Source organism: Arachis hypogaea, chromosome 20, assembly GCF_003086295.3.
Source record: "Arachis hypogaea cultivar Tifrunner chromosome 20, arahy.Tifrunner.gnm2.J5K5, whole genome shotgun sequence".
Lineage (NCBI taxonomy): Eukaryota > Viridiplantae > Streptophyta > Magnoliopsida > Fabales > Fabaceae > Arachis > Arachis hypogaea.
This window is the reverse complement of record NC_092055.1, coordinates 35872104-35944192: the sequence shown is the minus strand read 5'-3', so window position 1 is coordinate 35944192 and position 72089 is coordinate 35872104. Positions and strand designations below refer to the sequence as shown.

General features: G+C 37.9%; 2 non-coding genes and 1 pseudogene across 2 annotated transcripts; all 3 read left to right on the top strand.

Moving 5' to 3' along the window:
- The first annotated feature begins 11840 nt into the window (after window positions 1-11840).
- LOC112787937 (small nucleolar RNA R71) lies at window positions 11841-11948 on the top strand. The gene has a single exon (XR_003195323.1). It is a non-coding gene; the product is annotated as a small nucleolar RNA R71 (small nucleolar RNA).
- Window positions 11949-54717: 42769 nt separating this feature from the next.
- On the top strand, window positions 54718-54825 carry LOC112787348 (small nucleolar RNA R71). The gene has a single exon (XR_003194766.1). It is a non-coding gene; the product is annotated as a small nucleolar RNA R71 (small nucleolar RNA).
- Window positions 54826-65338: 10513 nt separating this feature from the next.
- Window positions 65339-66645, top strand: LOC112785766 (arginyl-tRNA--protein transferase 1-like; annotated as a pseudogene).
- Window positions 66646-72089: the final 5444 nt, after the last annotated feature.

The window sequence follows — 72089 nt, the reverse complement described above, 5'->3', positions numbered from 1 at the left end:
AAAGAACAGGAGGAGCAAGGGCGTGATTTAAGGGAATTGAAGCGCCAGAAATTATCTCTTGAAGGACCAAGCACCCCGCAGATTAGAGGAACATCCACTTCCCAGAACAAAGGTTGTTAAATTCCAATCTTAGCCTTAACTCTGTGATAACTGTTTTTATTTTAGTTTTACCTTAGGAGTCATATAGTAGTAATTAGTATCTATATTTTTTATTTTATCTCCAATTAAGCTATAATTTAATTTTATCATCATCATTAAACATGAATAAAATAGAAGAATTTCTTTAGAATAAGAGGAAATATTTTTCGAGTTTTTAATAAGATAAATTCTAATTATTTACATGTGGTGGCAATGCTTTCTGTCTTCTGAATGAATGTTTGAACAGTGCATATGTCTTTTGAATTTGATGTTTAAGACTGTTAAATATGTTGGCTCTTGAAAGAATGATAAACATGAGACATGTTATTAATAATCTAAAAAATCATAAAAATGATTCTTGAAGCAAGAAAAAGCAGTGAATACAAAAGCTTGCAGAAAAAAAAAACAAAAAAAAAAAGAGAAAGAAAAAGAAAAAAGCAAGCAGAAAAAGCCAAAGCTCTTAAAACCAAAAGGCAAGAGCAAAAAGCCAATAGCCCTTAAAACCAAAAGGCAAGGGTAATAAAAAGGACCCCAAGGCTTTGAGCATCAGTGGATAGGAGGGCCTAAAGGAATAAAATCCTGGCCTAAGCGGCTAAACCAAGCTGTCCCTAACCATGTGCTTCTGGCGTGAAGGTGTCAAGTGAAAACTTGAGACTGAGCGGTTAAAGTCAAGGTCCAAAGCAAAAAGAAGAGTGTGCTTAAGAACCCTGGACACCTCTAATTGGGGACTTTAGCAAAGCTGAGTCACAATCTGAAAAGGTTCACCCAATTATGTATCTGTGGCATTTATGTATCCGGTGGTAATACTGGAAAACAAAGTGCTTAGGGCCACGGCCAAGACTCATAAAGTAGCTGTGTTCAAGAATCAACATACTGAACTAGGAGAATCAATATCACTATCTGAATTCTGAGTTCCTATAGATGCCAATCACTCTGAGCTTCAACGGATAAAGTGAGATGCCAAAACTATTCAGAAGCAAAAAGCTACTAGTCCCGCTCATCTAATTAGAATCTGAGCTTCACTTAAAAACTCTGAGATATTATTGCTTCTTAAATTATTTGTATTCTATTTTATTTATCTAGTTGCTTGAGGACAAGCAACAGTTTAAGTTTGGTGTTGTGATGAGCGGATATTTTATATGCTTTTTGGGGTTAATTTCATATAGTTTCTAGTGTGTTTTAGTTAGTTTTTAGTTTATTTTTAGTAGTTTCTAGGAAAAATTCATATTTCTGGACTTTACTATGAGTTTGTGTGTTTTTTTGTAATTTCAGGTATTTTCTGGCTGAAATTGAGGGAGCTGAGCAGAAATCTGATTCAGGCTGAAAAAGGACTGCTGATGTTGTTGGATTCTGACCTCCCTACACTCGGAATGAATTTTCTGGAGCTACAGGACTCCAAATGGCGCGCTTCCAATTGCGTTGAAAAGTAGACATCCAGGGCTTTCCAGCAATATATAATAGTCCATACTTTGCTCAAGGATAGATGACGTAAACTGGCGTTCAACGCCAGTTCCATGTTGCAGTCTGGCGTCCAGCGCCAGAAACAAGTTACAAGTTGGAGTTCAACGCCAGAAAAGGATCCAAAGCTGGCGTTAAACGCCCAAAACAGCCCTATGCACGTGATTAGCTTAAGTCTCAGCCCCAGCACACACCAAGTGGGCCCCAGAAGTGGATTTCTACACTATCTATCTTAGTTTACTCATTTTCTGTAAACCTAGTTTACTAGTCTAGTATTTAAACAACTTTTAGAGACTTGTCTTGTATCTCATGACATTTTAGATATGAACTTTGTACCTTTTGACGGCATGAGTCTCTAAACTCCATTGTTGGGGGTGAGGAACTCTGCTGTGTCTCGATGAATTAATGCAAGTATTTCTGTTTTCCATTCAAACATGTGTGTTCCTATCTAAGATATCCATTCGCACTTCAATATGAATGTGATGAACGTGACAATCATCATCATTACTCCAAGAGATACTCATTCAATCGAAGGTAGAACGGAGGTGGTTGTCAGTCACGTGTTCATAGTTTGGGAATAGTGATGAATGTCACGGATTATCCCATCCATCATATTGAAGTGCGAATGAACATCTTAGATAGAAACAAGCGTGTTTGAATAGAAAACAGAAATAATTGCATTAATTCATCGGGACACAGCAGAGCTCCTCATCCCCAACAATGAAGTTTAGAGACTCATGCCGTCAAAGAGTACAAAGTTTAGATCTAAAATGTCATGAGATACAAAATAAATCTCTAAAAGTTGTTTAAATACTAAACTAGTAACCTAGGTTTACAGAAAATGAGTAAACTATGATAGATAGTGCAGAAATCCACTTTCGGGGCCCACTTGGTGTGTGTTGGGGCTGAGACTTAAGCTTTACACGTGCCTAGGCTGTTTCTGTAGTTAAACGCCAGGTTGTAACCTGTTTTGGGCGTTTAACTCCAACTTGTAACCTGTTTCTGGCGTTTAACGCCAGAATAGGGCAGAGAGCTGGCGTTGAACGCCAGTTTGCGTCATCTAAACTCAGGCAAAGTATGGACTATTATATATTTCGGGAAAGCCCTGGATGTCTACTTTTCAACGCAATTGAAAGCGCGCCATTTGGATCCTTGTAGCTCCAGAAAATTCATTTCGAGTGCAGGGAGGTCAGAATCCAATAGCATCTGCAGTCCTTTTTCAGCCTCTGAATCAGATTTTGCTCAGGTCCCTCAATTTCAGCCAGAAAATACCTGAAATCATAGAAAAACACACAAACTCATAGTAAAGTCTAGAAATGTGAATTTTGCATAAAAAATAGTGAAAACATAGTAAAAACTAACTAAATCATACTAAAAACTATGTAAAAACAATGCCAAAAAGCGTATAAATTATCCGCTCATCATGGAGCGTCCAACTTAAGGACGTTAAAGCAAAGTCCTGGGTGGGAGACAACCCATCATGGTATGATCGTTCCTTTCTTTCTTCTTAATTTTCTCTTTCAATAACTCTTCTCAGTATTAGTGCCTATAGTTTACATCTTCATTTGCATATTATAAAAAAAAAGGGAGGGTGGGGGGCAGGCGAGTAAGAAAGAGAAATAAATTGAACAGAAAGTCACGCGGGAGCGTGGCTGGAGGCGTGCCTTAGGCACAAATTGCTCCACGCGACCGCGTCACTGACACGTCTGCGTCATTTAGGAAAAATGCCTCCCACGCGTCCGCATCACCCATGCGGACGCGTGGCCTGAAAATCGACGTAAGAAAGGGTGTATGGCCGAAAGTTGTGCTGGAGTGGTGCTGGACTGGTGCTAGGCGCACAAGCCTTACCACGCGAACGCGTGTCCTACGCATTCGCGTCGTATTCCAATATTGGCCACCCACGCGATCGCGTCCACCACGCGACCGCGTCACCTTGGAATTTGGCAACAATGAGTTTCGAACAGAGAGTTGTGCGAGTGCGAAGCTGCCCTCGCGCCAGTAGCACCGAATGAGTCACGCGTCCACGTGACCGACGCAACCGCGTCGATTCATATAAGCGCCATCTGCGCGAACGCGTACCCCACGCGTCCGCGTCGCTTGCACCGCACAACTTATCCTAATCTGCCAAAATATCTTATCTTTCTCTTCCCCAAATCCTACTTTTTCTTTTCCCTCCTTCTTTCTTTCTTTCCTTTTCTTCCTTCTTCCTTCTTTCTCACTTTCTACTTTCTCTCTCTCTCACCACCATTATCAAGGTTTTTCTTTTCTTCTTCCTTCCTTACTTTTCTATTCTTTTTCTTATTTTTATGTTTTCTTCTCATTTTCTTTTTCTTTTTACTTGTATTATCCATGTTTTTTTTTTCTTTCTTTTTCTTTTAATTGGTATTGGAAATTTATTAGGGTCATTATTATTCCTTATGATTTGCTCGTGGATTGTTAAGGACTTGTTTGGCAATTATATATTAATTTTTAAGGGTTTCTTGCATGTTCAATTCAATACTTTCAATAGCTTATTCACCATGCATGCTATGTGTTTGTGAAAACGCCCGTATGGTATTGTGCACTATTTTTAGATTTCTTTTATTCTACTACTCTAAATGCTTGCTTTTCACAAAAACCCTTCTTTTATTTTATTATTTAAAAAATATAATTATTATTACAAAAAGGTTATTAGTTTTAAAGGCTTGGTAATCTAACTTGAACATTGAATGCTTGATCTATGCTACTCATGCCTTTGCCTGCATGCCAATAAACACCTTGCATTTAATTGTCATCATATGCACTTGCTATATCTCCGTTGATGAGTTTTCACATGTAGTCATGACCATGTGTTAATATCATTCATCTTTTAAATGTGCATTGATTACCACCTTTCCCGCCCTCTTCCTTGCTCTAACCCTTGACATTTTAACATACTTTCTCTTTTCTTTCTTTTAGGATGGCCACCAAGAAAGACAAGGAGAAAGCTACTCCCAAATCAACAGCAAGAAGAGGAACTAAAAGAGCATTAGTGGCTGAGCCATCTTCAACTGCAGTTAAGCTCTCAACAAAAAGAATTAAGAGGATTATCAAGGTTGATGAAAAAAAGAAAGCCTTCCCAGCTAAGGACACTGCGCGATTTCCCAATTGCTACTGTGAGTAGATGTTCCCAATCCTGGCAGAAAGGAGTTACAACAACGAATACCTTTTATCCTCCCGACACGTATTACTGAATTTGTTGAGCCGCAAATTGAACGAAGACAATGGGGTTTTCTACAGAGACAGCCACGGCAGGTTAATCTTTCCTGGGTAGTTGAGTTCTACTCCAATTTCCCCCTACTCCAGAAGGACTAGACGCATTTCAAGAGGCCGCACTCAAGCGCCAGATGTACCAATTTGACTAGGACGCTGTTCTCAAAGTTATCGCACTACCTGGCAGCAGATGGATCTACGGATACCATCGTTCCCGACCTAATGGAATATCGGCTTCCACACTTACCTTGGAGGCTCGCGTATGGGCACAGATTATGTCCCATTACGTCTTTCCGAGCACCCATGAGTCCTCTTTCACTGTAGACATGGCCGTTCTACTATGGTGCATCCTTACAGACCAGCCTCTGAACCTACCAAGACACATCCGGAATGCCATGAGACACGTACAAATTGCGGGCAACTTACCTTTTCCCGCCTTGGTTTCAGATCTCGTCTCAGCAGCTGGAGTCTCCTACAGAGCTGGAGACACCAAAGCCATGCTCCCACTGGATGATCAGTACGTCCCTAATGGGAAATATATCAGACCTCCAGCAGCCACTACACGCCAGCCTACTGAACCGGCTGAAGACATTCCACCTTCAACACCACAGGCACCTATAACAAACCAACTGCTCCATCAGATACTTAAAAGGTTGGATTGGTAGGAACACAAAGCAAAGCTAAGAGAGCGCCGTAACAAGCGCCGATTCACATACCTCAAGGAGCTACTTAAAGGAAAATACAGAGACTCAGACACCCCGGACTCCACTTCGTTTACCATCACAGGGAGACATGACGGTCCCGACTGTGGAGATACTGCTACCAACCCACCTTTTTTCCTGACAGATGGCACCGAGGACGGTGCAAAGCCTTAAGTGTGGGGAGGTCGGTTAGTACCTGACTTTCGGAGGTAATTTCTCTTCCCTAACACCAATAAAATAGGACATTTAGTTAGTTTTTCTTTTGTAGAATAGGATAAATTGCATAGTAATAGGTTAGTTGCATGCATGTTCTACTTGATTGAAAAGATAATAAGTTTCTTCTAAGACCCTATTTTTAGAACAAAATTTCACTAATTTTAATCAACACTTTTATGTTAAATTTGCTTGAAGTTGTATTTGGAACATGATTTTTGAGCTAAAGAACACACAACCTGTGAGACTTTGAGCCTAAATACATGGTTACATTATTTAATCATAAATATTTTATTCTTGTGTATTTACTTCTCTATGATTGTAATCTATATTTTGTTTCATCCTATATGTCCAATGTTTAATATATTTATATGCTTGCATATGATTGAGGCCATTATTTGTTCAGCTCACTTATCCAAATTAAGCCTACCCCTTAAGTTACCTTTGTTAGCCACTTTGAGCCTTTAAATCCCATTTGTTCTTTATTTTACCACATCACTAGCTGGTGCACGAAATTGTGATCTCCAGGCTCGAACTATTCCTGGCATGTGAGCAACTTGGTACGCGTAATCGTGATTACACATTCATAATTTGTCACAACTTCGATACAACTAACCAGCAAGTGCACTGGGTCGTCCAAGTAATACCTTACGTGAGTAAGGGTCGAATCCCACGGAGATTGTTGGTATGAAGCAAGCTATGGTCACCTTGTAAATCTCAGTCAGGCAGATATAAAGTGATAAAGATGTTTTCGAATATTATATAATAAAATAGGGATAGAGATACTTATGTAAATCATTGGTAGGAATTTCAGATAAGCAAATGGAGATGCTTTTCGTTCCTCTGAACCTCTGCTTTCCTACTATCTTCATCCAATCAGTCTCATTCCTTTCCATGGCTGGCTTTATGTGATACATCACCACTGTCAATGGCTACTTTCGGTCATCTCACGGGAAAATGAGCCAATGCCCTGTCACGGCACGGCTAATCGTCTGGAGGCATCACCCTTGTCAATGGCTTCATCTTATCCTCTCAGTGAATAATATGCTCACGCACCCTGTCACGGCACGGCTATTCATCTGTCGGTTCTCGATCATGCTGGAATAGGATTTACTATCCTTTTGCGTCTGTCACTAACGCCCTGCAATCGCGAGTTAGGAGCTCGTCACAGTCATCCAATCATTGAATCCTACTCGGAATACCACAGACAAGGTTTAGACTTTCCGGATTCTCTTGAATGCCGCCATCATTCTAGCTTACGCCACGAAGATTCTGGTTAGGAGATCTAAGAGATATTCATTCTAGCTTATTTCATGTAGAACGAAAGTGTTTGTCAGGCACGTGTTCATAGGGGAGAATGGTGATGAGCGTCACACATAATCATCACCTTCCTCACGTTCTTGGGTGCGAATGGATATCTTAGAAGCGAAATAAGATGAATTGAATAGAAAACAGAAGTACTTTGCATTAATCTTTGAGGAACAGCAGAGCTCCACACCTTAATCTATGGAGTGTAGAAACTCTACCGTTGAAAATACATAAGTGAAGGTCCAGGCATGGCCGAGATGGCCAGCCCCCTAAACGAGATCACAGGATCAAAATACAATCCAGGATGCCTAATACAATAGTAAGAGGTCCTATTTATAATAAACTAGCTACTAGGGTTTACATGAGTAAGTATTTGATGTATAAATCCACTTCCGGGGCCCACTTGGTGTGTGTTTGGGCTGAGCTTAAGTGTTGCACGTGCAGAGGCCATTTGTGGAGTTGAACGCCAGTTTTTGTGCCAGTTTGGGCGTTCAACTCTGGTTTTGGATCCTTTTCTGGCGCTGGACGCCAGATTTGGGTAGAAAGCTGGCGTTGAACGCCAGTTTACGTCGTCAATTCTTGGCCAAAGTATGGACTATTATATATTGCTGGAAAGCCCTGGATGTCTACTTTCCAACGCAATTAGAAGCGCGCCATTTCGAGTTCTGTAGCTCCAGAAAATCCACTTTGAGTGCAGGGAGGTCAGAATCCAACAGCATCAGCAGTCCTTTTTCAACCTCTGAATCTGATTTCTGCTCAAGTCCCTCAATTTCAGCCAGAAAATACCTGAAATCACAGAAAAACAAACAAACTCATAGTAAAGTCCAGAAATGTGAATTTAACACAAAATCTATTAAAAACATCCCTAAAAGTAACTAGATCCTACTAAAAACATACTAAAAACAATGTCAAAAAGCGTATAAATTATCCGCTCATCACAACACCAAACTTAAATTGTTGCTTGTCCCCAAGCAACTGAAAATCAAAATAGGATAAAAAGAATAGAATATACTATAAATTCCAAACTATCAATGAAACAGAGCTTCAATCATATGAGCGGAACTTATAGCTTTTTGCCTCTTGAATAGTTTTGGCATCTCACTTTATCCATTGAGGTTCAGAATGATTGGCATCTATAGAAACTTCAGATTTCGAATAGTGTTATTGACTCTCTTAGTTCAGTATGATGATTCTTGAACACAGCTTCTTTATGAGTCTTGGCCGTGGCCCTAAGCATTTTGTTTTCCAGTATTACCACCGGATACATAAATGCCACAGACGCATAATTGGGTGAACCTTTTCAGATTGTGACTCAGCTTTGCTAAAGTCCCCAATTAGAGGTGTCCAGGGTTCTTAAGCACACTCTTTTTTTTTTTTTTTGCTTTGGACCTTGACTTTAACCGCTCAGTCTCAAGTTTTCACTTGACACCTACACGCCACAAGCACATGGTTAGGGACAGCTTGGTTTAGCCGCTTAGACCAGGATTTTATTCCTTTAGGCCCTCCTATCCACTGATGCTCAAAGCCTTGGGATCCTTTTTAATTGCCCTTGCCTTTTGGTTTTAAGGGTTATTGGCTTTTTGCTCTTGCCTCTTGGTTTTAAGAGCTTTGACTTTTTCTGCTTGCTTTTTCTTTTTCTTTCTATTTTTTTTCGCCTATTTTTTTTTTCTGCAAGCTTTGTTCTTTGCTGCTTTTTCTTGCTTCAAGAATCATTTTTATGATTTTTCAGATTATCAAATAACATGTCTCCTAGTCATCATTCTTTCAAGAGCCAACATATTTAACATTCTTAAACAACAACTTCAAAAGACATATGCACTGTTCAAGCATACATTCAGAAAACAAGAAGCATTGTCACCACATCAATATAATTAAACTAAGTTCAAGGATAAATTCGAAACTCATGTACTTCTTGTTCTTTTGAATTAAAACATTTTTCATTTAAGAGAGGTGATGGATTCATAGGACATTTATAACTTTAAGACAAAGTTACTAACTACTAATGATCATGTAATGAAGACACAAACATAGATAAGCACATAACATAGAAAACAAAAAGCAGAAGAATTAAGAACAAGGAATGAATCCACCTTAGTGATGGTGGCATTTCCTTCTTGAGGAATCAATGATGTCCTTGAGCTCTTCTATGTCTCTTCCTTGCCTTTGTTGCTCCTCCTTCAGTGCTTTTAGATCTTCTCTGATTTCATGAAGGATGATGGATTGCTCTTGATGTTCCACCCTTAGTTGCTTCCAATAATTGTGTGGAAGAAAATGTATCCCTTGAGGTATCTCAGGAATCTCTTGATTTGCAGTCAAATGTTCTACCACTGAGCTATAGACCCTTGATGGAAGCTTTTGTCTTCCCTTTCCTCTTTCTAGAGGTTTCTCTGGCCTTAGGTGCCATCAATGGTTATGAAAAAAACAAAAAAACTATGCTTTTACCACACCAAACTTAGAATGTTGCTCGCCCTCGAGCAAAAGAAGAAAGAATAGAAGAATAAGAAGAAGATATGGAGGAGATGGATGGGAGTGTGTATTCGGCCATATGGGTGGGATTGGGTGGGAGAGAGATGTTGAATTTTTGAAGGTAGTGGGTGTATGGATGTGAGTGGTAAATGGAAAAAAAAGAAGGGATGATCATGAATGGAAAGAGAGATGATGAGGTAGGTGGGGATCCTGTGGGGTCCACAGATCCTGAGGTGTCAAGGCATTTACATCCCTGCACCAATTTAGGCATGTAAAATGCCCTTGCACACAACTCTGGGCGTTCAGCGCCAGGTTGGTGCCCATTTTGGGCGTTCAACGCCCCTTTGCTGCCATTTCTGGCGTTGAACGCCAGAACCATGCTTGTTCTAGGCGTTCAGCGCCAGGATGCTCCCATTCTGGGCGTTCAGCGCCAGACAGATGCTCCTTCAGGGTGTGATTTTTCTTCTGCTGTTATTGATTCCGTTTTCAATTTTTATATTTATTTTATGACTCCTCATGATCATGAACCTATAAAGACACATAACTAAGAAAAATATAGTTAGATAAATAAACATTGGGTTGCCTCCCAACAAGCGCTTCTTTAATGTCAATAGCTTGACAGTGGGCTCTCATGGAGCCTTACAGATGTGCAGAGCTTTGTTGAGACTCTCCAACACCAAACTTAGAGTTTGGATATGGGAGTTCAACACCAAACTTAGAGTTTGGTTGTGGTCTCCCAACACCAAACTTAGAGTTTGACTGTGGGGGCTCTGGTTGACTCTGCTTGGAGAGAAGCTTTTTCTGCTTCCTCTCCATGGTTGCAGAGGGAGATCCTTGAGTTTTAAACACAAGGGAGTTCTCATTCCATTGAAGGAATATTTCACCTCTGTCAACATCAATCACAGCTCTTGCTGTGGCCAGGAAAGGTCTTCCTAGGATGATGGATTCATCCTCTTCCTTTCCAGTATCCAGGACTATGAAATCAGCAGGGATGTAAAGGCCTTCAACCTTTACTAACACGTCCTCTACTTGTCCATAAGCCTGTTTTCTTGAGCTGTCTGCCATCTCTAATGAGATTTTAGCAGCTTACACCCCATAGATTCCCAGTTTCTCTATTACAAAGAGGGGCATGAGGTTTATTCCTGAACCAAGGTCACACAGAGCCTTAAAGATCATGGTGCCTATGGTACAGGGTATTATGAACTTTCCAGGATCCTGTCTCTTCTGAGGCAATGTCAGTTGATCCAGATCACTTAGTTCATTGATGAACAAGGGAGGTTCAACTTCCCAAGTATCAATGCCAAATAATTTGGCATTTAGCTTCATGATTGCACCAAGAAACTTGGCAGTTTGCTCTTCAGTAACATCCTCATTCTCTTCAGAAGAGGAATACTCATCAGAGCTTATGAAGGGCATAAGGAGGTTCAATGGGATCTCTATGGTCTCTAGATGGGCCCCAGAGTCCTTTGGTTCCTCAGAGGGAAGCTCCTTATTGACCACTGGACGTCCCAGGAGGTCTTCCTCCTTGGGATTCACGTCCTCTCATCTCCTCACAGGTTCGGCCATGGCGCTTATGTCAATGGCCTTGCACTCTCCTTTTGGATTCTCTTCTGTATTGCTTGGGAGAGTACTAGGAGGGATTTCAGTGATCCTTTTACTCAGCTGGCCCACTTGTGCTTCCAGATTTCTAATGGAAGACCTTGTTTCATTCATGAAACTTACAGTGGCTTTAGATAGATCAGAGACTAGATTTGCTAAATTAGAAGCATTTTGTTCAGAGTTCTCTGTCTGTTGCTGAGTTGATGATGGAAAAGGCTTGCTGTTGTTAAACCTGTTTCTTCCACCATTGTTAAAGCCTTGTTGAGGCTTTTGATCCTTCCATGAGAAATTTGGATGATTTCTCCATGATGAGTTATAGGTGTTTCCATAAGGTTCACCTAAGTAGTTCACCTCTGCTATTGCAAGGTTCTCAGGATCATAAGCTTCTTCTTCAGGAGAAGCCTCTTGAGTACTGTTGGATGCAGCTTGCATTCCATTTAGACTCTGAGAAATCATATTGACTTGCTGAGTCAATATTTTATTCTGAGCCAATATGGCATTCAGAGTATCAACTTCAAGAACTCCCTTCTTCATAGGCGTCCCATTACTCACAGGATTCCTTTCAGAAGTGTACATGAACTGGTTATTAGCAACCATGTCAATGAGTTCTTGAGCTTCTGCAGGCGTTTTCTTTAGGTGAATGGATCCACCTGCAGAAGTGTCCAGTGACATCTTTGATAGCTCAGATAAACCATCATAGAATATATCCAGGATGGTCCATTCTGAAAGCATGTCAGAAGGACACTTTTTGGTCAACTGTTTGTATCTTTCCCAAGCTTCATAGAGGGATTCACCTTCTTTCTGCCTGAAGGTTTGAACATCAGCTCTAAGCTTGCTCAGCTTTTGAGGAGGAAAGTACTTGGCTAAGAAAGTCGTGACCAGCTTATCCCAAGAGTTCAGGCTGTCTTTGGGTTGAGAATCCAACCATAATCTAGCTCTGTCTCTTACAGCAAAAGGGAAAAGCATGAGCCTGTAGACTTCAGGATTTACTCCATTAGTCTTAACAGTATCACATATCTGCAAGAATTCAGTTAAGAACTGAAAGGGATCTTCAGATGGAAGTCCATGAAACTTGCAGTTTTGCTGCATCAGAGAAACTAATTGAGGTTTCAGCTCAAAGTTGTTTGCTCCAATGGCAGGAATGGAGATGCTTCTTCCATGTAAATTGGAATTAGGTGCAGTGAAGTCACCAAGCATCTTCCTTATATTATTATTATTTTTGGCTGCCATCTCCTTTTCCTGTTCGAAAATTTCTGAAAGGTTATCTCTGGATTGTTGTATTTTAGCTTCTCTTAATTTTTTCTTCAGAGTCCTTTCAGGTTCTGGATATGCTTTAACAAGAATGTTTTTGTCCTTGCTCCTGCTCATATGACAAAGAAGATGGCACAGAAAAAATAGTAATAATAATATGGATCCTTTACACCACGGTATAGGGATCCTTGTGTTAGTAGAAGAAAAGAAGGGAAGAAAATCTGAACTCAGAGAGAGAGGGGGTTCGAATTTTCGGAGAGTTGAAAGAAAGATGTTAGTATATCAATAAACAAATAGAAGAAGATGAGAGGGGGAAGTGAATTTTCGAAAACAATTTTTGAAAAAGAGTTAGTGATTTTTGAAAATAGTTTTTGAAAAAGGTTAGTATTTTTTTCGAATTTTTTTTTTAAATAAAAAATAAAAATAATTAGTTAATAAAAAAGAAATTTTTGAAAAAGAGGGAAGATATTTTCGAAAATTAGAGAGAGAGAGTTAGTTAGGTAGTTTTGAAAAAGTTAAGAAACAAACAAAAAGTTAGTTAGTTGGTTGAAACAAATTTGAAAAGATAAGAAGTTGGGAAGTTAGAGATGATATTTTGAAATCAAATTTTGAAAAAGATAAGATAAGAAGATATTTTTTTGAAAAGATATGATAGAAATTAGTTTTTGAAAAAGATTTGATTTTTAAAATCACAATTAATGACTTGATTCATAAGAAATCACAAGATATGATTCTAGAACTTAAAGTTTGAATCTTTCTTAACAAGCAAGTAACAAACTTCAAATTTTTGAATCAAAACTTTAATTGATTATGTTATTTTCGAAAATTATGATATAAAATAAGAAAAAGATTTTTGAAAATTATTTTTTTGGAATTTTCGAAAATAATCATGAATTTTGAAAAAGATTTTGAATTTTGAAAAAGATTTTGAAAAAGATAAGATTTTCAAATTGAAAATTTGATTTGACTCATAAGAAACAACTTGATTTTAAAAATTTTTGAAAAAGTCAACTCAAATTTTCGAATTTGATGAGAGAAAAAGGGGAAGATATTTTTTTGATTTTTTTTGATTTTTTATGAAAACGTGAAAATTATGCAATGCATGAAATTTTTAGATCAAAACATGTGATGCATGCAAGAATGCTATGAATGTCAAGATGAACACCAAGAACACTTTGAATGTCAAGATGAACATCATAGACACAATTTTGAAAAATTTTTAATGCAAAGAAAACATGCAAGACACCAAACTTAGAATTCTTTAATGCTTACGCACTAAGAATTCAAGAATGCATATGATAAACATGAAAAGACACAAAACAAAAAATCATCAAGATCAAACAAGAAGACTTACCAAGAACAACTTGAAGATCATGAAGAACACTATGAATGCATGATATTTTCGAAAAAATGCAAGATGCATATGCAATTGACACCAAACTTATAACATGACTCAAGACTCAAACAAGAAACACAAAAATATTTTTGATTTTTATGATTTTCTAATTTTTTTGTATTTTTATTTATTATTTTTTTTTCGAAAATTATTGTGAAAAATAAAAATAAGGATTTCAAAATTTTTAATATGAATTCCAGGAATCTTGCCATGTTAGTCTTAAAGCTCCAATCAAAGGGTCAGGCATGGCTTAATAGCCAGCCAAGCTTTAATAAAAATATGAGTGTAATTCAGACATGACAAGCCTGACATACCCTATCCAGAAGGATTGGGCATGACTCCACTGAAGTGATTAGCCAATCCCAAAGCAGTTTGGGTATGGCTTTACAGCCAGATAGGCTTCAACATGCTTCATGAAACACTAGAATTCATTCTTAAAAATTTTGAAGCCATAGAATAATTTATTTTTGAAAACATTATTTTTAGTAAATTTTTTTTTTCGAAAACAAGTGAGGAATTTTTGAAAGATTTTTGAAAAATTTTTTTGAAAACAAAACAAAAAGAAAATTACCTAATCTGAGCAACAAGATGAACCGTCAGTTGTCCAAACTCAAACAATCCCCGGCAACGGCGCCAAAAACTTGGTGCACGAAATTGTGATCTCCAGGCTCGAACTATTCCTGGCATGTGAGCAACTTGGTACGCGTAATCGTGATTACACATTCATAATTTGTCACAACTTCGATACAACTAACCAGCAAGTGCACTGGGTCGTCCAAGTAATACCTTACGTGAGTAAGGGTCGAATCCCACGGAGATTGTTGGTATGAAGCAAGCTATGGTCACCTTGTAAATCTCAGTCAGGCAGATATAAAGTGATAAAGATGTTTTCGAATATTATATAATAAAATAGGGATAGAGATACTTATGTAAATCATTGGTAGGAATTTCAGATAAGCGAATGGAGATGCTTTTCGTTCCTCTGAACCTCTGCTTTCCTGCTATCTTCATCCAATCAGTCTCATTCCTTTCCATGGCTGGCTTTATGTGATACATCACCACTGTCAATGGCTACTTTCGGTCATCTCACGGGAAAATGAGCCAATGCCCTGTCACGGCACGGCTAATCGTCTGGAGGCATCACCCTTGTCAATGGCTTCATCTTATCCTCTCAGTGAATAATATGCTCACGCACCCTGTCACGGCACGGCTATTCATCTGTCGGTTCTCGATCATGCTGGAATAGGATTTACTATCCTTTTGCGTCTGTCACTAACGCCCTGCAATCGCGAGTTAGGAGCTCGTCACAGTCATCCAATCATTGAATCCTACTCGGAATACCACAGACAAGGTTTAGACTTTCCGGATTCTCTTGAATGCCGCCATCATTCTAGCTTACGCCACGAAGATTCTGGTTAGGAGATCTAAGAGATATTCATTCTAGCTTATTTCATGTAGAACGAAAGTGTTTGTCAGGCACGTGTTCATAGGGGAGAATGGTGATGAGCGTCACACATAATCATCACCTTCCTCACGTTCTTGGGTGCGAATGGATATCTTAGAAGCGAAATAAGATGAATTGAATAGAAAACAGAAGTACTTTGCATTAATCTTTGAGGAACAGCAGAGCTCCACACCTTAATCTATGGAGTGTAGAAACTCTACCGTTGAAAATACATAAGTGAAGGCCCAGGCATGGCCGAGATGGCCAGCCCCCTAAACGAGATCACAGGATCAAAATACAATCCAGGATGCCTAATACAATTGTAAGAGGTCCTATTTATAATAAACTAGCTACTAGGGTTTACATGAGTAAGTATTTGATGTATAAATCCACTTCCGGGGCCCACTTGGTGTGTGTTTGGGCTGAGCTTAAGTGTTGCACGTGCAGAGGCCATTTGTGGAGTTGAACGCCAGTTTTTGTGCCAGTTTGGGCGTTCAACTCTGGTTTTGGATCCTTTTCTGGCGCTGGACGCCAGATTTGGGTAGAAAGCTGGCATTGAACGCCAGTTTACGTCGTCAATTCTTGGCCAAAGTATGGACTATTATATATTGCTGGAAAACCCTGGATGTCTACTTTCCAACGCAATTAGAAGCGCGCCATTTCGAGTCCTGCAGCTCCAGAAAATCCACTTTGAGTGCAGGGAGGTCAGAATCTAACAGCATCAGTAGTCCTTTTTCAACCTCTGAATCTGATTTCTGCTCAAGTCCCTCAATTTCAGCCAGAAAATACCTGAAATCACAGAAAAACACACAAACTCATAGTAAAGTCCAGAAATGTGAATTTAACACAAAATCTATTAAAAATATCCCTAAAAGTAACTAGATCCTACTAAAAACATACTAAAAACAATGTCAAAAAGCGTATAAATTATCCGCTCATCACTAGCCTTAAGCGGAAAAATAATTATATATCCCAATTGAATCTTTGGTTAGCTTGAGGTAGAATTATGTGTTAATTGAGTATGGGAAAATTGTGGGAACAAAAGATAATAAGGGAATGTGTCATGATAATATAATGGGAATTTGGGTGCCTACTCATGTAGAACTATAAAAATTAAAAATCTATGTGCATTGATAAACTATGTTTATTTTTATGTTTAAAAAAATCCAAAAATATTCAATAATTAAATAAGGGGACAAAATTACCCCAATGCTAAGTTAAATTTCAAGGATCAATGCATATATGATAAATTAAAATAAAAGTTGATACATGAGTAAGGAATGTGAAAGGGAAATTTTGGGTAGCTAGGTATGAAATTTAAGTTATATAGAATATATATATGTGTGTGTGTGTGTGTGTGTGTGTGTGTGTGTGTGTGTGTGTGTGTGTGTGTTAGATGAAAGCTTTGGTTAATTAAAGATTCAATTTATAAGCTTACTTAGCCATATATGTACCCTTATCCTTACCTTGGCCCCATTACAACCTTGAAAAGACCTCATGATGTTTGCATTGGTACATTAAATATTGTTGATTGGTTAGGTGAAGAACAAAAATTAGAAAGCATGATTAGAGAAGGATAGAGTGATTACCCTATACACTAGAGAGATTAAGAGCGTACATACATCATCAGTGAGGGTTCAATGCTTAAATTCTATGTTCCCTGCTTTCATGAGCTACCTTCTTGCATTTTTATCTGTTCTTACTGTATAAGAATTGAATTAGTAGAACTTGATTTGTGATTGTCTTGAAGAGCTTATTTGCCTTTTGACCAAGTGGGCAAGAATCATATAGTTGCATTCACATATATAGGTTGCATTGTATTGCATGAGTTTTACATGTTCCTACTCATTTATTTTATCTCCTTCAACTAAGCATGAGGACATGCTAATGTCTAAGTGTGGGGAGATTGATAAACCATTATTTTATGGTTTATATTGTGTTTAATTGTGTGGTTTTATCAAATCTTTACCCACTTATTCATTAAATTAGCATGTATTTACAATTCCTTCCCAAAATTACTCCATGGTTGAAAACTTGCTTCCTAGAGACTTTTAATTATGTATTTTAGTTCTCCTTTATTCCATTCGATGCCGTGATCTGTGTGTTAAGTGTTTCAGGCTTTATAGGGCATGAATGACTTGGAGATTGGAAAGGAGGCTTGCAAAAATGGAAGGAACACAAGAAATTGAGGAGATGACCAGCGAGAAGTGACGCGGACGCATGGTTTACGCGACCGTGCGAAATAGAGGAAATTGCAGTTACGCGCTCACATGCCTGACGCGAACGCATGGATTGGAAACTGCACAAGTGATGTGAATGCGTGGACGACGCGCACGCATGGCAAGGCAAAACGCTAGATGACGCGAACGCCCGTATGACGCGATCGCGTGACGTGCGCGATCTGCAGAATTTGCTGGGGGCAATTTTGGGCCCTGTTTTGACCCAATTTTCGGCTCAGAAATGCATATTAGAGCCAGGAAACATGCAGAGACCAGAGGACAACATTCATTCCGCATAATTTTAGTTTTAGATCTGATTTTACTCCTCCTCTAGGTTTCCTCTACACACATTCATAGTTCTTAGGATTTCGTTTTTATTGCTTTTTGGATTGGGATATTGAGAAGAGTTATTACCTCCGTCAAGACTTCGTCATTCTAGTTTGTTTCCTTACTTGTCACTTACTCTTTCATATCCTTAATTTCTTCAGAATTACTATTGGATTATTTTTAGAATTTATTAATACAAGAACTATTTTTATTTTCAATTGATCTTTTGGATTATTATTTATCATGTCTCTCTTTATTTCTCTTCCTTATTTTGTGAAATTTACATTCATAATGAGCGAGTAGTTCCATAACTTGATTGGGAGATGATTGAAAGGAGAACATTGAGTTGGAACACTCAAGAGAAAAATTGTAATTGGGTCTATTGTTGGATTGCTCTCTAGTCACTGACACTAGTCCTTCCCAAGGGAGAGGATTAGGACTTGTGAATAGAAATTGCCTTCCAACTCGCTTGACTTTCCTCTACCTAGTAAAGGATAACTAAGCAGAAAAACCTTCAATTATCACTTTTATCTTGGGAAAACTCCAACAAGGATAGGACTTCTGACTAATCTACTCCCGGTCAAGGTTTTTATTTAAATTACATAAATTCTCTGATTTAATTTCCTGTCTATCAAACTCAAACCCTTTTAGAAAACATCTGATTAATAAAATAGCACATCTTTCTGCAACTCGTTGGGAGACGACCTGGGATTCATACTCCCAGTATTTTAATTCTAATTTTGTGACAACCCTTCTAAATTGATAAGCAGATTTTTGGTTGGTTAAGAACTATACTTGCAACGCATCTCTTATAATAATTTCTTAACTCGCCAATTTCCGCCACGTCAACCATACCTTAGCCGCTTTTCCGCTTAACCCGGAACACTTCCAAATCACCTTCCCACAAGCTCTCAAAGCTTTAACATCTCCAAGAATAGATTTTTAGCACACCAAAGCCCTTTTCTAAGCTTTCCAAAATCTCAATCAAGCTTCAACACACACATAAACACTTCCTAACCACAATTATCACATCCAAACACAACAACTCAATGCCCAAACATCATAAAGCCACAAATTCCACTAGGGTTGAGAGTCTTACCACACCCAAGAATCTAGGAGACAAGGTTACTCTTCTCCTTCAAGTTAGTTGGATCCTATAACATCAAAGAGCCCAAAATCTCAACACTTTTTTCCATTAAATTCAAATTTAAGGGCTGAAGAACTGGACTAAAATCATGGCTTACCTCACGAATAAAGTAGTGGGTCTTGTAGAGCTCGTCACGGTGAATGCGTGGCCGCAAACAGTGCGGTAATCGGAGCTCCGGATCACAAGTTATGGTAGTTTGAAGATCAAATGAGAGTTGGAACTTTGGAAGAGTGTTATTCCCCTTTCCCTTTCCATTTTTCAGCGTGTTCTTGTGTCTAGTGAGGAGAGAGAGTGCTGAAATAAGGATTTTAGGTTTAGTTTGGTTGGGGTTTAGGGTTTAGGATGGGTCCGGTTGGCCCGGTTTGGCCCGTTCGGTCCGATCTTGGGCCGATCTCTATAAAATTGGTATCGAAATTTTCGTCTCAATCTCCTCTATCATATTAAGCCATAAAAATCACATTTTTTGCTTTCTAGAATAAATTCTCATTTATGGACTAATTAGTCATTAATTAATCGGGTTTTACATTCTACCCATCTAATTGGGAATTTCGCTCACAAAATTCGAATTCAATTACCTGAGAATAATTGCGGATAGTCAGTTCGCATCTCCGACTCAAGCTCCCAAGTGTGCTCCTTAACACTGGATCGATTCCATGCCACTTTGACTAACGAAACTTGTTTTCCACGTAAACGTTTGATACTTGTATCGTCAATTCTGATCGGAGTCACTGGAAGCGTCAAATCTTCTCTTAACTGAACTTATTCAGGTTCTAACACATGGCTAGCATCAGGAGTATACTTCCGAAGCTGTAACACGTGAAATACGTTGTGCAGGTTCAAAAGGTGAGGTGGTAGAGCCATCTGATACGCCACCGGCCCAACCCTCTCTAGGATCTGAAACGAACCGATGTATCGAGGATTCAACTTCTTCGCTTTAATTGCTCTACCTACTCCTGTGGTTGGAGTAACTTTAAGGAAAATATGGTCTCCTTCCTCAAATTCCAAGGGCTTCCGCCTCTGATCGGCGTAACTTTTCTAATGACTCTGCGCTGTGAGTATCCTATCTCAGATTTTCTTGACTTGTTCGGTAGTCTCAGCTATCATCTCCGGCCCCAACAAGCTTTTCTCCCCAGCTTCATACTAACCTAGTGGAGATTGGCATTTCCTCCCATACAAAGCCTCATACGGAGCCATCCCGATGCTCGCATGGTAGCTGTTATTGTATGCAAACTCTACTAACGGCATATACCGATCCAAACTCGTCGGTTGGTCCAAAACACAAGCCCTCAACATATCTTCTAGTGTTTGGATCGTCCTCTCAGATTGACCATCTGTTTGAGGATGGTAAGCCGTACTCAAGCTTAATCGGGTTCCGAAAGCCTTCTGAAATACACCCCAAAATCTTGAAGTGAAACGAGGATCTCTATCAGAGATTATAGTAGCAGGTACACCATGAAGTCTCACAATCTCCTTTATGTATAACCGTGCTAGTTCCTCAAGGGTGTAATCCATCCGAATGGGTAGAAAATGAGCCAACTTCGTCAATCAGTCCACAATCACCCAGACAGCATCAAAATCGGCCCTAGTCCTTGGCAATCCAGACACAAAGTCCATCACAATGCTCTCCCATTTCCATTGTGGAACTTCTAAAGGTTGCAACATCCCGGAAGGTCTCTGATGTTCAATCTTCACCTTCTGACAAGTTAAGCATTTTGAGACGTATTCTGCCATATCATTCTTCATACCCGGCCACCAAAACATCGCCTTTAAATCATGGTACATCTTAGTACTCCCCGAGTGAATAGAGAATCCGCTTTTGTGTGCTTTCTTTAAGATATCTTGTCGCAAAGTGCCAACATCAGGCACAATGATCCTATCCTTGAATCTCCATAGCCCATTCTGATCCTCTGACACCCTCCACCACTTTCCTTGCTCAATAGCTGGCAACACCTTTGGTAACATGTCATCGTTTTCATGGGCCTTTGGTGCACGAAATTGTGATCCTTAACAACGGCGCCAAAAACTTGGTGCTCGGAACGTAATTCACACACTTTGTCACAACTTCGCACAACTAACCAGAAAGTGCACTGGGTCGTCCAAGTAATAAACCTTACGTGAGTAAGGGGTCGATCCCACGGAGATTGTTGGCTTGAAGCAAGCTATGGTCACCTTGTAAATCTCAGTCAGGCGGATTCAAATGGTTATAGAGTTTTAATAATTAAAAGATAAATAAAACATAAAATAAAGATAGAGGTACTTATGTAATTCATTGGTGAGAATTTCAGATAAGCGTATAGAGATGCTTTCGTTCCTCCTGAACCTCTGCTTTCCTGCTGTCTTCATCCAATCATTCCCACTCCTTTCTATGGCAAGCTTTATGTAGGGCATCACCGTTGTCAATGGCTACTTCCCATCCTCTCAGTGAAAATGGTCCAAGATGCGTTGTCACCGCACGACTATTTATCTGGCGGTTCTTGATCATACTGGAATAGGATTCACTAATCCTTTTGCGTCTGTCACTACGCCTAGCACTCGCGAGTTTGAAGCTCGTCACAGCCATCCCTTCCGGGATCCTACTCGGAATACCACAGACAAGGTTTAAACTTTTTGGACCTCAAGAATGGCCACCAATAGTTCTAGCCTATACCACGAAGACTCTGATCTCATGATCAGAAGGCTAAGAGATACACATTCAAGCTTGTTTGCATGTAGAACGGAAGTGTTTGTCAGGCACGCGTTCATAAGTGAGAATGATGATGAGCGTCACATAATCATCACATTCATCATGTTCTTGTGTGTGAATGAATATCTTAGAGAAGAAATAGGCTTGAATTGAATAAAAAATAGTAGCACTTTGTATTAATTCATGAGGAACAGCAGAGCTCCACACCTTAATCTATGGTGTGTAGAAACTCTACCGTTGAAAATACATAAGTGATGAAGGTCCAGGCACGGCCAAATGGCCAGCCCCCATAAAGGTCTAAGATAGCATAAAACTAATCAAAAGAACTCCCTTAACATGATAGTAAAAAGTTCTATTTATACTAAACTAGTTACTAGGGTTACAAAAATCAGTAAATGATGCAGAGATTCACTTCCGGGCCCACTTGGTGTGTGCTTGGGCTGAGCATTGAAGCTTTCACGTGTAGAGGTCTTCCTTGGAGTTAAACACTAGTTTGTAACCTGTTTCTGGCGTTTAACTCTGCTTTGCAACCTGTTTCTGGCATTTAACTCCAGAATAGGGCAGAGAACTGGCGTTAAACGCCAGTTTGCGTCATCTAAACTCGGACAAAGTATGGACTATTATATATTGCTGGAAAGCCCTGGATGTCTACTTTCCAACGCAATTAAGAGTGTGCCATTTGGACTCCTATAGCTCCAGAAAATTCACTTTGAGTGCAGGGAGGTCAGAATCCAACAGCATCTGCAGTCCTTCTTCAACCTCTGAATTTGATTTTTGCTCAAGTCCCTCAATTTCAGCCAGAAATTACCTGAAATCACAGAAAAATACACAAACTCATAGTAAAGTCTAGAAATATGATTTTTATTTAAAAACTAATAAAAATATACTAAAAACTAACTAAATCATACTGAAAACTATGTAAAAACAATGCCAAAAGCGTATAAATTATCCGCTCATCAGTCTTTAGGAGTTCGGATTTAAAGTCACTTGAGATCTGCAATCGACTCAAACATAGAGTTCCAGACATTTCTTGAACACTAATCTTCCGACTCTCGAATTCCTTGAGTAACTTCTCTTCTTGAAGCATCATCCAAGCCGCATACAAAGGCTTTCGACTTAACGCATCCGCCACTACATTAGCTTTCCCCATATGGTAATTCAACTCAAAGTCGTAGTCCTTCAGTAACTCCATCCATCTCCTCTACCGCATGTTAAGCTCTTTCTGATCAAAGAGATATTTCAAGCTCTTGTGATCAGAGAAAGCTCGGAACTTAACCCCAAAGAGGTAATGCCTCCACACCTTTAATGCAAACACAACCGCAGCAAGTTCCAAATCGTGCGTAGGGTAGTTAACTTCATGAGTTCTCAACTGCCGTGAGGCATATGCCACCACATTACGATGCTTCATCAGCACGCACCCTAGGCCCTTTAGTGAGGCATCACAATACACCTCAAACGGTTCGTTCGGCTCAGGTAACACCAATACAGGCGCGGTGGTCAACCTTTGCTTCAACGTTTGAAAGCTCTCCTCACACTCAGAAGTCCAAACAAACGGCGCATCCTTGTGGGTTAACTTTGTCAATGGCAAAGCTATTTGCGAAAACCCCTTGATGAATCTTCGGTAATAGCCACCTAAACCCAGAAAACTCCTTATCTCAGTTACTGAGGTTGGTTGCCTCCACTCCATCACTGCTTCCACCTTAGAAAGATCTACAGCTATCCCCTGTTTACTCACCACGTGCCTTCGGAACTTCACCTCACTCTTCTAGAATTTACATTTAGACAGTTTCGCATAGAGTTTCTTTTCCTTCAGTATCCATAACACGGTCCTCAAGTGTTCCGCATGCTCCTCTTCAGTCTTGGAATAAATCAGTATGTCGTCAATAAAGACAACAACGAATTTATCCAGAAACAGACGGAAGACTCTATTCATATAGTCCATAAACACTGTAGGAGCATTTGTCAATCTAAAAGACATTACAGTGTACTCGTAATGACCATAACGAGTCCTAAAAGCGGTCTTAGGGATGTCCTCACCCCTCACCCTTATCTGGTGATAACCGGATCGCAAATTGATCTTGGAGAAAACCCCAGCTCCTTGTAACTGATCCATGAGATTGTCAATCCTTGGCAATGGGTACTTATTCTTTATTGTGACCTTGTTTAGCTGTCTGTAATCCACACAGAGTTGCATACTCCCGTCTTTTTTCTTTACTAGTAACACTAGCGCACCCCACGGAGAAACACTTGGTCGGGTAAGCTCTTACCCAACAGATACTCTAACTGAGACTTTAGCTCGGCCATTTCCAGTGGTGACATCCTACAAGGAGCACTCGAGACTGGTCCAGCCACAGGCACCAACTCGATAGCAAACTCAACCTCTCGGTTAGGTGGGAATTCATCAATATCATCGGGAAACACCTCTGAAAACTCACACACAACTGGAATTTATTCCAATCTTTGATCATCACCCGAAACACCCGCGGTTAACAACAGAATACCCTGACATTTGGCCCCAGAATAATTCACCATCATAGAATTCAAGTAATAACTATTCAACACAACTGGCCCTTCTGTATCTTCCGGCATAAAGTACACCGATTTTGTAGAACAGTCAAGCAGAATATGATTCTTAGATAACCAGTCCAAACCCAAGATAAGATCAAAACCGGTCATCGGTAAACAGATTAAATCATGAACAAAATCACGTTGCTGGACCCTAAATGAAACTTGCAGGCATCCTAGCCTAGTTATCATGGCTTCATGGGTGGCATTATACACCTTTAGGTCATAACCTAAGACTACAATCTTCAATCCTAACTCACTAGCCTTTTCAAATGCAATGAATGAATGTGTTACTCCCGAATCAAATAAAGCATTTAAAACTTGACCAGCCATTTCACAGTTACCTCGGATAAGTGTATTGGATCCCTCGGTACCAATAGCCGAGGTGGTGAACACCCGACCAGACTGCTGTGCTTTCCCTACACCTTGCTTTTGCTTCTCCGGACAGTTTGCGGCTTTATGCCCCGCCTTACCACAAGAATAGCACAAGCCCCATCCGGCCTTGCACGGGGCTCCCGGATGGTGACTCCCGCACCTAGCACAAGCTTGCTCATTCTGAGGCTGCTTCCCAAACCTTTTCCCTTGGGAGTTGTTGTTGTTGGGCCTCTTGAAAGAGCCTCCTCGCTTGAAAGGCGGACCTCTATAAGCAAAGCTCTTCCCTCAATTCTGTGGGAATGGTCCCCTATGACTTCCTCTCTCCGCAGCCGCCTTCTTCACACACTCCTCAGCAATCCTGCTCTTGTTCACCAACTCTGAGAAAGTTCTGATCTCCATTGGCCCCACTGAACTAAAGATATCGCTCTAGAGTCCTCCTTCATACTTAATGCACTTCCATTCCTCAAAGTCTCCGGGAGCTCCCTGACACATACGGGAAAACCTGAATAGCTCCTCAAACTTGTCTGTATACTCAGATACGGACATAGCACTCTGTTTTAGCTGTAGTAGCTCGAGTTCCTTGGCCATCCTGGCAGAATTTGGAAAGTACTTTTTATAGAACTCCTCCTTGAAGGCATCCCAGATGATAGGGTCATCACCCTGCTGCAGGAGACATCAGACTCCTTGCCACCAATGCGATGCTTCCCTAGTGAGCAAATAGGTAGCAAACTCAACACACTACCCTTCAGGTACCATCTACGCTTGCAATGCTCGCTCCATAGCCTGAAACCAGGTATCGGCTTCAGTCGGGCTAGTGGTTCCCTTGAAATTAGGTGGGTTAACCTTCAAGAAGGTTGCCAGTGTCATTGGGTCCTGAGCTCCACTTCTGCCATTGCCATGGTTGTTCATGTATTGTCCAAGGGTCGCAGCAGTGGCCTTCATAGCAGCAGCCATATTCTTTAACGCCGCCATAAAATCTACCGGGTTATTTGGGTTAGCTCCCGGTCCCAGAGTACTAGTACGACCTCTCCCGCGACCTTGACCACGTCCACGAGGCGCCATCTGGTTCTTATACACACCAAACAATCGATATTAAGTTGATCAATCTCAATATCGGAAGTCTAGTACTTCAAAGTCCCAAATGCATGCTCATGAACGTTTATGCCAGTTATATCAATTAGATATCCTAATAGCACATAAACACAGACACAGAGAATGCACAGAAGCATAGTCATTCCGTCCCTCAAGCTCTACAAGAACGAACTGTACTGATACCATAATGTAACACCCTACCACACAGAGCCTTATGCTTAAGTCATAAGACAGAGGTGGCAAGGTATTACAACCTCTAAAAATAAAATTTAGTACATATAGTATTGTGAAGAATGTTTATAACTAGGAGCCTTTGAAGAAAAAGGGATAAAACAAAATTGTAACTCGAAAGGCACAACACTCCGATCGATAATGTCACGAAACACATAAGGGTAAACCAACGCGAAAATGTATATAAAGAGTGCCAAAAATACAAATATCCAAAACTCAAGATCCAGTTGCGAAGAAAACCGGCCCGAGCATAGAAGTATATATATATATATATATATATATATATATATATATATATATAAAGTAAGAAACCCAAAGAAAACCCAAAGGGCAATATATATATATATATATATTATTTAGTGGAGATAAAAGTATCTAAGTGAAAACATAAAACCAAAGTAAAGTCCCAAGAAACAAGGATCTTCGCTAATCCAGAAGTCTCCAACATGCCTCAGCGAGGAGCCTCACGTCCTACATCTGAAAACCACAAAATCCGCATGGTGAGAACCGGAGGTTCTCAGTATGGTAATAATGCCCACATATCTAACATGTAATGTCCTGGGAAAGCCGAAGGCAATCCTAGAACTTCCACCAGATAAATCAAAGCTTATAAATAGACTAAACTATAAATGGCAACTGACTAAAGATCTTCAGTCTAACTAATACTTCCCTTTCTAATTCCTGCAGACCACCCAACCGCCAGCAGTAATATAATATAACAAACACAATTATATTAGACAAGAATATATACAGATAGGAAGTAGTTATGACATTTAGACAATTAGCAGGTAATATGCAGTCAATTAGGCAATTCTAAACAATTCACATAGTATGCATATGATGAATGCATGTCCTAATGGCTGATAAGTCTCATCTATTAGTTATAAAGCCAACCCGACAAGTCCTGGTAGCTAACCATTGGACTGTCCCTCTGTCATGCATCCCCAACTCGAGTTATACTCAATCATAAATCATAATTCATATCCAACACCCTCACTGGTATATATTCATGGGGGCGAGCTCATCCGAAACTTTTACAGTGTCCGACCACACTTACGATATAGGGTCAGCAGAGTATCGAGTCTCCACCTGGAGCACATGGTGGCTAGCCACTGCTTTCTTCCAGGGAAACTCGTATCTCAGATAGTGGAAGTGCAACAATCACATTTCATTCAATACGAATATATGCAATCATACTCAGCTATAATTCACAATGGCTCAGCCATAATCTGGAAATATCTCAGCTATCCGGCTCATAATACAATCCATAACCAACCAATTTATTAATAATCACAGCCATTCGGCTCATGGCATATAAAGCACTTCCACCACCATCCTCCGTATCTCGTACATTCATCTTTGATCATCATTGATCGTTAATTCTCCCATCGCTAGGCTTATCATAATGGTTTAAGACATAAGGGGTGAGATAAGAGGTTTAGAAGTATGAAATTTGGCTTTGAAAACTCAAAAATTAACTTTAGGATGAAAACAGGGTTGCGCGTGCACGCGCACGCGTGGAAGGCAGCAAGATACAGTGATGCGTACGTGTCCCCCACGCACACGCGTGGAAGGCAGCAAGATACAGTGACGCCTGTGCGTCAGCCACGCGTACGCATGGGTGCGTTTTGTGCCCCAGGCACAAAACCGGCACAACTCTTGGGAATTTTGGCTGGGCAACTATGTTAGCTCATCGATGCGTACGCGTCGGCCAGGCGCACGCGTGGATGGCGAATATTTGAAAACGATGCATGCGCATCGGCCACGCCTACGCGTGGGTGTGCGTTCTGCCAAAAATTTTATTAAGTTAAAAAGCTGCATAATTCACAGTTTTAAACCCCAATCTTCCGACGGGCATAACTTCTCCGTTTCAAATCATTTTTCACCCGTTCTTCGAACGGCATAAACATTTCGGATCCAATTTCATTTCTAAACAAGTTTGGCATAAATTGGGAATCCAGAGTCCAAGTTATGATCCATCAAAGTATGCCCAAAAACCACATTTTCATACAAAATCACAAAGTGCCATTTTCAAAACAACCAATTCCACCCCTTTTTTAAAATCAACCAAAACATACCAAAAATTAACCTCAAGCCTCCTGAACTCATACATTGACATTTCTATCAAATCATAACCCACCAATCCATCATTTTAACCAATCTCAACCAAGTAACTCAACTTCAAACACAATATCATAATATACATATTTTTTTATCCCAATTCCCAACAATACCATTTCCAATTAACTATCAATACACACAATCAATATCACCCTCACCATTAATATGGCTTCACCCACAACTCAACCTCAATTAATCATTTAGAATATATCAAAACATGCATATATCTCATGCATCACCCCATCAAAACATCAATATTCATTAATCACATACACAACCAAATAATTTATCTCAACCATTCCAACAACATCAAACATTCAAATCCTATCTTAGGGCCTCTAGCCTAAGTTTTTACACCACATTACATTTTAGATACAGGAAACCGAGACCATACCTTAGCCGCTTTTCTGCTTAACCCGGAACACTTCCAAATCACCTTCCCACAAGCTCTCAAAGCTTCAACACCTCCAAGAACAGATTTTTAGCACACCAAAGCCCTTTTTCAAGCTTTCCAAAATCTCAATCAAGCTCCAACACACACATAAACACTTCCTAACCACAATTATCACATCCAAACACAACAACTCAATACCCAAATATCATAAACCCACAAATTCCACTAGAGTTGAGAGTCTTACCACACCCAAAGATCAAAGAGACAAGGTTACTCTTCTCTTTCAAGTTAGTTGGATCCTATAACATCAAAGAGCGTAAAATCTCAACACTTTTCCCATTAAATTAGAATTTAAGGGCTGAGAAACTAGACTAAAATAGTGGCTTTCCTCAATAATAAAGTAGTGGGTCTTGTAGAGCTCGTCGCGGTGAACACGTGGCCACAAACAGTGTGGTAATCGGAGCTCCAGATCAAAAGTTATGGTAGTTTGAAGATCAAATGAGAGTTGGAACTTTGGAAGAGTGTTATTCCCCTTTCCCTTTCCTTTTTTCAGCGTGTTCTTGTGTCTAGTGAGGAGAGAGAGTGATGAAATGAGGGTTTTAGGTTTAGTTTGGTTGGGACAAGGGCCTAATATGGGTCCGATTGGCCCAATTTGGCCCGTTCGGTCCAATCTTGGGCCGATCTCTATAAAATTGGTATTAAAATTCTCGTCTCAATCTCTTCTATCATATTAAGCCATAAAAAAAATCACATTTTTGGCTTTCTAGAATAAATTCTCATTTATGGACTAATTAGTCATTAATTAACTGGGTTTTACACTTATTCTTTGGATTTAGACCATCATCACAAGCTTCAAATAGGAAAACTCAAGGATCCTAAGTTATGCGCCACTCAAGGAATCTCAAGGCAAACTCCAAAGCCCTCACGCCAAACGCCAGGCATTCCATAGCACTTCAAGTTAGGCGCCACCAATTGCATCCAAGGTGTGCTCTCACATGTATTTAATTTATATTTAATTTATTTTTAAAAAGATATTAATTAGATTTTTAAATTTAATTTCTAAATTAATTCGGTTAGATATAAAAGGAGAAAAAATTCAATCCTTCGGGCTTTTCTTCTCTTCTCCTATTTTGCACTTTACACTTTTCAGTTTTTACATCTTTTAGGATTCTCTGCACCATGAGCAACTAAACTTCCATTGTTAAGGTTAGGAGCTCTGTTTATTTGAATGTATTAATAACTATTGTTTTCTACTTCTGATTAATACATTGATTTACATTTAAGAATCTGTTTCGTTTTTCATCCTACGGATTAGAGTTATTGGAAAATAACTCTTTTTTAACTTGAATTCTTATTGAATCTTGGAAAAATTATCTCATCTGAATAATAGCTTGAAACTGAATTCTCATAACTCTCTAATTATCTGGATTTATGTGATACGTGACATATAATCATATCATCTTTGGATCTTTAGAGTTTTGTGTGGCTTATAAACTAGGGTTTGAACTTAAACCCTCTAATTAGATTAAGTGACCAAGGAATTGGTGGTTAATTGAGTTAGAGGAGAATTAAATTACCAAGGAATTAGAGTCTAATCATTTAAAGTTTGCTATGAATTGAATCTTTGTATGATCAAAGTGGTTAATGAGAATTGTTAATCCTGAAATTTGAACATCTCCAAAACCTTAACTATTTTCTCATATAATTCTCACAACCAATTTACTGTTTGTTTTCTCAATTTCTCTGATTATTGTTTAATGCAATTTGAACCCAAAACACTCCTTTGTTCTTGTCTGACTAAGTAAATCATTTAATTATTGTTGCTTGGTCCATCAATCCTCGTGGAATCAACCCTCACTCACCTGAGGTATTACTTGGTACGACTTTGCGCACTTGTCGGTTAGTTTGTGATTTTCTAAATCCACACCAGTGGGCTAATCACCAGTTCATAATTTTACCACTTTTAAACTCAATTATGTCAAAAGTATAGTCTAAACTTGCAACCAACTTACAATCAAAGTTTAGAAGGTTGTCACAAAATTAAATCAATAATCAGGAGTTAAATTCTGAGTCATTCTCTTTTGGACTTGTAATTGAATACACATAATTGGCTATAGAATTTGGGAGGTTGAATAGGAATGTGAAAAGGTAAGGTAACTAGAAATTAAAGAGAAACTAACAATTAAATAGCAATAAGAAAAAGGCAATAAGGAAGTAAACAACTATCTAGTAAGTATGCAATTAAAAGGGAAACAACTAAGAAGTAACTACACTAGGAAACAATGGAATTAAACTAAAAGAACTAAGAGAATAAAATCAATAACAAAGATAGTAATCAAATACTTAAAAGGCATTGGCTAGAGCTAAGAGTTTAGACTTCCTATCCTTATTATCAACCATAAATATGGTAATTATTAAGAATTATTTTCACTTCGTTATTCCCTGTGTAACAACCCGAATTTTTATGCCGACATAATGTTTTTCAAAAAATGTTATTTTCAACAATTAGTTTTATTTCGATGAGTTAATTCCGAATTTCAAAGTAAAATAAATGATAATATAATTTTATTATGTTATTAATTTATTTCACATGCTATAATTATAATAGAACTTAAATAATAATAATATTATTATTATTAAATCCGATATTTGCCGATATAAGTAATTATCAGTATTTCTTAATAAGTTAAGAGTTGCTAATGCTTTATTAAATATCTTTCATCCTTAACTAATGTCATTTATATTATTAATTCATATATATTTAATCCTCTATATATATATATATTATTACTTGTGTAATAATATATTCAATTTTTAAAATTATTCATTTAAAATATTTATAACTTGAACCGCTAACTCAATAACTCCAAAACTTGACACCTAGCCACTATATTACCATTAATTATTATCATTACCATTAGTTCCATTCACTTGGCCGAAGCCTCTAAGAGAACAAAGAAAAAGAAAATGAAAATGTGGTTTATATGCATATGTACATATATATAATCATGACACATGTTTCATTCATTTATTAACCATGACACCTAATAACACTTAACACCACAAATCCTCATATATCACCATCAGCTTTAATCATCTTCATTTTTCTTCCTTCTCCACTGTATGAACTTGAAAGAAAAGAAAGAGAGACCGAGAGTGTGCTTGAAAAGAATCGTGACCTCCCATAAACTTTTGACTTTGATTTCTTATGATTCATAATTCCAATAAAAAATCTATCCGATAAAAAGTGTTTGTATCTTCCTCCTCTATATGTTGGCGTCACTTTTATTCGGTAGAAGTTGATGGTAATGTAGCTCCTCTTCCTTTTGAGTTCAGCCAATTGGAGTTCTAAGAAGCACATACGATTTCTGACGTTTTCTTCTTCATCAGCTCGGTCAAAAAAATTTTTCAGAATTTTCATTGTTTTGATTTCGTATAGAGATAGAGTTTCGATAAATTTTCACTGATTAAATTTATATTTGATAAGTGAATTGATATTGTAATTGATTATTGATTGAATTTGCTTGAGATTATGTTGAATTTTTGTGAAACTTTGATAATTAGTGATTGATGATGGTTCGGCCGGGGAGGAGCAGCCCAAACTGTAATGCATTAATAAGATTTGGGTTGTCACAATATTAAAAATTAAGTAAAATTTGATGAGGTTTAAGTGGCTAAGTGATTATATAAAAGTTACAGTGAATCGGTAATCGTAAAACTCAAAAAACAGATTAAGATTTAAAATGTATATTTTAAAAAGAAAATAAAAAGAATTTCAGTTCTTTGTGAAGAGAAGAAACATCCATAAAGAATTATTTTTAGGGGATATAAATGTATTTTTATGAAAAGATTGAGTTTAATATTATAATTATATAAGTTTTCGGGTATTTTGGGTAATAAATAAAGTTCAAAGATAAAACGGGTATTTTATAAAAGTTTGGGATTATTTTTATAAATATGAAACAAAGAATGAAGTTTTAAATATAATTTTATAAAATATTAAGATCAAAAATAAAATATTAAGGAGATCGTAGTTTAGAAAGTAATTAATAAAAGTTTGAAAATAAGGTTTTATAAAATAAGTTTTAAGAGTATTATAAATATTATTTTAAATATTTGTTTAAAATTACTCATTTATATTAGAGTAAGTTATTATTATAATTATTACTTATCAAACATATTATCATATAAGAATATTATTATATGTATTATGAAGAATAAACCAAAATAAACTTAAAAATTTTAGAAAACATCAACTTAATTAAATAACCTTATGATTTTTTTTTCATAAGATATTTAGTGAAATATGAGGGAATAGTGCGAGATAGTTTAAACTATTGAGGATAAATAAGTAAAAGACTGAAGAAAGAGAGAAGATAAATCGACACGTGTGATTATGAAAAGTCACGAGAGGGTGAGAATAGTATCGTTATGGTGCCAAAGGATAAAAGTTAACAAGTCATGGGCTTTGTATATGAATGATTGTGCAGGAACGCCCGTAAATATGGAATTGCTTCCAAGAGAAAGGGTTACATGCTTCAACTGGAATCAGCACCTGCAAGTACTTACAGAGGTCATGTTCGACATACTTCAGCTGGAGAATCAGCGCCTGCAAGAAGTAGAAACTTGCAGAGGTTATGTCGCTAGAATGCCTTATCCGATTTGCGAGTTGGATTGCATCGGGTGCAGGTTGAAACCGACAAATGAGATCATTACCTGTGATAGGACTAGGCATGCATCATATTTATTTGTGCATTTGCATTTTACTTGATAATGTAAAATTGTTTGTGATTGTCTTCTTGTGTTTGCATATTCCTTAATGGTATTCTGAAATATTGTGACTGATTATTTCTCTGTAATTCTTGTATATTTGACTTGAATTAATTGAACTGTGATAATTCTGATTTAACTAACTACTCCTGACCCTACTAAGAACCCCCAGTTTTTATCCCTTCCTTCCCCATCAGATGTGATTGAGATTTCCTCTGACGACGACCGTTGATGCTTGGAAGCTGAGGATGTGGCTTTTGGGAGCTTTTGTGTTAGGCTAGCTTTTGTGTTTAGTCTCTCACTTTTGATTAGACTCACTGAGAGAGTAGGATGTATATAGATGACTAGGCAAGTTTTTGGGAGCCAACTTAGGAGCTTCTTATATGGACCAGGTCCCAGAGTGTTGATTATGTATATAGTAACAAGATGTGAAGGGTTATACGCTATATATATATATATATATATATATATATATATATATATATATATATAATATGTATGATGTATATTATCTCTATCTCTGATGGTTGTGTTATTTTATTATACTTATTTAATTATTTCAGTTTTTCTGAAAATTCGATCACTCGCTAATACGATTACAGGCTTAATATTAAATACTTAGTTAACTTTTAGGAAAGCAGGTTAGTGACGCTTGATTTTCAGTATGATCATGACGTACTAAAAATTGTGTTATTACACCCTAACATCGGAGAAAAGTCAAGTAGGCATAATTGATCTCAATCTACAAATTCTAATAAACTTACCAATCAAATTTGGTAAAAAATTAGTGTTAGTGGAAACCAAATCAACTAACAATCCTCATTTACCACTAAATATTGGACATTGATAACTCAAGGATCCCTAATCACTCAACCCCAAATCAAGAGTTCAAAAATCTACTCCATATCTAAGGTAAGTATTTCATCGAACACTTGGTGAGCAATAAGAGAAAATATCATAAAATTGTGAAAATTAATCAAAATTAAGTCCAATTACTAACAAATATCAATAAGAGCAACTCAATTAATACATATAAACCATAAAAATATCAATGTATTAATAGAAATTCAAAATTTAACAATGTTCATGAACTAAGAAAATAACAAAGTAACTCAAGTAATTCTAAAAAAGATTAAAGTGAGAGAATAAGAAAATTAAAGCAAACTATAATTAAACAATGTTAAAATTCAGAATTGATTGAAAATTTGACAAGAACCTAGAAAAAATCTAGAGAGAATTATGAACCAACTATCCAAAAACTATGTAGAATGATGCCCCCTTAGTGTGTGTTTATCCCCCTTGGATCTAGGCCTCTAATACTTCAAAATGGGGTTGAAGTGGGCCAAGAATTGACTCCAAAATTGCTGTCATATGCGTCTTCAAGTGAGACATGCACTGTTTGTCATATGTACGCACGCACTATGAGTACACACGAATTGAGGGGAATGCGTACGCATGATCTATGCATACACTTGATAGCCAAAATTCCAAATCTTCAATTCTTCATGATTTCTTCACTTTTGCATGCTTTTGCTCTATCTTCTAAGTCATTCTTGTCATATTAACCTGAGATCACTTAACAAATACATCACGGCATCGAATGGAATAAGAATGAATTAAAATTGACAATTTTAAAGGCCTAAAAAGCATGCTATTAACTCTTAAGCGCAATTTAAGAAGAAATCATAATAGCATGCATTTTTGGTGAATAAATGCAAGATAAGTTGATAAACTCCACATTTTCTATCCAAAAATTATCATGAAATAGGGTTTATCAATCTTCCCATACTTAGACACTAACATGTCCTCATGCTAAGTATCAAAAGACAAAAGGAATTGAGAAAATAGTAATACTTATGAAATGCAAACCATCTATATGAATGCAACTAATATACCTAACGTCAATATGCTTCTATCCACTTAGTTACAAATAAATCAATTTTCAAGAACATATATTAGCACATAAGACCAAAAGCAATGCGTAATAAATACAATCCCACTTATTTAAGTTCCAAAAAAAATGTAAACAAACTTGTAGGATGATAGTTCATGAAAGCTGAAAACATAGAGTTGAGTAATCGAACCCTCACTAGATGTTTTTACACTCTAGTCTTGATAAACCACTATTTCATGGTTTATCTTGTGCTCAATCGAGTAGTTTTTATCAATTCTTTACCCACTTATTCATACTATTCGCATGGTTTTACATTTGCCTTCCTAATTATGTGCTTTGATTGAAAACATGCTTCTTTGGCCTTAAGTTCCCTATGTTTAATCATCTCTTATTACTATTAGATGCCTTGATATGTGTGTTAAGTGATTTCAGAGATTACAAGGCAGGAATAGCTCAGAGGATGGAAAGGAAGCATGCAAAAGTGGAAGGAATACAAGAAGTTGGAGAAATTGTTAAGCTGTCCAACCTGACCTCTTCGCACTCAAACGGCTATAACTTTAGCTACAGAGGTCCAAATGACGCTGTTCCAGTTACGTTGGAAAGCTAACGTCTGAGGCTTCGATTTGATATATAATTTGTCATAGCTGCTCCGAAGCCAGATGACGCGAATGCGTGGATCACGCGGACGCGTGACCTGGCAAAAGTGCAATCCGCGCAAACGCGTGGACGACGCCTCCGCGTCACTATGCCGCGACCTGAACGTACCAGAATACGCTGGAGGCAATTTCTGGGCTATTTTTGACCCAGTTTTCGGCCCGAAAAACACAGATTAGAGGCTATAAAGTGGGAGAATGCATTCATTCATGAGAACAAGCTCATAATTCATAATTTTAGTTCTAGATGTAGTTTTTAGTGAGAGAGGCTCTCTCCTCTCTCTTAGGATTTAGTTTTAGGATTTAGGATTATTTCTTCTTCATCACAGGTTCAATGTTCCTCTTATTTATTTTCTACTTTTATTATATACTTTTAATTATTATTTATCTTTTCAATTTGGCTTATGCTACATTCATGTTATGATTTTCTTAACTAATATTATTTGAGGTATTTCAGATTTAAGATTGTTTTACTTTAGTTATATTGATGCTTTTAATTTAATTTAGATATTTTCTTCCTTTTGGCTTTGGTTAAGTAATTGGTAACGCTTGATCTGTCAAATAAAGTAGTGGTTGAAATTGGGAGTTGCTCCAATAACTCTAGTCTTTCCATAGGAATTGACTAGGACCTGAGGATCAAGCTAATTAATCCACTTGATTTACCTTCATAGTTAGAGGTTAACAAAGTGGGATTAAAATCCAATTCTCATCACAATTGATAAGGATAGGACTTCCAATTCTAATACCTTGCTAAGAGTTTATTTTATTATTTCTATTTTATTTTTCTTATCATTTAACATACTGGTTTCTTACTTTCAAAACCCCCAATTTACAAGACTCATAACCAATAATAAGAACATACTTCCCTGCAATTCCTTGAGAAGACGACCCGAGGTTAAAATACTTCGGTTATCAATTTATTTAGGGGTTTGTTACTTGTGACAACCAAAACTTTTGTAAGAAAGGTTGATTGCTTGGTTTACTAACTATACTTGCAACGAGAGTTTACTATAACTTCTAAACCATCAATCTTCAGTTCTTCAAAATGGCGCCGTTGCCGAGGAATTGCAAACGTGTGCCTTATTATTGGTTATTGTAAATATTTGTTTTTTACTTGTTTATTTGTTTTTATTTTTTTTTTATTTTTTACTTTTTCATAAATTAAGAGGTTATTGGTTTTTATTTAGTTATTAAAAATTTTTTCAAAAAAATTTGGTGTTCATCTTGATCTTCAAGTTGTTCTTCGTGTTCATCTTGACCTTCAAGTTGTTCTTAGTTGTTTTCTTCGTTTTGATCTAAAAATTTTAAGTTTGGTGTCATTTTATTGTTTTTCTCTTTCCTCATTAAATTCAAAAAAATTCAAAATTTCAAAATTTCAAATTTCAATTTTCAAAATTCAAATTTAAAAATTTAAAATTCAAATCTCAAATTTCAAATTTTAAAATTTCAATATTTAAATTCCAAAATTCAAAATCCAAATTTTAAATTTTAAATTAAAAAAAATTTTAAAAATCAAACCTTTTCAAAATTTAAATCTTTTTCAAATTTTCATCTTATATTGTTAACTTTTTCAAAATTCAATTTTCAAATTCAAAATTTAAATTTCAATAACCTTTTAATTTAAAATTGTTTTTATTTTCGTTTTTAATTTTTATTTGATACTATGAAATCTCACCCCTTTGGTTATGAGTCTGGTTACAATTATGTTGCAGGAAGAAGAAATTACAATGAGAATAGGCATCAAGATTGGAACAATCAAAGATGGGAGGAGCCACAAAGATTTCATCAACTGTCATGGCAACAACCACCTCCAATAGACTATCAACAACCACCACCATATGCCTATAAACCCTTTCCTCAACATGACTTTGGACCACAATACTCACAAGCCCCTTTACACCATTTACCTCCATATGACCCTAACCCACATCCACCATACCAACCACCTTATGAACCAAATGAACCATACATAGATCCACCCCAACCTCCATTAGATAACAATACACTCATCTCTAACATCATTGGTCTCACCTCTACACTCCAAAATCTTATATCCCGCATGAACCAACCCTATACCTCCAATATTCAACCCTCAAGCTCTAGTGCACTTCCTTTTCAATCATATAATGATCTTTTCATCCCATCACCACCCTCCATGGGAGAGCACCAACATCCATCAATCCAAGAGCAAGATGATCCCAATTATGCTATTGATACGGAACAGGAAAGAAGGAATCATCTTCGCGAATCCATACTTCATAAGGAGCTAGAGGAGGCCCTACGGGTAAAGGTAGGAGAGACCCTTGAAGATGAAAGAGTAGTTGAAAGTAGTTATCATGGAAAGAAAATCATCGAGGATGAGTACGATTTTATACTTAAATAACTGGACAAAGCAGCAATTATTAAAAAGGAAGAAGTGGTTGCAAACTTAAGAGATGTTGTACCTCCATTGGAAAGTCCAGTCATAGAACCTCCTTCCACGGTGTTTAATGTTGATGTTGAGGAGAGCGTACAACCTCCAAGGCAGATCATGGTTGAAGACTTTGTAGAGGTTGATCAAGAGATGGAGATTAAAGAAGAAGAAGCACAGCCTCCCATGCCCTTGGTGAGCAATGAAAAAGAGATTGAATTGGAAGAAAGCTACGAAGAGGAAGAGGTTGATATTGAAGAAACTTGCAAAGAGGTGGAAGTTGTCAAAGAAGAGCACAAGGGAGTGGAGCTTACAAATTCGTTAGAAATACCTCCCCCTAAGTTGCCATCATCCTTCACAACATTTAAGTGGGTAAAATTCATATCCCTTAGCTTTCTAATTCCACTTGAATATGGGCTACTGGAGATGGATGGTCAACTTAGAGCTCTTTGTGGCATTAAGAGTAAGAGGAAGATGGTTAGTGGTTGGAGTTGTCAAGCAAGGTTCAACATGATTGTATGCTCAAAGTTTAAATGCAAGGGTTGGTGTAAAGCTCAAATGAATGGGTCTAGGAAGTTGTTTGGCCGCTTTAGTGAGAATTCAGATTGCTTGCTACCTAGATGGAATCATAATGATCAACAAGAAGACGGGTGCAAAAGCAAGATTTGGGATCCCGGAATTCATTCTGGCAATCAACACTCTTGGGGCCTTGTCACTTGCTTTAACCTACTTGAAGGCTTTCTGCGCCTAGTTTGGGATCCTGGAGGCTGTTGGCATTCCAAACATTGGTGGAGATTTCTGAATGAATTCAAGCACAAGCCACCACAACAGGAAGCTCACCAAATGTCCAACTTAAGGACTTTAACTAAAAGTGCTAGGTGGGAGACAACCCACCATGGTATGATCGTTCCTTTTTCATTTTTTATTTAGTTTTATTTATTTTCGAGTTTTATTTTATTTTATTGTATTGAACCTGGAGTTTTGCATAACATTCATATTAGCATTGCATTCTGCATACTGCATTATTAAAAAAAAATTCGCACACGGCGCGACAGCGTCGCCGACGTGTCCGCGTCACCAGTGCGTTTGGAAGAAAAGGAAAGTGAACAGAGAGTCACGCGAAAGTGTGGCTGGAGGCGTGCCTTTGGCACAAATTAATCCACGAGACCGCGTGGATGATGCGTTCACGTCATTAGCGAAATAGCCTCCCCACGCGTCCGCTTCACCCACGCGAACGCGTGGCCCTGTAAAATCGACGTAAAGGGGTGCATGGCAGAGAGTTATGATGGAGCGGGGCTGGAATGGTGCTAGCAGCACAAGCCCCACCATGCGAACGCGTCACCCACGCGTCCGCGTCATATTGAAAATAAGGCCACCCGTGCGATCGCGTCAACCACGCGACCGCGTCACCCAAAAATTTGGCGAAAAGAGTTTCGAACAGAGAGTTGTGCGAACGCGAGGCTGCACTCGCGCCAATCGCACAAATCAGGCCACGCGATCGCGTGACCTACGCATCCGCGTCACCTGACCTTATCGCGCACCACGCGACCGCGTCGCCTGCGCCGCACAACTTATCCAGATCAGCGCCAAATATCATATCTTTTCTTCCCCCAAATCCTAATTTTTCTTTTCCATTCTTATTTCTTTCTTCTTTTCTTCTTCCTTCTTTACTTTCATTCTCTTTTACTTAATTGCATACTTTCATTCATTGCATTTTAATTTTGTGCATATTTTTATTTTCTTTTCTAAATTTATTATTTTTTTTTCCATTGGTGTTACAATTTTCTTATTCAACTGTTGCATCTTTTCTTGAATTTATTTTGGTGCTCAGTGACTTGTTTTACACTGTTGGATAATATTATTTAAGTCAATGCTAATCTTTTATGATATTTGTATTAATTTTGCACTGACATTAATTTATATTTTCTTGCACTCTCTTCCCCATTGTTACAAATTTTGTACCACTGGTATGCCATGGCTTCTATTGTTTTCTCACGTACATGTTGAAGCTTCCATGTAAATGAGACCCTTTTCATTTGGCATTAACCCACCCATACTTCATTTATTTTCTTATCTCTATTTCTGGGTTACTTTTCTTCCCTTTTTCTTTCAGGATGGCCACCCGGAAGGGAACCAAAAGACGTTTACATGGGAAAATAAGACAAGTCCATCTGCACAATCTTTGAAGAAAAGCGCCAGTTGGAACAACCCGTCCACCTGCACATCTCAGCATGCACCGAGGAGGGTGCAATCTTTAAGTGTGGGGAGGTCGATACTGATCTCCATGGGTTAGTTACTCTTCTATCTCAACACCAATGGTTTATTTTCCTTGTTAGTTGTTGTATTTACATGTTTGATTGCATGATTATTTGATTTTGTGCATATTTTATCACTTGGTTGAAGTAATATTTTCTTTTTCAAGAAACATTTTAGAGCATTTCACTAATTTGAATAAAATTTAATGTTAAACTTGTTTGAAAAAATATTATACTGGAACATGGTTTAGAGCTTGAACACACAAAACCTATGAGATTTTTTGAGCCTATTTGAATTGGTTGCATTTTACCAACCAATGTTTTATTTTTGGTGTGTGTTTTTCTCTCTAAAATTGTGATCTTTGTCTTGCTTAATTCTATATTTCCATGGTTTGATGTATGCATGCACTTATATGATTGAGGCCTTTGTTTCACTGAGCTTACATACCCATATGGCCTTACTCTTTCATTATTCTTTGCAAACCAATGTTGAGCCTATTATACCCCTTTGTTCTTTACTTTAGCACATCATTAACTCTAAGAGGAAAATAATAATGTCCTTAATTTAAATCCTTGGTTAGCTTAGACTAGTGAGAGTGCTCATGAATTAAGTATGGGGAAAATTGAATTTGGAAATATTTGGTTTGAGAATTGAGTATGTTAGAATTTTCTGAAAATGTGAAAGAAATGTTTGGGACATGTTCATGCATTCAATAATTTAATCATATGCATTGAGAAAAACAAAAGAAAAAAAAAGAGAAGTGAAAAAAAAAGAGCAATTAAGCAAAAAGGGGACAAAATGCCACAAAAGTAAGTGGTGAAAGCAATGCATATGTACTGTACTTGAAATTAGAATGCATGAATATGTGGAAAACATGGTTAATGGATAGTTAGATGTGGTATTATGATTACATGGATTGTCTAAAGTTAGGTGAAAAGTTTAAGTTAATTAAGGATTCAGATTTTAGTCCACTTGACCAAATACAATCCTACCTTGACCCTAACCCCATTACAACCCTTAAAAGACCTCTTGACTTGTGTATTTGTGCATTAAATTTTTGTTGATTGGTAGAAGAAAAGTGGTGCACGAAATTGTGATGTCCAGGCTTAAACAATCCCCGGCAACGGCGCCAAAAACTTGGTGCGCTGATCTCAATACATAATTGTCACAACTTCGATACAACTAACCAGCAAGTGCACTGGGTCGTCCAAGTAATACCTTACGTGAGTAAGGGTCGAATCCCACGGAGATTGTTAGTATGAAGCAAGCTATGGTCACCTTGTAAATCTCAGTCAGGCAGATATAAATTGATAATGGTGTTTTCGAATATTATATAATAAAATAGGGATAGAGATACTTATGTAATTCATTGGTAGGAATTTCAGATAAGCGAATGGAGATGCTTTTCGTTCCTCTGAACCTCTGCTTTCCTGCTACCTTCATCCAGTCAGTCTCATTCCTTTCCATGGCTGGCTTTATGTGATACATCACCACTGTCAACGGCTACTTTCGGTCATCTCACGGGAAAATGATCCAATGCCCTGTCACGGCACGGCTAATCGTCTGGAGGCATCACCCTTGCCAATGGCTTCATCTTATCCTCTCAGTGAATAATATGCTCACGCACCCTGTCACGGCACGGCTATTCATCTGTCGGTTCTCGATCATGCTGGAATAGGATTTACTATCCTTTTGCGTCTGTCACTAACGCCCTGCAATCGCGAGTTAGGAGCTCGTCACAGTCATTCAATCATTGAATCCTACTCGGAATACCACAGACAAGGTTTAGACTTTCCGGATTCTCTTGAATGCCGCCATCATTCTAGCTTACGCCACGAAGATTCTGGTTAGGAGATCTAAGAGATACTCATTCTAGCTTATTTCATGTAGAACAGAAGTGTTTGTCAGGCACGCGTTCATAAGGGAGAAGGATGATGAGCGTCACACATAATCATCACCTTCATCACGTTCTTGGGTGCGAATGGATATCTTAGAAGCGAAATAAGATGAATTGAATAGAAAACAGAAGTACTTTGCATTAATCTTTGAGGAACAGCAGAGCTCCACACCTTAATCTATGGAGTGCAGAAACTCTACCGTTGAAAATACATAAGTGAAAGGTCCAGGCATGGCCGAGATGGCCAGCCCCCTTGATCTAAGAACAATGCGTTCAAAGATGATCCTAAGATCCTAAGATGATCAAAAGATGCCTAATACAATAGTAAAAGGTCCTATTTATAATAAACTAGCTACTAGGGTTTACATGAGTAAGTAATTGATGCATAAATCCACTTCCGGGGCCCACTTGGTGTGTGTTTGGGCTGAGCCTGAGTGTTGCACGTGCAGAGGCTATTTGTGGAGTTGAACGCCAGTTTCTGTGCCAGTTTGGGCGTTCAACTCTGGTTTTGGATCCTTTTCTGTCGCTGGACGCCAGATTTGGGCAGAAGGCTGGCGTTGAACGCCAGTTTACGTCATCAATTCTTGGCCAAAGTATGGACTATTATATATTGCTGGAAAGCCCTGGATGTCTACTTTCCAACGCAATTGGAAGCGCGCCATTTCGAGTTCTGTAGCTCCAGAAAATCCACTTTGAGTGCAGGGAGGTCAGAATCCAACAGCATCAGCAGTCCTTCTTCAACCTCTGAATCTGATTTTTGCTCAAGTCCCTCAATTTCAGCCAGAAAATACCTGAAATTACAGAAAAACACACAAACTCATAGTAAAGTCCAGAAATGTGAATTTAACATAAAAACTAATGAAAACATCCCTAAAAGTAACTAGATCCTACTAAAAATATACTAAAAACAATGTCAAAAAGCGTATAAATTATCCGCTCATCACAACACCAAACTTAAATTGTTGCTTGTCCCCAAGCAACTGAAAATCAAATAGGATAAAAAGAAGAGAATATACTATAAATTCCAAACTATCAATGAAACATAGCTCCAATCAAATGAGCGGGACTTATAGCTTTTTGCCTCTTGAATAGTTTTGGCATCTCACTTTATCCATTGAGGTTCAGAATGATTGGCATCTATAGGAACTTCAGATTTCGAATAGTGTTATTGACTTTCCTAGTTTAGTATGATGATTCTTGAACACAGCTTTTTTATGAGTCTTGGCCGTGGCCCTAAGCACTTTGTTTTCCAGTATTACCACCGGATACATAAATGCCACAGACACATAATTGGGTGAACCTTTTCAGATTGTGACTCAGCTTTGCTAAAGTCCCCAATTAGAGGTGTCCAGGGTTCTTAAGCACACTCTTCTTTTGCTTTGGACCTTGACTTTAACCGCTCAGTCTCAAGTTTTCACTTGACACCTACACGCCACAAGCACATGGTTAGGGACAGCTTGGTTTAGCCGCTTAGACCAGGATTTTATTCCTTTAGGCCCTCCTATCCACTGATGCTCAAAGCCTTGGGATCCCTTTTTTATTTGCCCTTGCCTTTTGGTTTTAAGGGTTATTGGCTTTTTCTACTTGCTTTTTCTTTTTCTTTATTATTATTTTTTTTCTATTTTTTTTCGCCCCTTTTTTTTCTGCAAGCTTTGTTCTTTGCTGCTTTTTCTTGCTTCAAGAATCGTTTTTATGATTTTTCAGATTATCAAATAACATGTCTCCTAGTCATCATTCTTTCAAGAGCCAACATATTTAACATTCTTAAACAACAACTTCAAAAGACATATGCACTGTTCAAGCATACATTCAGAAAACAAGAAGCATTGTCACCACATCAATATAATTAGGCTAAGTTCAAGGATAAATTCAAAACTCATGTACTTCTTGTTCTTTTGAATTAAAACATTTTTCATTTAAGAGAGGTGATGGATTCATAGGACATTCATATCTTTAAGACAAAGTTACTAACTACTAATGATCATGTAATGAAGGCACAAACATAGATAAGCACATAACATAGAAAACGAAAAACAGAGAAAGCAAAAACAAGGAATGAATCCACCTTAGTGATGGTGGCGTTTCCTTCTTGAGGAACCAATGATGTCCTTGAGCTCTTCTATGTCTCTTCCTTGTCTTTGTTGCTCCTCCCTCATTGCTTTTTGATCTTCTCTTATTTCATGAAGCATGATGGAGTGCTCTTGATGTTCCACCCTTAGTTGTCCCATATTGGAACTCAATTCTTCTAGGGAGGTGTTGATGTGCTCCCAATAGTTTTGTGGAGGAAAGTGCATTTGAGGCATTTCCGGAATCTCATGGTGATGAGCTTCTTGCACCTCTTGAGCTCCATGACTGGGCTCTCTTGCTTGCTCCATCTTTTTCTTAGTGATGGGCTTTTCCTCTTTAATGAGGATATCTCCCTCTATGTCAATCCCAGCTGAATTGCATAGGTGGCAAATGAGGTGAGGAAAGGCTAACCTTGCCATGGTGGAGGACTTGTCAGCCACCTTGTAGAGTTCTTGAGGTATAATCTCATGAACTTCCACCTCTTCTCCAATCATGATGCTATGGATCATGATGGCCCGGTCTATAGTAACTTCAGACCGGTTGCTAGTGGGAATGATTGAGCATTGAATAAACTCCAACCATCCTCTAGCTATAGGCTTGAGGTCCAATCTTCTTAGTTGAACTGGCTTGCCTTTGGAGTCAATCTTCCATTGAGCTCCTTCTACACATATGTCCATAAGGACTTGGTCCAACCTTTGATCAAAGTTGACTCTCCTTGTGTAGGGGCGTGCGTTCTCTTCCATGTATGGCAAGTTGAACGCCAACCTCACATTCTCCGGACTAAAATCTAAGTATTTCTCCCGAACCATTGTAACATAGTTCTTTGGATCCGGGTTCTTATTTTGATCATGGTTCTTGGTGATCCATGCATTGGCATAGAACTCTTGAACCATTAGGATGCCGACTTGTTGGATGGGTGATGAGATATTTTGGTGAAAAATAAATTTCTCCCAAAATACCCAAAACTAACCGGCAAGTGCACCGGGTCGTGTCAAGTAATAAAAACTCACGGGAGTGAGGTCGATCCCACAGGGATTGAAGGATTGAGCAATTTTAGTTTAGTGGTTGATTTAGTCAAGCGAATCAAGATTTGGTAGATGGTTTTGTGACTTGCAGAATTAAATTGCATTGAAGTAAAAAGAACAAGAAATAAATTGCTGAAACGTAAAGAACAAGAAATTAAATGGCGGAAGCTTAGAGTGCAAGAAATGTAAATTACGGAATCTTAAAGCGCAAGGAATGTAAATTGCTTGAAATGTAAAGGGGATTGGGATATGGATTTGTAGAAATTAAACAAGGAAAAATTAAATTGCATCAAACAGAAGAGGGAAAGGGAATTGGGATTGAACCGGATATGAAGCAGAAAAGTAAATGAACATAGAAAGCAGTAAACAGAGAAGTGAAATGGGAAATTTAGATCTCAGGACCCAGAGACTAGAAAACCAAGTCTAGATCTCAATGCCTTCCTAGATCCAACAAGAACAATTTGCAAGGAAATTGTAAATGGCAAGGAAAATAGATAAAGAGCAATTAACCGGAAATGAAATTCAATTAACAGTAAAGAAACAGAGAGATCCAAGATTGAGATTGAAACAGAATTTCTTCAATTCTCCAATCCAAGATCCAAGACAAGTGTAAAATGAAATTGAAAGCAATGAAAGCAAAGAAATTAAAGTTCACAAGCTCTCCGAAAACTATTATGAAAATTCCAAAAGGAAAGCTCTCTGAAGAACTTGAATTCTATCCTATTTATACACTTTCAAAAATGATCTTCAAGCCTTGAGTTGGGCCTTTGCTCTTGGTGGAATTGGGTTGAAAGAGGCCTTGGTTGATTGCTCTTGAAGTTTGGAGAAGAACCGAAGTGAACCAATTGAACCGGTTTTGAGGTTAGCAAAAGTTGGACCAAAAGTTTGAGCCAAAGTTAGGGGTCTAACTTTGGCTCCAACTTTTCATATCAGCTAGCACATTTTACTGGTATGAACGTTGGTGCCAACGTTAGGGGTCTAACTTTGACCCTAACGTTGGCAATGCCTTGTGTGCTAGTGGCACCAACGTTAGCCACCAAGTTAGGGGGCTAACGTTGGCGCAAACTTTTGCTCCTTCCCCATTGTAATTCATGTGCCAACGTTAGCCTCCAAGTTAGGGGGCTAACGTTGGCGCAAACGTTGGTGCCCAGGGGAGAAATTCTCAAGTTCCAACGTTAGCCTCCAAGTTAGGGGGCTAACGTTGGGGCTAACTTTTGCTCCTCTTCCTTGAATATTCATGTGCCAACGTTAGCCTCAAAGTTAGGGGGCTAACGTTGGCGCAAACTTTTGGAGCCCAGGGGAGAATTTTCAAGTTCCAACGTTAGCCTCCAAGTTAGGGGGCTAACGTTGGGTCCAACTTTTCAACCAAAAGTTTGTGCAAAAGTTTGATGCTAACTTTAGGTCCAGCTTCTTGCTTCCTGGTTCAATTTCACTTATTCCATTGTCCTCTCTTCACTCCTAGCTATTCCTTCTTGCTTCAACCTTTCTCCAAGCCTTCTTCACCTATCATTAATCAACCAAACTCATCAAAGCTATGCTCAAAATCATGAGATATTCATTCTTTCATAATATGCAACAAATATAGCATAAAACCTCATGAAATGGCATAAATTCATATATGGTTGGTTCAATCAAAGGAAACATGAAAATCTACTCAATTAGCTTGCTTGTAGCTCAAGAAAGTGCATAATTCTAATGAAAACAAAAGAAAAAGACTAGCTAAAATAGGCTAGGATGACTTGTCATCACAACACCAAACTTAAAGCTTGCTTGTCCCCAAGCAAGAAATAGATTTATGCTCCAAGGTTCTTTCAATTAAGATGGATTGAGGAACACTTGTAAAGTGCAGTGAGTGAAGTGATCAAGTATCAGTGGGGTGAACTCTAAATCATATGCTCATGCAAGGGCTTCAGTGGTCACTAGTCCTTACATATTGGGAGTCGTAGGTCTTTAGGATTTTCATCCAAATGGTATCATAGAGATCTCTTTATATGTAATCACCTTGAAGCAGCTTATAGTTTCTGTGCTTTGGCCTCGACTCTAAGTATCATGTCTCAAAGCGGCTCTTTAGATAAGCTTTCAATCAATACTCCTAAACCAGTTGGTTTTAAGGTATTAGGTGTTAAAGCACCCCTAAGGATTTACTTGCTCAAGCCTCTTTCCTTGACACACTTCAACCACAAGCATTTACTAGGATAACAACTCTTTGAGTTTTTGTTTCTTTCTTTCTTTTTCTGCCTAGTAATTGATGCTCAGAGCCTTGGGCCATATTCTTTTTGTTTTTGTATTTTCTTTTCTTTCTTTTGTTTTGTTTGCTGCTTCTTGGATCAATAAATTTTTTAGAATCTCCACAATACTTCTTTGAACTTCATGTCCCGCCTATGAGCTCCCATGCAAGTTTTCACAAGCATGCAACCTCAATACATAATCATACAACTAGAACCAACACTTCTCCTAATCTTTTGCTTGCCTCAAAATTGTTTAATTCCTCAATCTTTCTTCTCAAAGAACTTTCATGTGATGCATTTCTTGGAAATTGAGTGCAAACAAGTTTTGAAGATGAGAATGTTGTAAATGATCAAACATCTTGCTTATTGAATTATAAAGAAAGACTATGCTATGCAGGCAGGGGTAGATCAGAATACAATCCAACTTTCAATTACAGCAACAATTGATGCAAAACAATGACTTAACAATACAACCTGTTGAAGTTTACTTGCTTTCCTTCTTCTCATCATCATCATTGCTGGCCTTTAGGTTCATCTTTTGTTTCTTTGGTTGATGATGCTTAATCCTTCTAACAGCTTGTATGGACCTCTGTAATGATATTGAAAGTTGCTTGTTTCCCAAGCACTTGAAAAATGGTTAGCTTGCATGATTTATTTGCGGGCTTTTTGAACTTACTTTGGTGTGGGAACACCAAACTTAGTACCTTGCCGATGCATTAGATTAACCATGTGTGAAACTCTTTTTCTTCTTCTTCAAAAGCAATAAAAATGAAACTAGGAAACAGCAGAATAGTTAACTAGTTTATCCAACATACTTGAAGCCAGCATTATGCAGAAAGTGAGAATGTGTTTTATGATGAGATTTTGGTGGAACACCAAACTTAGAATCCTTCATTCTCCCTTAGATTGTTTTGGTGTGCAACACCAAACTTAGCTTCTTGCATTATAGATAAACTAATTAACCTTTTTATTAAAATGGTTATGAAGGGGAAACTACCTCAGGTTGGGTTGCCTCCCAACAAGCGCTCTTTTATTGTCACTAGCTTGACATCCTTCACTCTGTGCTCATGGAAGTTGAGGCTTCTGTTGCCTTAGGTTTCCTCCTCTTGCTATGGGCTTCCTTCCCTCTATTTCTCTTTCCATAGCCTTCTTATTTTCCTCCATGACTCCCTTCTCTTTCAACACAGAATCCTTTTCATGGCTATTTGGGTTCAGAGTCCCCTTTTTCTCACCCAATTCAGCAAGGTTTTGCACTAATTGTTCCACCTGCCTTTCAAGTCTTCTAAGTGAAGCCTCCTGGTTCTTGCTTATCATCTCTTGATGCTTCTTTATTTCTTCCCGCTCTATTGCCATCATTTCTTGAATTTTGATGGACCTCTCCATCAGCATTTCTAGAATATAAATCCTTTGAAAGGTTGGAAGTGGTTGTGGCAATTGTGATGGTTGATGAAGGTCATTTTGAGCGAATGGTGAGGTAGGACGGGGTTGGAAGTGTGTGTGATTGTTGTTGTGGGGGTGTGTTTTAAGTTGATTTTTGAAGTTGGGATTGTTGCAGTTGAAGTCCCTTGGTCTTTGGTTTTGGTTCTCAACCCCCCTCCCATTAGAATGAGTTCTCCAAGGTGGATTGTACACATCATTCTGAGGTCTGTTCTGGAGCATGCTAGAATGATTGCTTGGAGCTTGTAGTTGCTCATAGCTTTGTTGCTCATGGTTAATGGCCCCAAAGCTTTGTTCAGCTTGATTACACCCATATGAGCTTTGAGTCAGGTTGTATGTATGTACTACAGCATGTCTCAACTCAGTGATTTTTTTAGCCATCATATCTAATTGTTGTAGAGTCTGCTGATGCATCTGCTTGTTTTGACTTATTACTGCACGAGCACCTTCAATTTCTTTCTCTAATGGATGCACTTCTGCCTCTTGCTTAACAACTCTTTGTGATGGGTTAAATTTGACTAGGAGTCCATTCCTCAGTTCTTCCCATCCGATAATGCTTCCTTGTGGAAAAGCTTCAAACCATTGGGCAACATCATTCATGGCTATGGATAGTTGCTTCGAACTATGGGTTATATTATCATCCAAGGTGGGGGTATTACTCTCATGATTGCTAGAATTTGTTGAGTTCCCTTCCATGATCTGCACAGTCACAACCAATTCAAGTGAAGATAGAGCATATTTAGACCAGGATATGATTGAAGGATCAGTTGACACAAAGTATCAAACAGTTGGCAAACTTGAGAGAGTAATGAATGAAAACCACTCCTCTCGTTTGTTTTTCAAGCTATGAAAATCATATTCAGCAGGATGAGCCAAGAAATTTTCACTCTATTGCTAGAATGAGGTTTCTATTAGCTCAGGCAAAACTTCAAACAGTTAGTGGGTTAGTTAAAATTAAAGAAAAAGTGCTTGATCTAGATTACCACCTCACTTAATCATTGTCAATCTAATCAATCCCCGGCAACGGCGCCAAAAACTTGATGAGATATTTTGGTGAAAAATAAATTTCTCCCAAAATACCCAAAACTAACTGGCAAGTGCACCGGGTCGTGTCAAGTAATAAAAACTCACGGGAGTGAGGTCGATCCCACAGGGATTGAAGGATTGAGCAATTTTAGTTTAGTGGTTGATTTAGTCAAGCGAATCAAGATTTGGTAGATGGTTTTGTGACTTGCAGAATTAAATTGCATTGAAGTAAAAAGAACAAGAAATAAATTGCTGAAACGTAAAGAACAATAAATTAAATGGCGAAAGCTTAGAGTGCAAGAAATGTAAATTGCGGAATCTTAAAGCGCAAGGAATGTAAATTGCTTGAAATGTAAAGGGGATTGGGATATGGATTTGCAGAAATTAAACAAGGAAAAATTAAATTGCATCAAACAGAAGAGGGAAAGGGAATTGGGATTGAACCGGATATGAAGCAGAAAAGTAAATGAACATAGAAAGCAGTAAACAGAGAAGTGAAATGGGAAATTTAGATCTCAGGACCCAGAGACTAGAAAACCAAGTCTAGATCTCAATGCCTTCCTAGATCCAACAAGAACAATTTGCAAGGAAATTGTAAATGGCAAGGAAAATAGATAAAGAGCAATTAACCGGAAATGAAATTCAATTAACAGTAAAGAAACAGAGAGATCCAAGATTGAGATTGAAACAGAATTTCTTCAATTCTCCAATCCAAGATCCAAGACAAGTGTAAAATGAAATTGAAAGCAATGAAAGCAAAGAAATTAAAGTTCACAAGCTCTCCGAAAACTATTATGAAAATTCCAAAAGGAAAGCTCTCTGAAGAACTTGAATTCTATCCTATTTATACACTTTCAAAAATGATCTTCAAGCCTTGAGTTGGGCCTTTGCTCTTGGTGGAATTGGGTTGAAAGAGGCCTTGGTTGATTGCTCTTGAAGTTTGGAGAAGAACCGAAGTGAACCAATTGAACCGGTTTTGAGGTTAGCAAAAGTTGGACCAAAAGTTTGAGCCAAAGTTAGGGGTCTAACTTTGGCTCCAACTTTTCATATCAGCTAGCACATTTTACTGGTATGAATGTTGGTGCCAACCTTAGGGGTCTAACTTTGACCCTAACGTTGGCAATGCCTTGTGTGCTAGTGGCGCCAACGTTAGCCACCAAGTTAGGGGGCTAACGTTGGCGCAAACTTTTGCTCCTTCCCCATTGTAATTCATATGCCAACGTTAGCCTCCAAGTTAGGGGGCTAACGTTGGCGCAAACGTTGGTGCCCAGGGGAGAAATTCTCAAGTTCCAACGTTAGCCTCCAAGTTAGGGGGCTAACGTTGGGGCTAACTTTTGCTCCTCTTCCTTGAATATTCATGTGCCAACGTTAGCCTCAAAGTTAGGGGGCTAACGTTGGCGCAAACTTTTGGAGCCCAGGGGAGAATTTTCAAGTTCCAACGTTAGCCTCCAAGTTAGGGGGCTAACGTTGGGTCCAACTTTTCAACCAAAAGTTTGTGCAAAAGTTTGATGCTAACTTTAGGTCCAGCTTCTTGCTTCCTGGTTCAATTTCACTTATTCCATTGTCCTCTCTTCACTCTTAGCTATTCCTTCTTGCTTCAACCTTTCTCCAAGCCTTTTTCACCTATCATTAATCAACCAAACTCATCAAAGCTATGCTCAAAATCATGAGATATTCATTCTTTCATAATATGCAACAAATATAGCATAAAACCTCATGAAATGGCATAAATTCATATATGGTTGGTTCAATCAAAGGAAACATGAAAATCTACTCAATTAGCTTGCTTGTAGCTCAAGAAAGTGCATAATTCTAATGAAAACAAAAGAAAAAGACTAGCTAAAATAGGCTAGGATGACTTGTCATCAATGGGATTTGTTAGAACTTCCCAACCTCTTCTTTGAATTTCATGTCGGATCTCCGGATACTCATTTCTTTTGAGTTTAAAAGGGACCTCAGGGATCACCTTCTTCTTGGCCACAACATCATAGAAGTGGTCTTGATGGGCTTTAGAGATGAATCTTTCCATCTCCCATGACTCGGATGTGGAAGCTTTTGTCTTCCCTTTCCCTCTTCTAGAGGATTCTCCGGTCTTAGGTGCCATCAATGGTAATGGAAAAACAAAAAAGCTATGCTTTTACCACACCAAACTTAGAATATTGCTCGCCCTCGAGCAATAAACAAAAGAATAGAAGAAGAAGAAGAAGAAGAAATATGGAGAGGGAGAGGGAGATGTGGTTTCGGCTAAGGAGAGTGTAGAGGGGTGTGTTGTGTGAATTTGGTGAAGAATGGAGGTCTTTATATAGGGAATGGAGGGGGGATTAAGGTTCGGCCATATGGGTGGGTTTGGGTGGAAAATTGGTTTTGAATTTTGAAGGTAGGTGGAGTTTATGAGTTAGGTTTATTGGGAGGAGTGGGTGGATGTGAGTGGTGAAGAGGTGATGGGGAAGAGAGTTTGAGGTGATTGGTGAAGGGTTTTTGGGTAAGAGTGTTTATGGGGTTGTGTGAAAGAGAGTGGTGAGAAGAAGTGAGTGGAGGTAGGTGGGGATCCTGTGGGGTCCACAGATCCTGAGGTGTTCAAGGATTTACATCCCTGCACCCATTAGGCATGTAAAAATGCCTTTGTATCCAACTCTGGGCGTTCAGCGCCAGGTTGGTGGCCATTTTGGAAGTTCAACGCCCATCTGTGTGCCGTTTCTGGCGTTGAACGCCAGAACCATGCCTGTTCTGGCGTTCAGCGCCCAGAAGCTGCCCATTTTGGGCGTTTAGCGCCAGAACCATGCTCTGTTCTGGCGCTAAACGCCAGACAGATGCTCCTCCAGGGTGTAATTTTTCTTCTGCTATTTTTGATTCCATTTTCAATTTTTATATTTATTTTGTGACTTCACATGATCATGAACCTAAGAAAACATGAAAAACAATAAAAATAAGAATTAGATAAACATTGGGTTGCCTCCCAACAAGCGCTTCTTTAATGTCAATAGCTTGACAGTGGGCTCTCATGGAGCCTCACAAATGTGCAGAGCTTTGTTGAGACTCTCCAACACCAAACTTAGAGTTTGGATATGGGAGTTCAACACCAAACTTAGAGTTTGGTTGTGGCCTCCCAACACCAAACTTAGAGTTTGACTGTGGGGGCTCGGGTTGACTCTGCTTGGAGAGAAGCTTTTTCTGCTTCCTCTCCATGGTTGCAGAGGGAGATCCTTGAGTTTTAAACACAAGGGACTTCTCATTCCATTGAAGGAATATTTCACCTCTGTCAGCATCAATCACAGCTCTTGCTGTGGCCAGGAAAGGTCTTCCTAGGATGATGGATTCATCCTCTTCCTTTCCAGTATCCAGGACTATGAAATCAGCAGGGATGTAAAGGCCTTCAACCTTTACTAACACGTCCTCTACTTGTCCATATGCCTATTTTCTTGAGCTGTCTGCCATCTCTAATGAGATTTTAGCAGCTTGCACCCCATAGATTCCCAGTTTCTCTATTACAGAGAGGGGCATGAGGTTTATTCCTGAACCAAGGTCACACAGAGCCTTAAAGATCATGGTGCCTATGGTGCAGGGTATTATGAACTTTCCAGGATCCTGTCTCTTCTGAGGCAATGTCAGTTGATCCAGATCACTTAGTTCATTGATGAACAAGGGAGGTTCAACTTCCCAAGTATTAATGCCACATAATTTGGCATTCAGCTTCATGATTGCACCAAGAAACTTGGCAGTTTGCTCTTCAGTAACATCCTCATTCTCTTCAGAAGAGGAATACTCATCAGAGCTCATGAAGGGCATAAGGAGGTTCAATGGAATCTCTATGGTCGCTAGATGAGCCTCAGAATCCTTTGGTTCCTCAGAGGGAAGCTCCTTATTGACCACTGGACGTCCCATGAGGTCTTCCTCCTTGGGATTCACGTCCTCTCCTCTCCTCACAGGTTCGGCCATGGCGCTTATGTCAATGGCCTTGCACTCTCCTTTTGGATTCTCTTCTGTATTGCTTGGGAGAGTACTAGGAGGGATTTCAGTGATCCTTTTACTCAGCTGGCCCACTTGTGCTTCCAGATTTCTAATGGAAGATCTTGTTTCATTCATGAAACTTACAGTGGCCTTAGATAGATCAGAGACTAAGTTTGCTAAATTAGAAGTATTTTGTTCAGAGTTCTCTGTCTGTTGCTGAGTGGATGATGGAAAAGGCTTGCTATTGCTAAACCTGTTTCTTCCACCATTATTAAAGCCTTGTTGGGGCTTTTGATCCTTCCATGAGAAATTTGGATGATTTCTCCATGTTGAGTTATAGGTGTTTCCATAAGGTTCACCTAAGTAATTTACCTCTGCTATTGCAGGGTTCTCAGGATCATAAGCTTCTTCTTCAGAAGATGCCTCTTGAGTACTGTTGGATGCAGCTTGCATTCCATGCAGACTCTGAGAAATCATATTGACTTGCTGAGTCAATATTTTATTCTGAGCCAATATGGCATTCAGAGTATCAACCTCAAGAACTCCCTTCTTCATAGGCGTCCCATTACTCACAGGATTCCTTTCAGAAGTGTACATGAACTGGTTATTAGCAACCATGTCAATGAGTTCTTGAGCTTCTGCAGGCGTTTTCTTTAGGTGAATGGATCCACCTGCAGAAGTGTCCAGTGACATCTTTGATAGCTCAGATAAACCATCATAGAATATATCCAGGATGGTCCATTCTGAAAGCATGTCAGAAGGACACTTTTTGGTCAACTGTTTGTATCTTTCCCAAGCTTCATAGAGGGATTCACCTTCTTTCTGTCTGAAGGTTTGAACATCAGCTCTAAGCTTGTTCAGCTTTTGAGGAGGAAAGTACTTGGCTAAGAAAGCCGTGACCAGCTTATCCCAAGAGTTCAGGCTGTCTTTGGGTTGAGAATCCAACCATAATCTAGCTCTGTCTCTTACAGCAAAAGGGAAAAGCATGAGCCTGTAGACTTCAGGATCTACTCCATTAGTCTTAACAGTATCACATATCTGCAAGAATTCAGTTAAGAACTGAAAAGGATCTTCAGATGGAAGTCCATGAAACTTGCAGTTCTGCTGCATTAGAGAAACTAACTGAGGTTTCAGCTCAAAGTTGTTTGCTCAAATGGCAGGAATGGAGATGCTTCTTCCATGTAAATTGGAATTAGGTGCAGTGAAGTCACCAAGCATTCTCCTTGCATTGTTGTTGGGTTCGGCTGCCATCTCCTTTACTTGTTCGAAATTTTCAATCAAGTTGTCTCTGGATTGTTGTAATTTAGCTTCTCTTAATTTTCTCTTCAGAGTCCTTTCAGGTTCTGGATCAGCTTCAACAAGAATGCCTTTTTCTCTGTCCCTGCTCATAAGAAAGAGGAGAGAAAAAGAAAAGAAGAGGAATCCTCTATGTCACAGTAAAGAGGATCCTTATTGTTAGTAGAAGAAAAAAAGAAGAAATTCGAACACAGATAGAAGAGGGGGTTCGAATTTGGTGATGATGTGAGGAAGAGATGTTATTTAATGAATGAATAAATAGAATAGGATGAGAGAGAAGGAGGGAATTTTCGAAAATTAATTTTGAAAAGGAGTTAGTGATTTTTTTTTTTGAAAATAGTTTTTGAAGAATGTTAGTGATTTTCGAAAATTTAAAAAATAAAATAATTAATAAATTAAAAAAAGAAATTTTGAAAAAGGGGGAAGATATTTTCGAAAATGAGAGAGAGAGAGTTAGTTAGGTGGTTTTGAAAAAGTTAAGAAACAAACAAAAAGTTAGTTAGTTAGTTGAAACAAATTTTGAAAAGATAGGAAGTTAGGAAGTTAGAGAAGATATTTTGAAATCAAATTTTTGAAAAAGATAAGATAAGAAGATATTTTGGAAATTAATTTTGAAAAAGATTTGATTTTTTTAAATCTCAATCAATGACTTGATTCATAAGAAATCACAAGATATGATTCTAGAACTTAAAGTTTGAATCTTTCTTAACAAGCAAGTAACAAACTTCAAATTTTTGAATCAAAACATTAATTGATTATGTTATTTTCGAAAATTTGATATAAAAATAAGAAAAAGATTTTTGAAAAATATTTTTGGAATTTTCAAAAATAACTAAGAATTTTGAAAAAGATTTGATTTTTGAAAAAGATTTTGAAAAAGATAAGATTTTCAAATTGAAAATTTGATTTGACTCATAAGAAACAACTTGATTTTAAAAATTTTTGAAAAAGTCAACTCAAATTTTCGAATTTGATGAGAGAAAAAGGGAAAGATATATATATATATATATATTTTTATTTTTGAATTTTTATGATGCAAGAGAAAAACAAGAAAAATGATGCAATGCATGAAATTTTTATATCAAAACAATGAATGCATGCAAGAATGCTATGAATGTCAAGATGAACACCAAGAACACTTTGAATGTCATGATGAACATCAAGAACATATTTTTTTTTGAAAAATTTTTAATGCAAAGAAAACATGAAAGACACCAAACTTAGAATTCTTTAATGCTTAGGCACTAAGAATTTAAGAATGCATATGATAAACATGAAAAGACACAAAACAAAAAATCATCAAGATCATACAAGAAGACTTACCAAGAACAACTTGAAGATCATGAAGAACACTATGAATGCATGATATTTTCGAAAAATGCTAGATGCATATGCAAGTGACACCAAACTTATGATATGACTCAAGACTCAAACAAGAAACAGAAAAATATTTTTGATTTTTATGATTTCTAATTTTTTTGGATTTTTTTTTTCGAAAACTATATGAAAAAGAGAAAATAAGGATTCCAAAATTTTTAATATGAATTCCAGGAATCTTGCATTCTTAGTCTAAAGCTTCAGTCCAGGAATTAGACATGGCTCACTAGCCAGCAAGCTTTCAATGAAAGCTCCGGTCCAAAACACTAGACATGGCCAATGGCCAGCCAAGCTTCAGCAGGTGATTGAGGATCAGCAGCAGGTTGATTAGCAACAACTAGCTTGCTCTTGATAACAAATTGCAAGCCTCAGTCCAAATAAATTTAGACATGGCTTTACAGCCGGCCAGGCTTCACATGCTTCATGAAACACTAGAATTCATTCTTAAAAATTTTGAATAAAATTTTTGAAAACATTTTTATTTTATTTTATTTTTTTTTTTCGAAAACAGATGAGAGATTTTTTTTGAAAATATTTTTGAAAGAAATTTTGAAAATAAAATAAAAAGAAAATTACCTAATCTGAGCAACAAGATGAACCGTCAGTTGTCCAAACTCAAACAATCCCCGGCAACGGCGCCAAAAACTTGGTGCACGAAATTGTGATGTCCAGGCTCAAACAATCTCCGGCAACGGCGCCAAAAACTTGGTGCGCTGATCTCAATACATAAATGTCACAACTTCGATACAACTAACCAGCAAGTGCACTGGGTCGTCCAAGTAATACCTTACGTGAGTAAGGGTCGAATCCCACGGAGATTGTTGGTATGAAGCAAGCTATGGTCACCTTGTAAATCTCAGTCAGGCAGATATAAATTGATAATGGTGTTTTCGAATATTATATAATAAAATAGGGATAGAGATACTTATGTAATTCATTGGTAGGAATTTCAGATAAGCGAATGGAGATGCTTTTCGTTCCTCTGAACCTCTGCTTTCCTGCTACCTTCATCCAGTCAGTCTCATTCCTTTCCATGGCTGGCTTTATGTGATACATCACCACTGTCAATGGCTACTTTCGGTCATCTCACGGGAAAATGATCCAATGCCCTGTCACGGCACGGCTAATCGTCTGGAGGCATCACCCTTGCCAATGGCTTCATCTTATCCTCTCAGTGAATAATATGCTCACGCACCCTGTCACGGCACGGCTATTCATCTGTCGGTTCTCGATCATGCTGGAATAGGATTTACTATCCTTTTGCGTCTGTCACTAACGCCCTGCAATCGCGAGTTAGGAGCTCGTCACAGTCATTCAATCATTGAATCATACTCGGAATACCACAGACAAGGTTTAGACTTTCCAGATTCTCTTGAATGCCGCCATCATTCTAGCTTACGCCACGAAGATTCTGGTTAGGAGATCTAAGAGATACTCATTCTAGCTTATTTCATGTAGAACAGAAGTGTTTGTCAGGCACGCGTTCATAAGGGAGAAGGATGATGAGCGTCACACATAATCATCACCTTCATCACGTTCTTGGGTGCGAATGGATATCTTAGAAGCAAAATAAGATGAATTGAATAGAAAACAGAAGTACTTTGTATTAATCTTTGAGGAACAGCAGAGCTCCACACCTTAATCTATGGAGTGCAGAAACTCTACCGTTGAAAATACATAAGTGAAAGGTCCAGGCATGGCCGAGATGGCCAGCCCCCTTGATCTAAGAACAATGCATTCAAAGATGATCCTAAGATCCTAAGATGATCAAAAGATGCCTAATACAATAGTAAAAGGTCCTATTTATAATAAACTAGCTACTAGGGTTTACATGAGTAAGTAATTGATGCATAAATCCACTTTCGGGGCCCACTTGGTGTGTGTTTGGGCTGAGCCTGAGTGTTGCACGTGCAGAGGCTATTTGTGGAGTTGAACGCCAGTTTCTGTGCCAGTTTGGGCGTTCAACTCTGGTTTTGGATCCTTTTCTGTCGCTGGACGCCAGATTTGGGCAGAAGGCTGGCGTTGAACGCCAGTTTACGTCATCAATTCTTGGCCAAAGTATGGGCTATTATATATTGCTAGAAATCCCTGGATGTCTACTTTCCAACGCAATTGGAAGCGCGCCATTTTGAGTTCTGTAGCTCCAGAAAATCCACTTTGAGTGTAGGGAGGTCAGAATCCAACAGCATCAGCAGTCCTTCTTCAACCTCTGAATCTGATTTTTGCTCAAGTCCCTCAATTTCAGCCAGAAAATACCTGAAATTACAGAAAAACAAACAAACTCATAGTAAAGTCCAGAAATGTGAATTTAACATAAAAACTAATGAAAACATCCCTAAAAGTAACTAGATCCTACTAAAAATATACTAAAAACAATGTCAAAAAGCGTATAAATTATCCGCTCATCAAAAAGCAAGCCTTAGAAAGTAAGGTTAATAGAGAATTGAGAGAATTGAACCTTAAACACTTGAGTGATTAGAGTGTATACACTACCAGTGAGGGTTCGATGCTCAATCCCTTGTTCCCTGCTTTCATGAGCTATTTTCTTCTTGCAAGTCTATTTGTACTTCATTTTTATGATTTGAATTAGTGAAATCCAGTTCATGTTTGTTCTTGAAAGATTTATTTACTTTTAAATAAGTAGGTAGAAACATTTTGCATGTAGTTGCATTCATATAGATAGGTTGCATTTCATATTAATCTACCATTCCTCTTCACTCTCTTATAACTTCTCCTGAGCTTAGCATTAGGACATGCTAATGTTTAAGTGTGGGGAGGTTGATAAACCACTATTTCATGGTTTATCTTGTGCTCAATCGAGTGGTTTTTATCAACTCTTTACCCACTTATTCATACTATTCGCATGGTTTTACATTTGCCTTCCTAATTATGTGCTTTGATTGAAAACATGCTTCTTTCACCTTAAGTTCCTATGTTTAATCCTCTCTTATTACTATTAGATGCCTTGATATATGTGTTAAGTGATTTCAGAGATTACAAGGTAGGAATGGCTCAAAGGATGGAAAGAAAGCATGCAAAAGTGGAAGGAATACAAGAAGTTGGAGAAATTGCTAAGCTGTCCAGCCTGACCTCTTCGCACTCAAACGGCTATAACTTTAGCTACAAAGGTCCAAATGACGTTGTTCCAGTTACGTTGGAAAGCTAACGTCCGAGGCTTCGATTTGATATATAATTTGCCATAGCTGCTCTGAAGCCAAATGACGTGAACGCGTGGATCACGCGGACGCGTGACCTGGCAAAAGTGCAATCCGCGCAAACGCGTGGACGACGCCTTCGCGTCACTTTGCCGCGACCTGAACGTACCAGAATACGCTGGGGGAGATTTCTGGGCTGTTTTTGACCCAGTTTTCGGCCCAGAAAACACATATTAGAGACTATAAAGTGGGGGAATGCATTCATTCATGAGAACAAGCTCATAATTCATAATTTTAGTTTTAGATGTAGTTTTTAGAGAGAGATGCTCTCTCCTCTCTCTTAGGATTTAGTTTTAGGATTTAGGATTATTTCTTCTTCATCAGAGGTTCGATGTTCCTCTTATTTATTTTCTACTTTTATTATATACTTTTAATTATTATTTATCTTTTCAATTTGGCTTATGCTACATTCATGTTATGATTTTCTTAATTAGAGAAAATAACCATTTTTAACCATGAAAGATTCGAACACTGACATTTTTACCCATAAAAGATGAAAATTAAAATTATACCCATGAAAGATAGGCTTTTGTAGACAAAATTGTCCGAATCCTAAAAAATTAAATACAATTCCCAAATTATCCTCATAATATATCTTAACTCTAACCTCTAATTTTACCCCATATCACTATTCCTCCGATCTCAAACCCTACCACCACTTTTATCCACAACTACATTACTGCCGCCATCACCATCACCATCACCATCACCATCACCACCGCCGTCACTTGCGAAGTGCCAATCGGAGAAGCCAGGGCCCACGGGAATTTCGGTAGCGAATATGGCACGGAGGTCTAGCGGGAGGGCGAAACCGAACTCGGCCTCGGCGCGTGCGAACTCAGTGTCGGAGAGACCCGATTGGACCTGAACACCTGACTTGCGTAGAGGCTTTATGACTTTATCGATGAGCGAAGAGAATGAAAGGAGGCCATTTTTTACCGGGAGCAAGGATGGTGCAGAAGTGGTTAGAACGGATGCGGCCTGGGACGATAGGCAACACAAGCCCACTATGTGGGCCAGATTTAGACCAGTCATCCTCTGGTTCACGTCCACTATTATGTTGTGTTTGCTGAAGTGGGTATGTAGTGTTGTTGTTCTGTTTTTTGTGGGTATTGGGGTTGCAGTTCTGTTATGTAGTTTGTTTTGGGTGTTTCATGGAGAGAAAGAGCTTTGTGGCAGAAGAAGAGTTGAAATGCTTAGGAAGCCAAATCAGAAGAGGATTATGAAGAATAAGGTGAAGGAGAAAACGAGGCCAATGGTACAAAAATTGGAAAATGGTGAAATCTTTTAATTGTGTTCTTTCTCTTTGCTATCTGGGTATTTTTTATTTTGGAAAAAACAAAGCAATTCTTTTTTTTTCCGGTTTTACATGAAATGGAATCTATGATTGGATTTTGATAAAAACAGAAGAGAATGTACGAGAGATAAATAAAGTTTTGGATTTGGTGAGTTTTATGATGTGTGTGTTCTACGTCTTCATTGATGATGATAATGGATAGTGATGGTGGAATTGAACGTGTGTTGGGGTAGTGTCTAGGAGCAGTAGAAGTGGTGATGGCACTGGTGGTAATGGTGATGGCGGTAGTAACGGTAGTAGTTAGAGATGAGATCGGTGGTAGGATTTGAAATTGGAAAAATGGTGGTATAGAGTAAAATTAAAGATTAGAGTTAGGTTATATTAGAGGATAATTTGGGAATTGTATTTAATTTTTTAGGATTTGAATAATTTTGTCTGCAAAAGTCTATCTTTCATGGGTATACTTTTAATTTCCATCTTTTATGGTTAAAAATGTCAGCATTCAAATTTTTCATGGTTAGAAATGGTTATTTACTCTTCTTAATTAATATTATTTGAGGTATTTCAGATTTAAGATTGTTCTGCTTTAGTTATATTGATGCTTTTAATTTAATTTAGATATTTTCTTTCTTTTGGCTTTGGTTAAGTAATTGGTAACACTTGAGCTGTCAAATAAAGCAGTGGTTGAAATTGGGAGTTACTCCAATAACTCTAGTCTTTCCATAGGAATTGACTAGGACCTGAGGATCAAGCTAATTAATCCACTTGATTTACCTTCATAGTTAGAGGTTAACAAAGTGGGATTAAAATCCAATTCTCATCACAATTAATAAGGATAGGACTTCCAATTCTAATACCTTGCCAAGAGTTTATTTTATTATTTCTATTTTATTTTTCTTATCATTTAACATACTGGTTTCTTACTTTCAAAACCCCCAATTTACAAGACTCATAACCAATAATAAGAACATACTTCCCTGCAATTCCTTGAGAAGATGACCCGAGGTTTAAATACTTCGGTTATCAATTTATTTAGGGGTTTGTTACTTGTGACAACCAAAACTTTTGTAAGAAAGGTTGATTGCTTGGTTTAGTAACTATACTTGCAACGAGAGTTTACTATAACTTCTAAACCATCAATCTTCAGTTCTTCAAGTCTCTTTAGTGTTTATGGTTGATTCTCTCAATTCTCTTCTAATCTTGCTTTCCAAAACTTGTTTTTCTTCTAATAATCGACAATTATTTAATGCATGCATATAAGTATTATGAAGACTTATAAGAGGTTGTAATGAGTTAGGGTCAAGATGGGGATGTATTTGGCCGGTGGACACAAAATTCAAACATTTGATTAGCTTAAACTACCACCTAATCTAAGACACCCTATTAGTCCCAATGTGAAGTCCCAATTACCCATGGTTCACTCATGTATTTTTCAAGATTCATCACATTTGCATTTACTTTCCAAAATTCTATTGGGGTATAATTTATCCCCTATTTATTTTCCTTTTGTTTTCTTATATACAAATATATACACTTATTATTTTACTCTTTTTTTTTCTTTTTTTAGAATGAACGTAAGATATAAAAAGGGTAAATGCACATGGTTTAAATATTTACTACATGAAAATAGACTTACTTCCCAAAAATTCTCAATAAACCCAAAGTATACCTTTCTTTTCTACCAAGTTTCCAAATTTCCTTTCCCAAGCTCGCATAATGCACTCACGCACTAATCTAAGTAAATCAAAGATCTGAATAAGAATATTTATTGTTTTTACTTAGGGTTAGTGATGGGTTAAACATTAAGAACAAAAGGAATTAAATAGACTCAAAATTACTAACAATGGTAGATAAAAAGGTAGGCTATTTGGACAAGTGAGTTAATAAGAATTGATGGCCTCAATCATATAAATGCTTACATACAAAAAATTATTGGACATATAGAATCAAACAAGTTAAATATTACAGTCATAGAAAGAAAATAATACAGAAGAATAAAATATTGGTTGAAAAGATGCAACCAAACATTTAAGCTCAAATCTTACTTGATTTGTGTGTTCTAACTCTAAACTTTATTACAAAATTATTTTTCTTTGAGCAAGTTCAGTAAAAAGTTCTAACTCAAATAAGCATAATGCTCTAAAATAAATATTTTGAAAAATCCTTACTCTAACTAAGTGACCTAAAACCTAAAAAAAAAAAACTTTCTCTTTCTCTCTCTTTTTTAAGGAGGTGTTGGATGAAAATGAAAAACCTAGGTTCCTTCCTCCTATTTTCTAAATGTTTTAAATTTTATACATGCATCAAGGGAATAAAACCTAGTTCTCATCATTTGCATTCATCCAATCATATAAAAAGATAAAAACAAAATACTAAAATAAGAATTTATACAGACCAAATTGAATAAAATGCACTAGGACTAAAATAAAGACTTAGTTATATACAAAACAATTAGAATACAAATAAACTCAAAAGAGATTTAAAGTATCAAAATACTAAAGAGTAAGTCAGAAAGCATCATAATAATCAAAATAAAAGTGCAAGTGTCTGGAGTAGAAGTTTTTCACCCAAAAAATTGGTCACCAACGTCCCCACACTTAAAAGTTTGCACGGTTCTCCGTGCATGCGATGATGAACAAGAGGGTAAAGTTGTCTATGGATCTCCACCTCCAGTGTCCTCAGGCTGGTGTGACTGGGGCGCCTCTGCGTCCACTGCCTAATCTCCTTCTCCATTATGGTCTGAGGTGGTCTCTAGTGTATCCGGTTCTTCCGGCGGAGGATTGCTGCCACTAGACAGCTTCTTCAAGTACTCATATAGTCGCTTATTGTGATGTTCTACTTGATCAATCTTCTTGAAGAACTGCTACACGAGCTAGTAGATGGGCTGGGATGCTTGTGATGTGGCTGCTAATAAAGGTGGTGCAGAAGCTGATGGTGCTGATGGCTCTGACAGGCATGCTGCATTTGATGGCCGGATCTTTCCGCCTCTTTTGGTAGTGCTCGAAAGTTTGTACCAATGTCCATGAGTGATATATATCTTATTCTTCGGAAGGACTGGCTCCTTATCACTATCCTCCCATTGCACGCCAACGTAGAAGGATAAGCGGGTAACCAAAGCGGAAAATGGTAGGTTGCCGATGGCTGGTGCTCTTACCATGGCCTCTCTGATGAGTCTTAAAAGGTTTAGAGGTTTTCTTTCCAAGATACACCAAAGTAGAATAGTCATGTCTGTTGTGACAGTGGTATTGTATGTGCTTGGCATCACATAGTTGGACATAATTTGCTGCTATAACCGATCTTCTATGGTCAATGCCTTGACTAACCCCTTGGCTTTATCTTGTCGACCCTATAAACCCAACTACTCCCAGGTTTGGCAATTATTTCCAGTATTTTATCCCAGTTAAAGGTCAACATCTTCCGCTCACCTTCTGCCTTCTCTTAGGCATCCGTCCCCTTTGGCCACGGCGGAAGACTGAGTGCCTCTTGGATTGCCGCTTCCATCACTAGCACTTGCTTTCCTTGTAGAAATACTGAGTGCAAAGCTACTGAATGGTAATTAGCATAAAATTTCAGCACTCATGTCAAGTTCATAGGCCCCAGATCCCTATCCAAGAATATCCAACCACGCTGCTCTATTCAGTCCTTGGTGAAGTGGGTTAGGCATCATGGAATCATCAATTGCCTCTCACAGGGGATGCCTCTCTCCTGCAGCTTGTTTAACTCGCAGTAGCGGTTGAAAAATCTAGTCGGGTCGATCAGAAGATTGTGCTTTTCGATGTTATCATCGAGGTCAACACCTTTGGGCTCCTTTTCAGATCGTTACAAAGCAGACCACTTGCTTTTGGCAGTGGTGTTTTGTGCCTTCACGCTATGGTGTTTCTTTTTCTCCCAAAAAAACTTCATCTGTATAGGTATTTAGATGGATCCTTGGATGGCAAAAGAGCTAATACATCTAAGAACGCAACTACTTCAAAGAAGTCAGAAAGTTGTGTCCATCATAAGGTCTCAACACCCAAGTCAGAAGAATCTCTATTTGCCAGCAAGGAAAAACAAAATGAGGTTGAAAATATTTTGCATCATTTATCAGATTAAATTAATAAAATAGTATAGATGTTGATTGAGAAGCAGAAATTTCCTTCGCATATTGTGTTACCAAAACCTTTAGTCAGAAAGGTTTCACAAGGGAAGAAAAAATTACTAGCCAGTGGTTCAGAAGATATGTTATATAGTAGCAATATAGCATTTCAAATTGCAGCCTCTATAAAAAGAAGTCATTCAGGTGACAAGAATGCGGAATAATTCCCAACCATCACAAAATGGTGAAAAGGAAAATGCATCATCTCCCAAAATTATTGCAGAAAGGTTAGTAGTGCCTTTAGATCCGATGGTAAAATGTTCTGGGTTGTCTATTAGGGCTTGCAATGGGCATATCAATTTCTCTGCTCCTACTGAGCGAGTTTGCCAGAGTGAGAGTGTTCAAAGTGCGGAAACTTCTAAAAAATCTGGAATGAAGCATGATATTGGTGGAAATTGTCTGAGTAGTCCTCAACATTATCAGGTGAAAAAGCGAAAGTTTGAGATCAGAATGAATAGATCCAGTTTTGATCCAGAAGAATTTGCTCTGTATAGGCGATATCAACTCAAAGTACATAATGATAAACCAGACAATATCACAGAGACCTCATATCACAGGTTTCTGGTTGATACTCCATTATTATTTGTTTCTCCTACCGGTGATAGCACTTTTCCACCTTGTGGCTTTGGCTCTTTCCATCAGCAATATTTAATAGATGGCAAATTAGTGGTAGTTGGTGTTATAGATGTCCTTCCCAAATGTTTGTCAGGCAAATATTTATTCTGGGATCCAGACTTGTCCTTCCTATCACTTGGCAAGCACTCAGCACTTCAAGAAATAGGTTGGGTGAAAGGAAACCAGCATCATTGTCCTAGTCTTCAGTACTATTACTTGGCTACTATATTCACTCTTGCAACAAGATGAGATACAAAGCTTCCTATCGTCTATCAGAGCTTTTGTGCCCACTTCGTTATCAGTAAGTGAATTCATTTTGGCATGTAAATGAAGCCACTTTGTCATACTGCTGTTTATAAATTAATTTTTTCAGGTTTTACTTTTTCTCAATCTCTTTGATTTTCTTTCTAGTCTTTTTTTATTTTTCACTCTGATTAACAATTTGGTGCAATCTGGCAATGTCTATTTCTTTTGGCTTGATAATTTGAAAGGACCAAGTTGCACTAGTATAATCCTGCCATGTATAAATATGAGTGTTATCTGGTTTACTTATTCTATACTTTAATTTTATTGTGCATTAGTTTTATTTATCATGACTGACAGCATGCATAATCTCTAGGTGGGTTCCATTTGACATTACAAGGCCCTTGCTTGACAAAAGGCCTTATGTTGTCTTATCGGATTCCTCCGTTTTAAAAAATGGTAATTCTTTCCTCCCTCAAGCTACTGAAGATTCTTAAATGGCTCGGAACCTGGATTGGATCTTTTACATGAGTGTCTGTATAATATACACAATTTATTATTAGAGTATACATTTATGTTAAAGTAATGTAAGGGTTGTATGACCGTAGTTTCCCTCTAAATGCTTATATGAAAATTTGTAGATATTATATGTTATGTTATGTTTCTGCCAAATACTTATAATCACTTGATCTTTTTTTGTTTTAACAACTCACACTATTGTAAAACGATGCGTAAAATCCAATTACAACTAATGCTACAGGATCAATATTATGTACCTAAATATAGAATCTAGAGTTCTATAGGTAGACTGAAATAGTAGCACCTAATAACTGGCAATTGTTCGAACCTGTCAAAAGTTTGGATGTTACAATATGAATTGCTTTTATTGTATCGAGATTCATTGGACCATCTTTCATGCCACTAACATTGATGGATTAGCAATCATATTCTTCAACATCGATCATGCCTTTCGAGGAGCTAGTTGTTGTGTGGTGGATTTGTGCTGGTGTTGTTCTACATCCAATATTATTAGTAAGGGCTAGTAACAGAAGACTGGAAGTATAATACTTATTCTCCCAGTCATTTGCATCATCTCCACTCATAGCAACCACTTTGACCATATTCGAACCAGTTGTCTTTCCAAATGCCTTGTCATCCAACATCTTAAGATGAGTCACAACATGATAAAAAAATATGGATGACATTGTGATTATCACAACAATGCTTGACAATGACTAGAAAGTCATAGTCAACCTCCATCTCCCTTTAACTATTAGTTAAGTTCTATCCAAATTTTAACCATTAACATTTCTCAATCTTGTCATAACCAAGCTCTTTATAGAAATACTTGTCCCACCAAATCTCCCGTGTATCTTCATCGACGCCACTTAATACACATGTATACGTTGTTTTGGTTATAATTAGCTCTTCTTCCATTGCCATCAAGTAGAAAATCACCTACTGTGATGTAAAACAAATATCATAGGATACTTCATCTATATTTTAAAAACAACACAAATCACTAAAATGACACTTCTTAGTCACTGAATCATTAAAACAAATAGAAAAGGAAGGATTGAAAAGATGATGATGATGATGGAGGATACTGTCTACACAATAAAGGAAAAAGAAGAAGAGATGAAAGAATGAGAAAGAGAGAATTAAGGTTAAAGAGGAAATTAATGTTATTTGATTTGGTAGTGAAACTGTATTAGTGAAAAAATATACAAGGATGAAATTAATTACATAAAAAGCTTGGCCTAACATAATTAAGTGAACTTTTGAAAGACTATTTTAATTATTAGATAAAATTTGAGAGATTATTCTGGTCGTTTACTATAATAATTTACCTTTTCTTAAACTATAGAGTAAATACTTAATCGGTCATTATTTATTCAAATAAATGACAACATGACTATTAACAAAAAAAAAAAACACGTCCTGACTTATTATTTTGAGACAATGCGACCATTTGTTAAAAATTCTATCAAATGCTAACAAAATTTAATTTAATGACGATTTTGTTTGTAGTATATGGAGTTTTAAACCTTACCAACTATTATTCATTTTATTTTTGAAAAAAAATTCTTTATTGGTGGTGGTTTGGTAAAGAAGGACCATTTTCAATAAATAATACCCAAAAAAGGAGAAACAAGTGCAGTGCAAAAATTTTTCGATAAAAAAAAGAAATAGTATAAATCAAGTAAAGGAAATGATGACACTTTTTTTTGGAAGGTGTAAAAGAAGAAAAAAAACTTAAAAAAGAATGGAGAAAAGGAGATAATGATGTTGTAGTAAAAAAGATAGTTGTGGTGATGAATATTAGTGACATAATAAATGGGAGTGCATGGCATCATAGTCGGATAAACTCTCATCCTCCACAGGTACGTCCCAGCACGTGACTCATTTATTGCAAATTGCTGGGGTGATTTTTGGGCCTCCAGGGCCCAATTTTGGGGCTTTCTGAAGCTGATTGAGTGTTATATGAAGGAAGGTCTTACTCCATGTGAGGGAGTGGGAGAAATTAGGGTTAGATTAGCATTATGTAGGTTATTCTCTAGAGAGAGAAGCTCCCCCCTCTCTCTAGAATTAGGGTTCTTTAGTTTAATTTCTTGTAATTTCTACTTTTAGTTCTTGTTTCTATTTACTTTTCCTTGTCATTTATTGTTATTGCTTCTTTGTTCTTCTTCATTTCTCTTGTTATTTCTTCCATTTTGCCATTTTTATGTTTTATGATACTCTTGTTATATTTTACTTTCAATTAATGCAATTTATGTTTCCATGTTATTTATTGCTTTCTTTACTTGTTATTGTTATTTTCTTGCTTTGGTAGCTTTAGAATTTGTTTTTAATGCATTTTAATATTATTTTATTTTCATGCACACTAAGTGTTTGATAAAATGCTTGGCTTAGTTTTTTACTTAGTTTTTCTCCACTCTTGGCTTGAAATTGTTGACTTTGGTGCTCCTTGAGTCATTGATGTCTATTCTTGCTTGATACATTAGAGTAGTTAGTTAATTTGGTCTCCCTTGACTCTTTGTGACCCCCTAGTGTTGACATAGGACTTAGGGATTGAAATTAACTATGCCTATTTGACTTATCTTCGATGTAAGGTTGAGTAAGTAGGATTTACTCTTCATAATCATCATATGTTTGTAGTCAACGGCTAGGATAGGTAGCCTTAGTCCTCAATTACTTGCCAAGAGGTTTCTTGCATTTTGAAGTTTTATTGCTTTGAGTTTTACTTGCTTTCATTTACTTTCTTGCATGTTAAGTTACTTTCTTGCCATTTCCTTTCCTTGCATTTAATTGCTTTAACTTTTATTGCTTTAATGTTTGATTTCTTGCACGTTTAATTCCTTGGTTAAGAAATTGGGTGTTTGGGTGGAATTGAGTTGTGGATGTCCATTCCGCATTGTGTGAGAATAGTTAATTGGTTTGGTTTCCATTGACGCTAGTCTTTCACTAAGTGATTAGTGAGTTGACTAGGACTTATGGATTGAGATCAATTACACTTTTGACTAATTCTCAAGGAGGATTGACTAGTTTGGATTGATTCCACACAATTACCATGTTTGTGGTCCACAACTAGGATAGGAACCCTAGATTATCCACTTCTTACCAAGTATCCTTTAATTGCTTTTTTTTTTTAATTCCTTGCATGCTTGTTTCAATTCTTGCTATTTACATTTCTTGCTCCCTTGCTTTTATTCCCAATCCCCCATGCTCTCTCTCAAATAGCCAATAATTATACATTTCATTGCAACTCCTAGGGAAGACGACCCGGGTGTTAAATACTCTCAGTTATTTTGTATTGAATTTATTATTTGATCTTGAGAATTCATTATTGGTCTAGACTATACTTTCAACGATGGAATTCTATTTTGTGAAAATCTAGACTAACAACAATTCTTTTTATCAAATTTGGCGCCGTTGCCGGGGAGTTGCAATGGTGTAAGGTTAGTGGCTATTGTATATATGTTAATATATAAATAGCTTGCTTTTTGGTTGTATTTTGTTTTTGTTGATGGTTAGGAATGGGATCCCGGAGGACATTGCAAATTCTAGCATTGGTGGGAAAGTCAAGCACAAACCATAGCAAGGGCTCTCCCAATTGTCTAACTTAAAGACATTAAATAAAAGTGCTTGGTAACATTGTTCTAACTCTTCTCTTTTTGTATATATTTTGGCTTAATTGTATGTTTGCTTGTTTTGGTTAGCTAAGGATTAGTTTAATTTTGAGTTGGTTATGTTAATTTTGGTTTGGATCATGAATTTATAGGTTCTTGCATGTTTTGGTGTTTGGTTTTGATTGAACTAAGGCTTGGTACCTTAGAATTTTGAAGAAAATTTTTTGCAAAACAGGGCATCTGTGCGTACGCTTGTACTTGTGCATGCGCACAAAATAGCTATTTTCTGCTTCCTGTGCGTGCGCACTGACCTGTGTGCACACACACATGATTTTGCCCTCTGTTTACAGCGCCAGCACGCCTTGTGTGTGCGCGTTCCCCCTACTTTCTGCGACCTGTGCGTGCGCACCCACCCGTGCGTACGCACACATACCCTTTTTGGCACAATTTGTGCGGACGCACAGACGTGTGCGTCCGCACGATAACTTGCAACCACTCTGGTGGGAGTGTTGGCACAGCTTGTGCGTTTGAACCCCTGCCCTTACGCTTATGTGCGCGCGCACATGTGATCCTTCCCAAAAAAAAAACCTTCCTGTGCGGGCGCACACCAGCGTGCGCACGCACAAACCTGGGAACCCCCTCTGCTCGCAGCACACGCACCCCTTGTGTGTGGGAACACCCCCTCTTTTCCCTTCTGTTCGCAGCGCCCGCACCTGTTGTGCGCGCGCATAACCCATTTTTCAGCCTTGTGTGCGTACGCACACCCCTGTTTTCTCCCACTTTACTTATTTTCTTCTATTCTCTCTGCCGTTTCTCTTTTTTCCCTCTCCACCCCTCTTTTCTCTTACTTTTGCCCTCTTCTCTGCTTGCTCTACTTTGTTTTGTTTTCATTTCATTTTTGTTTTAGTAATTATATTAGTTTTAGTTTAATAGTTGTTAATTGAATAAATTACAAGTGTTTAATTAAGGTTGATTGGGTTGCTTCTTGTTTGAATTTTGATTTCATTGTTGATGGATATGTGCACTAAGTATTAAAGCTTTGTTTTATTGCCTAATTAAATTGTGAGTTTGATTCATATGTTGTTGCGACCATATGTGTTAGACTTTATCCTTGTTTGGCATCTCGAATTGTGCACTTTTACTTTAGTGAATTGAGTTGAGCTACTTAGTCATCATGGTTCTTAAGTGAATATAATCACATAACAAGGTATTTGTTCCTTGTTAATGCTTTGCATTTTTTTGAGTTGACTTGACTTGATTCTTATCAAGACTTGTCACTTTTTGTACAAGCACCTTATACATGTGATTATTTCCTTATTCCTACGAGTAAATAAGTAGTCTCTTTTCATCATTGAATTGGTTGTTGTTGATTGTACCATTTTCTATTCACCATGCACTTTCACTTGCACGACTTCGATAACCAATGTCTTATATACTCAATTCACTTTAGTTGTGGTTACCTAGGTTGTTTGTGCCTTAAGTGTTGCTTCTTCATCACTTGCAACCTAGACCACTTGATTGAGGAACATGCTATTTCTTTTGCTTTTGTGGTTATTGTTTTACCCGATCAATGTGTTGTGTTCTAAATTGTGCGCGCATTTAGAATACACACATTGCATTTTATCATACCTCACACAACTTACTTTTCCTTAATTGTTGTTTGTTTGTTTATATAGCAACCCGAAGCCCCCGGAGCCCACTAGCTGAAGGCGGAGTCTTACAGTCCTTCACCCCCGGATCAAGTGCATGCACGGAAGACCGTGCATTATTTAAGTGTGGGGGAGGATTGCCAACTTCAAGGGGGGTAAAAT